Below are 72,089 nucleotides of genomic sequence, written 5' to 3' on the forward strand. Positions count from 1 at the left end.
GAAATCAAGGATGCCACCTAGGTTGCAAGTCTAGGGGACTGTGAGGATGGGGATGTCCTTGATAGTAATGGGGAAGTTCAGAAGAGGAGTGTATTTAGAGGAAAAATTAGTTCAGTTTTGGATGTCCTGAATTTAAGATGTTCGCTGGACATCTAGTTCAAGATGTCTGAAAAGCAGCTGGAGATGCAGAGAGGTAGAATAGGTAGATTTGAGAATCATCAGCATAGACATGATAATTCAATCCATGATGGGATCACCACTGAAGGATTTGGAGAAGAGGGCCCAGAACAGAGCCTTATGGGACACTTATTCATGGGTATGACCTAGATAAGGATCCAGCAAAGGGGACTGAGAAAGAGTGGTCTGATAGATAGGAGAACCAGGAAAGAGTGGAGCTCAGGAAATCTAGAGAGAAGATAGAATCAAGAAGAGAGTGATTGACAGTATCAGAGGCTGCACAGGTCAAGAATGAGGCCTGAGAAAGGGCCATTGGATTTGGGAATTAGTAGATCATTGGTAATTTTGAAGAAAAGAGTTTTGGTGAAATGATGAAGTAGGAAGTCAGATTGTTAAGGGGTTAAGAAGGGAATGAGAGGGAGGAAGTGGAGACGTTTATTATAGATGACCTACTCAAGGATTTTAGTTACAAAAGACAAAAGAAATGAGGTGACAGTGGGGATGGAAGGATCAAGTGAGGGTTTTTTGAGGATGGGGAAACATGGGCATGAATGTAGACAGTAGGAAAGGAGCCAGTAGACTTGGAGAGATTAAAGATAAGTGATAGAGTGGGGATAACAGAAGGGGCAATCTGTAGGAGGAGGCAGGATATAATGGGATTGCTTGTGTAGATACAGGGGTTTGCCTTGGTAAGGAGTAGGGCCACCTCTTCGTTTGACATGGGTAGAGAGAGTGGCAGAAGACATTTGAATGATATGAGGAAGAGGAGAGAAGAGGAGCTCATGGCGAAAGGCCTCATTTTTTTTTCTGTAAAATATGAGGCAAGGTTCTCAGCTGAGACAGTGGAGAAAGGAAGAGCCATGGGAGATTTGAGTAGGGGTAAAAATGTTTGGAAAAGCCACGGTGGACAGTGGGATAGCGAGTTGATGATGGAAATGTAGGATTGCCTAGTAGAAAAGAGGGTCCAGTTAAGGTTATGTAACAAAAGTGTAGTTTAACATAAACGAGTAGATCTAGTCAGAATGGTGGTGTGATTTTCTCCACCTTCATTCAGAAACATGAGCTTAGGAGTGAAGAGTGAAGGTGGTAGACGGTGGGCGTGATTCTAAGCCGAGTCTTGGTAGGAGCAATTTGTGATACAAGGGGGCTAGGATTTTAAGAGAAGAGGATGGCGTAGAGTTGAACTGGTTCATCAAGGGAATAAGATGGGGAAAAGAGACAGTGGCCAGTGGAGAGGTGATGAGATGGGAGAGAACTGAAGGGTGGAAGGACTGGAAGACGTAATGTGGATGCTCAGTAAAGTTTGAGATGGGGAAGCAGAGAGAGAGGTGGAAAGTCAATAGATTATAGTCAGATAAGGATATTCCACAGTTCTTGAACATGAAGATGGTGCTTTTGTGAAGGCAATATCAAAAGTATGACCTTTGTGTGTGGCTTATGTGGGGGTGGAGTAGGTTATGGGAAGCTGAGTAGACTGAAGAACTGAACTGTTAGAATATTTGAGGGTCAATATATGAGGAATATTTGAAGTTCCCTAGCATGAGGGCAAGAGTTGGGGAGGAAAGACTGTGAGCCAAGTACTGAACTTGTTGAAGAAGGAAGGAGAGTCTCAGTCTGTAGATAACAGTGACCAGGATTTTGATTGGGTGGAATAAGTGGATTGCATGGACCTGAATGGATAGGTTACTGTGTGATGGAGGTAGGTGGACAACCTGAAGTGGCCAATAGGGAACAAAGAGCAGTCCAACTCCTCTGCCTTGACCAGTGAACTGAGGGTAACGAGTGAAGGTTTGGCCAGTACTAGAAAGGGTGACCAGGGAACTCTATGCCATAGTGGGAGGCACGTCTTGCTGACTGCTAGAGGATGGAAAGAAAAGATTTAAGGTGAAGGTGTTGCCTATGGAAGGGATGGATAGCATTTGGTTGAGACTTTTGAGTGGAAAGATTGAGTGGGAGGGAAATAAGGAACTGGGTAGTGGGGGATGGGAAATGGAGTTTAGATGATGATGACCAACAGGGTTAGGTAGTGAGATGTGGTATTACCGGGCCCCCTTCATTCTTTTTTTTTTCTTGAGATTCTTGACCTTGTGCTCTTCCAGATGGATTTTACTGTTTTGTCTAGTTCTATAAACTGACACCTTGGTAGCTTGATTGGTTTGATATGTCTATAAATTAATTTAGATACTCCTTTCCATGTTTTATGATTGTATTCATGAGTCCTGAGTGTGTCTTGGTAGATTCACTCTCAGATTTTCTGTGCATTTTTTATTTTAAATGGGACTTGAGTGCAGCATTAAGCTTTCTTTAAATGACTTGTCCCCCTCTTTTTCCAGACGTATCTGTTACCTTCATATCCTTTATATATATATCACTTCCTACACCCAAGTGAACTGTAGGATTTAGAATTGGAAGAGACTTTAGAGGTCACTGAATCCAATACCCTTACATTACAGATGAAGCAACATATGCAGAGTTAAGTGACTTACCAAAGGTAAGTTATTGTCTGAGGCAGGATTTGCACGTAGGTCTTCTTGACTTCATGTCCACTCCTCCATACTGCCTCCTACACCTATGTGTCAATTATACTTTGGGTTACCTGATCCCACAAAACAGATAAAAGCATAATTTTCAACTTAGGATATAGGTGAGCTATGCTAAAGTTAGTTTTACACTGAGAAAGGGTTTGCTAAATATATGAACAATACAAAGATTACAGAGCATAAATTTCAATTACTTGAGAGAAATGTTTTTAGGGATTTTAGTATCTTATGTATATGCTAATAAATGTGAATTATAAATGAGTTATTATCCACTAGAGCAGGATGGATACAACCTTCTTTATCCTAGTTCAAGCCACTATAGGTATTTCAAAGTCCTAGAGCTACATTTCTTTAAGCTCTTACATTTGTCTAAGTCTGACTGTACTAAGAGTCTGCAAAGAAATACCAAAGGAGACAGCATGAGCCAGACACTACAGGCACGTTCTTTTGTGACTCATTGAAAAGAAAACTATAACACAGAACTGGAACCCAGAAAATTTTGCTATGGAAGTAGGTTTTGTCAGTTTAACTTTTTAGAAGATTGGGTTTAGTATTCCAAATCCAATAACCAATATTCCTATTTAATATACTTTGCTGGAAGTTCTAATTATTTTTCTTGTTTTTGTGACTGGGGAAAAAAAAAACCCAACAGTCTTGAATGCACTTATGTATTCGAATGTCATTGATAAAGATGCACCGTAAATCCCAGTGGGTACAACATAATCTTAAAAACAGAGAATGAACATAAACTTGGCCATTAACCATGCAGTCTTCAGCCTTTGTAATTTAAATGGACCTTTTGGGAGTACCAATACAGCAAACACTTCTGGTCTCATTTATATTAGGATTACAAATTTAAACACAATATAATCTTTTGTGTAGTTAGATATTCCCCTAAGATTCTCCACATTTAAAGATTAAATGTTTAACTAGAAGTCTGCTAACACAACTTATGCATTAGACAAAAGGATACTTTTTTAATTCAATGGAAACAGCAGCACAGTATATACAGCTTTTATTTGTAAAATGATATTCCAAGAAAAGGAACAGTTTTCATACTAGATCTAGCTAAATACCATGAACTAATACCAAACATAGAAAAGCAACTGTTGACATTAAGTGACAAAAATACATAGGGTTAGTTTCTAAAAACAGCAGCACTTTAGGTAAACAGGAAGTTAACAGTTATATTTCTGAGCCACATGTGTGTGGTTCTTCAGTGTGACATCACCAGCTCTGCAAGATCTTAGATTTCTGTATAATGTTACACCAGACACAGCAGTAGACACAAGAACCAGGTGGCTTTTGTATTTAATGGTGATTTCGACTGTGGCCTCAAAGAATCAACTGACGCCTTCCCTTACAGATGACTTTCCAGTTTCCAGAGAGAGAAGGATTTAAATAGTCTGGAGGGTACTAATTTCATAAGGTATGTAAATGATTAAATTTAAAATTCACGAAACAGGGTTTAGTCTTTGGCTGATTTGGGTAGGAACCCTGACTCTTGCCTGGCAACATGTTACAGTAAGTTCATTTAAAGACATAATATATAGTTACCCTTTGTTTTCAGACTTAGAACAAAGAATAGAAACATAATTCAAAATGGGACCTGTAGGGCATTTATAGTTTACTAATAGGATGTGTGTATACGTATTCATATGTGTTCTTTATACACATGCATTTTTTACATTTTTCTATACTATGTAAGAATTTCAAATTTTCATCTATTTCCCTTATTACATTAGATTTTTAAGGCTCTTTAAAATACACAAAATTTCCTCTTTATGTCAAAACCGAATGAAAATACAAATTGCTTAAACATGTTGCTTTTTAACATTTAAAGAAAAAAAATCATCTCTGCATTTCAAAGCCTTAAAAATCAAATACATGTAATTAAAAAGGGAAATGTAAATATTTGAAGTTATGTAATTATAAAAAAAAGGACAGTGCCAATAATATAATGTTGTAAATACTAAGTGATGTCCATTCTTCTATTTTCAGGAAGTGCATTTTTACTTGAAAGTTATTTAATAAGCACAAAAACAAAACTGTCCTCCTTTGAGATTCTTAGGGTAAAGTATACTGGATGATAGTAGGGTATATGGTAATGAGTTAACTTAAGTCTAGTTTTGTGGATGACCCCAGAAAAACAACCATTTTCCACTGATGTTAGAAAATATTAAAACTGGGCTGGTGACTCGATTAACCCTTGCTTGCTACCAATTAGCTTACTGCTGGTGAATCAAACCTAATGTGCTACTCTACTCTCCCTTTGAAGTGCCTAGGTTCCAAGCACATGCTGAATAATACTGAAGAGCTGAGTAATTATTCTAGTCACTACCCTATTAAGTTCTTTAGAGCCATATCTGTTTGCCTCTGCCACTGTCACATTAGGAACTAATTATATCTTCAGTTCTACTGTGAATGAGTCTGAATTAAACTAAACTAAACTAAACTATCTACCTGAATGGAAAAAGAGAATTTCAGAAAAGAAGTGGAGACAAAAAAAAAAAAAATCAATCCAATTCTAGCATAAGAAAGTGGGTAGAAATATAAAAAGGGGAAAAAAAGTAATTTCACTAAATCTCCAAAAAGAAAAAGTTAGGTGAAGTTCTTTTCAAAATAGCACGATACAGAAGCAATGCTAAGAAGGATAAAACATCTTAACTGCATTTATTGATATATGGTCTATACACTCATGTATATGAGCTCAATAAAATTCATGTTTCATATTACTTGCAAGTTCCAGATCAGTAAAATTGCCTTTTCTTCCTTCTATATACAGATTTTGATTTTCAACTTATATACTTAAGATCTGAACATCTGAAATTTGCTTTGCGCAAGTCTGTGACCTTACTACCTGTCAAGACTACATCACATAATATTTAAAACATAAAAGTAACAGAAGTCAGAAAACCAGGTTACAGCATACAGTACTCCATAAAAGGGCTTATAGACTATACAAAAAACATTATACTATCCTTAATCTGTGTAGAAACTGAAAATAACCTATTATACTAACCTATAGTGCAAGTGCTTAAGCAGAGGAGAACCTTATTTACAATTCCCCTTTATTTTTGCAGGCCAAACACCACACCATGTCACAGTTATACATTACGCTTAAAATTCTTCTATCAGTTTTTCTGTTTTGATAACAGCACAACTGGACAACATGAAAACACAAACTGCTTGAATATTTTGATTTTTAAAATATAAAGGGAAAACCATTTTCTATGAATTTTAAAGAGCATTAAAAACCCTAAAGTAATCAAAAGGCAAATGTGGTGAAAGTCTGAAATTCTTATATAATTATAGAAAAAAATTGAAGATAGCCAATATAAAGATGTACTAACTATATAACAAATTTCATAGATCTCAGATGAATATTTACTCCAAATTGTTTATGTCCATATAAATTATATATAAATGGCAAATTATATATATCATCTAATTGGTATGTGTGTGTATATATATGTGTATATATACACACACACATACACACACATGTATATGTATACATACCCACATATACATACATGCACCAATTAGATTTCTCCACACTAGGACCTATAAGCAATGAACTGGTAATTTGAAAACTGAAAATCATGGGAGATGAAAATCATGGATAACCTTGATATTGAACCAAAAGGCAAATGAATGTAACAACATATAAAGTTTCCTTAACAGTCTAACTTTATGAGCTCAGAACCAGACATACCAACTTTTCCTTTTTATTTGGCTACATAGATTTTAATTTGTGGTGAAAAAATTGTCAGTACACAAATTAAAGATCCATTGAATAACTTTAGAAAATTACCTAAATCAACAGAGATCAGTTAGAAAGCACAAAGACACTTGAATTTACCCTGCGATTTCAAAGAGCTACATAATATTTAATCACAAGACAGTCAATGTGAATTGGGTGTTTAAATCTTAGACACTTTGAGAGTTTGGGTTTACCATATACATTTTAGGCTAGTCATGCCTTTTGGAGCATGTAAAAATGACAGGGAAGTAAACAAAAATGAACAATACACTTTGGATCAAGCAATCTAACTCCAGTGTTATCTCAAAAGTAGTCTTAGATAATTGAAAGGTTTTTCAGTCAGGTTATCTTGAAGATTAGACCATTTTCTTCACTAGTTCAGAAAGACTGAGAACTCTTCCCCCTTTTTACTTTTACACTCTTCATAATCTGGGGAAAGTTTAATTTACAATTCATTGCAAGTTAAATTCATCTAACACAACTAAAATTTTAAAGATCCATTTTTTAAGAAAAGTTATTTTTAAAAAATCTAGTTTTGTTGGAACTATAAAAGCTAAATCTCATTACTCTTATCTAGTTACAGAAAAATACTAAACTGAGGTCAAGAAAGCAGGGACTGTCTATAGGGAACATTGCCACTACTTACGTTCTGAGATTTTTCATCTTCTATACATTCTGAGAAACTGAGTAGTCAATTGCTTCAGAACAATATTAGTTTCCTTCCTCGGGTCAACCACATCTGGGTCTGTATTGCATATTCTTAAGAACATCAATCATGTTAACTTAGACATAAAGAATCTGCGACATCTCTCAAAACACCCTTTCAGGAGTTTCTAACACTATACTTGACAAAGCATTCAGAGCTTAACTTGTAAACTGTTCATATAAAAATCCATAAAGGATTTCACCTACATATGATCCTCACTATGTAGAAACAAAGTTGGGTACTTTGATGTAATTCTGATTTGCTTTTTCCAATTAACATCACTATCTCTTTAGAAAATTTACAATCTGCAAACTCACAAAAACTTATATCTATTTACTTACTTACAATCTGGTTAAACAGGCTTGTAACAACATTTCCATTCTAGTAAACTATATGAAGAGTCAGACTTGGTGCCAATGATTAAGGGCAGATATCACCTAAATTCAGAATTCACACCTGGACATTCAGAGTATCGCCCCCAGAAGTGATTTTGTGTACTTGCAAAATTTGTGCTTTAGGTGGGGGTTTTGGAAGAAGCAAAATAATTTCAATCAGCAATTTTCATCTTAATTACACAATATATGCTATTTTATGCAACTTTGTTGCAGAGTAGTCTTTTGGGTGCTGCCTAGAAACATTTTAAACTGGAGTTTAGTTTTAAAGCATGGCTGAAATACAAAACAGCCTTGTTGAGGTGATTTTCTTTCCCCTCAATGGACGGAATATTTGCTTCTAGGCAGTTTGTGTCCACCAGGTCACTTTTAAAAGAAATCCTGCTATAAGATTTAAAAAAAATTAGCACACCACCAAGAAACTAGGAGAAAAAAATGAGGATGTTTAAGTATACAGCAGTCACATTCTCCAGCCAATCTATGCCAGGGGTGACCGTGTTAACAGGTAAGCAAGTCATATACATGTTGTAAGGCCCTCACCACTTCCCCTCTTATGTATCTTTTCCTTAATATAAATAGAAGACTTATTTTTCTCTGTAATAAAGCAGGTAATATTTCAGAGGGTCAGGCAAGGGCAGACTCAAGACCTTTTCTCTCAGAAAGTTTACAGGAGGATCTGGCTTCATTTCAGGCACATTCTTTTCCTCCTCTTCCCTCCTTTCTTCTTCCACATCCTCACAATTGTTGTTGTCATCAGACGGGTTGGAAATACGACTGGCGAAGACTTCTTTGTCCAAGAAGACAATAGTTTCCATTCGACGGCGTCGAACTCGCCTTCGCTTAAACCTGGGTGGGTTTTTCAGTCCGTTTCCACTTTTGCTCATTGTTTCTTGATGAATTATCTTTTTAATAGTTCCTCGGATTGCAATTCGAGCTAAATCTTGGAGGCTACGAACAGCCAATGGAGCTAAGATAAAGAAGAATTTGATCAAATATTGACAGGAATTCAGCAGAACAAGATTTAATGAGATAATGGCTCAAATATGCAAATTGATTTAAAAACATGGATATTTTAAAAGTATTTGTGAAATCTGAATTTTGGCAAAGCTTACCAAACATCAAGGTATTTTCTGAAAATTATATTAAGCAGTCATAATGTTTTGCATTCACATAGTACCTTGCTAAAACTAGGCCTCCACTTTTCAGAGAGACAAGGAGAGACACCTGAGTCATTAGACCGCATGAAAAGTGAGGAGAACTGGGAATAAAAATTAAGATTCACTCTCTCAGACACAATATTTGATTTCCTTCCTATATTTGATTACTTTCTCAGAAGGTTCCTGGTTAGTCAATCCAGGAGAATAATCAAGTATAGCCTTTCAGTTGATTTAATAGAGGTAGTATTCTCACTGTTTTTTGAAAGCTACAACTGCTATACATTTCACAAAATAAAGAGAGGCAAATTGAAAACTACAAAAAATAAAATGAAGTCCAAGGGCACAGCAGGCTATACAGACACTGGTCCCCCCCAAAAGTCCTCAATTTCAAGCTCATAATGTTCTTTAGCCAGTGTAGGGAAGGAGCATGAAAGATAAAGACATGATCAGGAAAGAGAGTGGGCCAGTTATGTAAATGAGGAAGGAATTAACAGAAAGATAATCCTGGTGACAGAATGGTATCTACAAAATAATAGAAGGTCTAGAAGCAGGCCTCTATGGAAGGTTTATGGCAGGACATGGACAGAAATTATAGAGGAGGACATGTTGTGGGTAAGTATTGAGCTGTGCCAACGGAGAGAGTACCTACTCTCATGAAATCATAGCTACATCAAAATACTAAAGGAAGGCCACATGCATTTTATTAAGATCTTTTTAACCTAAAAGAAACAGATTAATGGTGGAAGGTAAGCAAAACTAAATACATTAACCAGAAATAATCAGAATTCTTAACAGAATAAAAATACTGTGTGCATATGTATATGTATATATATGTATATGTGTGTGTGTGTGTGTATATATATATGTGTGTGTGTGTGTGTGTGTGTGTGTATACATATATATATATATGAGAAATAGTAAAGGGGCTACATTCAAGTTACCACAAGACAAGTCTAGAAAGAATGGCGAGGGTGATGTCCATTAAAGTCTCTACTTTGTATCATATAAGTAAAGAAAAGAGAGGTAGCTCCCAAAGAAGCCAGTCCAGACCAGTAAGAGGTAGTTTCAAGTCCTTCCTCTGACACACACTAGCTGTGTGTCCCTAAGCAAGTCACTTTAACTTCTTGATACATTAGTAAATTCTTTAAGATTCTAAGTTACAAAAAATTACTGATCTGTGTCTGTGGAGAGAATTTCCATAACAGGAGTCCTCTACAGCAATAAAATCATGGGTATCAACCAAAAAGAGAGAAAGGAATGGCAAATAGCCATTATAGGTCCATAAAGAAAAAGTCACTCCAGATTAACTTCATTTTCTTTTTTTAACAGGACTAATAGCCTTAACAGGTCAGGAGTATATAGATATAGTGTAACTGGATTTTAGCAAGTCATTTGACAAACTCTTTCATGGCATCCCTGTGAATAAGAAAGAAAGGGCAGGCAAGGAGGATATAAAATTAGTTGAATGAGCAGACTCAAATAATAGCTATTAATGGGTTGAAGTCAACCTGTAGAGAAGTCTCTAATGCACAGCTCTGACTGCTTATCTATTACCCTGTGGTGGCCAATAGTTTATCAACAATTTGGATACAGGCATAGATGGCATAGTAATAAAATGTATAGTTCACAAAAAATTAAGAGGAGAAACTACCATTTAAAGTCCTGATTCCTAAAGATGGGCCAAATCTAGCACGAGAATATTTAACAGGAATAATATCAATTTTATACATGGATTAAAAGAAAGTCAACATGCACAGAGTTGGGGAAGCCTGGCTAGACAAGTAACATGAACAAATTTTGTGAGGCTGAGTGGACTATTAGCTCAAGAACACTCACATGACATTAGTTAGGTTCAATTACGAGAGTATCTAGAAGCAGGGAGCTGATGGTCTCATTTTCTCCTCTTTAGAGGACATCAACAGTACTGTATTCAGTTCCACATTCCACATTTTAGGAAGGATATTAACAAGTTGGAGAATATCCCAAGGGAAGCTATTGCAGTGGCCCTGCTTCCAGCCCAGCCTCCAAAGCCATCATCCTGGGAAGCAATCCCTAAGGTGATAGGACCTGGCAACTACCTGTGCAGGAGCTCCACAGCCCCAGCCTCCTCAGTGGACATGATCAATAGAAATGATATAAGGAAGTGGGCATAGTTAGTCTGGAAAAAGTCTGTAGGAATATGAAAGATGTCTTCAACTAGCTGAAGGTCGGTCATGTGAAAGAATAGGATTAACCTTGTTCCACTTGACTTCAGAGGGCAGAACTAGGAGCAATGGGTGGGAGTTATAAGCTGATGTAAGGGAAAATATTCTTCCTAACAATTCCAGATGTCCAAAAGTGAAATTGGCTGCCTCTGGAAAGAAAAGGTACTCCTTCACTTGGTATGCCTGTTTAGGTACAGATGACCTCTTGAGGTCCCTTTGCAACTGTGACATTCCGTAACTCTGGGTCAGTGAAATATATGGTCAGTCATTTTCTGTAGAAAACTTCTCTCTCTGCCCTCCCCCCAAATGTCAGTTTGAAGATTACTATAATTCCATTCCCATGCTGAGTTGTAAGATTGGTTGGCCAAAAACCAAATGGGACACTGTGTTGTATCTCCTTTTAAACATAAATAAGCACAAATATATGTCATTTGGTAACAGAGATAGAGCAGTTAGTCAATGAGAGGCAAGAATGTTATGGAAAACCTGTACTTCTCCTTAGGAATAAAAGAGGTTGAAAGACAATTAACTGTCAAATAATCAATTTTACATAACAAAATGGCCCAGTTAAAGAAGTATATTTAGTGAACATTCAGTCTAATAGAGTCAGTTCTAACCTATTACTAGGGGTAGTAGGATGGAGAAAAGAGGCAAAGATTGTATTTAGTGTGGGCATAGACAGGTTGTTCTGTATGAACAGCCATAGTGGATTAGGGTTGGGAGGATGGAGGGTAAGAACTAGGATGACCACCCCATACATGGACTAGCAGAGTTTCTCTGTACCTGACTTTTCTGTCCTGGAACTAACCACATTGTATACTTCCCCAAGCAATCTTAGGAATGTACAGCTCCTGTGATTCTGTGGTTAAGCTTCTGTTTTCCCTCTTCATACTTTCCAATTTCACAGCTCACAGTGTACTCTCAAGAGGTTTATAATAAAAGGGAAACTGGTTGTCTAGATTGGAGAAGAAAGTGGAATCTGATGATATAGGCACATTCATATGAAACTGTGCCTAAAATCTGACTGCAATTAATTGTAAAATTTTAAAATTTTTTAGTTGAAGATAAAATGTGATATATGGTCAAAATTTTCAAATAATTTTTGTTCCAGTCCCTGATCAAACAGAAGAGAAGATTAAATAAAATATAGATCTTTACACTTACGCAATTGCACAAGTCTTGACTTTCCTGAATCTGAATGGCTGGGCTGGATCAGAGGAGCAAAAGAAACAGCCAAAATCTTTTTGGTCTCCCAAGCAGATGGACCCGTTCGAGTTATTTTAGTCAACTGTCCCAAATACAAAATGAGAAAAGTTTTAAATATTTGTGTGTTATGTAAGGAGTTTAAAACAGTTCTTCTTAAAATCTAAAAGATAAAAAAAATCGACATATCCTTTGACCTGTGAGAATGCAAGCATCTGTTTCGAGTTTGTCTTTGTATCCTCAGTGCTTTGTGTAAAGCGTGGCACATAATGGTGCTTAATAAATGCCTGTCAATTGATTGACAGACAAGAGAAAGTCTAAGCTAAATAATAATAAATAACAACTGAAAAAATATAAGTAGAATGAAAGGATCATAGGTTTGGAGGCAGAAGGGATGACAGAGGACATCAAATCCAACTCCCTCATTTGACAAAAGAGGCAATAGGCAAGGAAGGTTAAGGATTATCCTAAGCAAGTTAAGTATCTGAAGCAACATATGAACACAGTCCTTCCTAACTCCAAATTGGCTACAACGCATTGCCTCTCAAATAATAATAGTTCAGACTTATAGAGTGCCTTGAGGTTTACAAAAAGCTTTTCTCATAACCACTGCAAGTATTAATACTGCAATTTACAGATGTGGAAAGCAAAGTTCAGAGAGGCAACTAACTTGTCTATAGACACATAACTATGATTCATCAAAACCAGGATTCAAACTCAGATTTCTCTTGACCAGCACTAACAGGTGATGTAACTTGATCAATCCCATGTTCTGCTAATGTCTGCTGAAAATCACTCAACTAAAACCTCAGTACAATTATTTTTTAGCTACAACATGGAATTCAGCATAACCATGCAATTACTTAAGAAACAATGCTCTCCTTATAACAGTCCTGTGATAGGGATCATCCAGTGTGCAATGTTTCTGAATGTTCCCAGATTGCTAAACTAGGTCAGAGTACTATTTTCACTCGCTAAGGCTTTCGAAGCAGTGTTTATGTGCAAGTCTTAGCTAATCAAATTTAAGCTGGTAAATAAATCCCCTAAGGAAATGAGATTATAAATACTGCAAAGGTGAGGAAGACAAAGCTTTTCTCCCTGACACTTTCCTCTCATACTTTGCTTTCCTTTTGTTTAAAGAAAATATGAGGGCTAATTTCACTTCCCAGGGAACCATTACACTGAAAGTCAAGTGGATAAAAACATAAACAAATGAGTAGCTAAATTAACTTTTCTGGTAATATCTCACACTGCTAATGCATAGTGCACCACAATGTTTTTGTTTAGAACACAGAGTCCAAGTGCTTTCCAAAAAGTAACTTCATTTTGTTGTTTTTATTGGTGCCTTTTCTATTTACATCTCAGTCATGGCCAGAAATACCCCTCCCCTCAGTGAGCCTTTCCTTGTGACAAAGAAAAATAGCTAAACAAAACCAACTGATGTGGAAACTGCATATATAACATTGTACATCCATGGTCTCTCCACTGATCCAAAGAAAGGAAGGAAGTACATTTTCTTATCGCTATCTTCCAGGATCAAGATGGATCATTATAATTACACAGTATTCAGCTTCCAAATAGCAACATTTTCATGGCCCTCTTGAAAATGCTGCAGTTGACAACATGCACAATGCCCTTAGGAATTTTAAAGGGGAAATGGATCATTAATTCATATTTTAAAAGTCTAGAATCATGACACTGCTCCTAAGAAACATCATTGCAAAATTATAGCAAAAACTATACTAATGCAGTCTAGTAATTTAAAATAAAATAAATTTGCTTCTTCCAAAGTCTACAAATTATAAACTAAACACAATGTAAAGGCATATGTATTATCAATTACAATCATTTTATACTGTTCTGCTAAATGATTTTGGGGGATGTAAGTGTGAATTAGATGGGGTTTGTATGCCATGTCAAAACAAAATTTATTAATTTAAAAAACAACATCCACCTAAAAAAGTTACAGAAAATGTTAAATTTAAAACTAGGTTTCTTTATTCCTCTGTGACAAAGATAAACTCATCTCAACATTTACTCTGTTATTATTTCAGTAGTCAGCCATTTCTAAAAAAGAATCATTGTTTTTAGTAAGATCATGGTTTGCTATTTCTCCACCAAGTAAAATAAGATGACCTCCTAAATGGCAAAGCCAATGGACATTTCTCTGTCTTTTTATCACTGACTCTCCCCTTCTTTATGGATTTTCTGCTCTTTGGGCTTCAGACACTGAATTTATGAATACAATGAGGAGACCACTAGATTTGGAGACACAAACTGGGTTCAAATCTCAGCTCTGTTTCTGCCTGTAGGAACATCAGCAAGAGACTTAGCCCTTCTGGGTTTCAGCTTTCTCATGAATAAAAAGAAGCCCTCCTTCCAGCTCTAAATCTGTCTTCCTAATCTTGTAATTCTCCTGCTGCTCTATTTCTTCGGCTTCCTCATCCTCTCCCTAATACCTTAATACAGGTATTCCTTCAGGGTCCATCCTCAGCCCTCCTCTCATTTTGCTCTTTGCTTTTGCCCTTGGCAATCTCATTCACTCTCACGGTTTCAAATACCACCTCTCAGCAGGTGATTCCTCGATTTGTTTGTCTCCCTTTAACCTCTCTCTTGAGGTCCAGACCCATATCTCTAATTGCTTATTGTTCATTTTCTTAATTTTTTTCTGAACTAAAACACTAAAAGAGCATGTTCAAATATGTATCAGAACCTATAAAGAGTATTGTATATGAAACTGTGAATCTTCATTTCATGCCACTTGCTTTTTAAAAAAGTATATAATAAATTCCACACATTACTTAATTAACAAATGTTTGTTGAATGTCATGGAAAAGATCTGTCCCTAAAGAAACAAGAACATTTAAGAACACTGCATGCCTCTTAAAATCTGGTTTAACAAAAGGAAAAACAATAGCTTCCTGATAAAACATGAACAATAATGTGCTAATCTTATCATCACTGTGCTATATGCAAAATTATTCACCAAATTAAAATACAGAAAGTGAATACTAATAATACAGGAGGAGTCCCTCTGTTAATGTACCTCTATTATTCCTACCGTAGAAGTGATATTCCTACAGCTTTCATAATGTGACCACTTTTTTTTTTTTTTTTTACAGTGTCAGGATGTTTCTAACTATGTGTTAATTATTTCTCAGCAGTTCGTGATCCCAAACCACATAGTTAAACAGCAAGTATATTCCTGGGGTCCCTTTGCAGAGTTTTGTTTGAGGGCCTTGAATATAAATTTATGCCACTGCTTCTAATTTTATACCTTGAATATACCTTCCCCCTTTTCTTTGCTATCACTTTAATTTACTAGCCCTTTTTGCCTGTGAATAACCTGTTATAGAGTCTTTGGATGGGAGGAGAAAATAGCATATAAAGCTAAGGACTGATAAAGACATTTCATCTCTAACAATAGAAGTTACCCCAAGATCTGCTAGTGCAGTAAATGACTATCTGACAAAAATGAGGAAATTAGTGTAGTCTATGCTTATGCTAACCATTCTGGTCCCAACTTAGTATTTATGTTTAACTGATTCTGCAATAAGCCTACAGTGTTGACCATAGGATCAAAGATTCAGAACTGAAAGGGACCTCAAAAATCACATAGGACTTAGTTACCTCATCTCTAAAATGAGGATAGACAGAGCAGATGACCTATAAGGTCATTTCCCGTTAGCTCTAAATTTATGATTTATTTTCACAGATCATTGATAAGTTAAGGGCACTGTTGTTCTGTGACACATCCAATAAAGGTCACTCCAGCCAGAAGTAGTATAAAGTAGTAAAGGGCATAAAAGAGGGTGAGAAATGGAAGTAAAGAATGTTCAAATTCTCTATCTGTGAATCTTTTAATGTGATTTTTTATTTCAGTACAGCACAGATTATTGGTGTTTTCATGGCAATAATAGTCTTTGAAGTACTTTTAGAAGGCAGAAAGAAAGGGAGTAAAGCACTATACTCATGAAAGTAAACTAACCTTTTCTTCCAGTGGCATGACAAGAATTCCCCCAACTTTAAGCAAACTCTTCATGTAATCTTCATGTTCTTTCTGAACTCCGGCACCACAATAAACACGATCATATTGAGTACAATCTGGAGAAATCTCCAGACAGTTGCCCGTAACAAAGGAAGGTTCACAGAATTCAAACCTGAGGGTAAATAACATTTTATATACTTGGTTTATATTGCAACAAGTCTATACAATAGTAGCATCATTCTATTACCTTAACTGTCTTTAGCTTTAAACATACTCACTTCAACACTTCAGCACTGCAATAGTTTAAACAATCTTCACACCATCAGAAAGAGAGAGCATGGTATAGTGAAAAGAGCATTGGACTGGGAGGTAGAAGCCCTGGGATAGAGTCCCAGTTCTGCTACCTATGAGTCAGGTGACCTTGGCTAAATTATTCTCCACCTGAGTTTCAGTTTCCTCATTTATAAAATGGGGACAGTGACTTTATACTATCTACCTTTATAAGTCTGAGCATGTTAAGTTTACAGCATCATTTAAAGTAAGCCTACTTTATATAGGTAGGTTAATGCATAATTATCCCTATTTTGCAAATGGAGAAACTGATGACTAGGGAGCAAAGTGCCTTGCTTTAGTAAGCGGCAGAAGCAGGAGCAGAAACCTAGTCTTTTGACTCCTGCTCTACTACAAACATTCTCAAAGACGTTCTAATATTTGGACATAGCCAGGATGTAATGATAATATTACATAGACTCTACTCTAAGGATAAAATCACAGTTATACAACGTGAATTGAAAAGGCTAAATACCTACAGTCAAGAAATAAAGCCATTAAGCTGCTTATCAAAACATTAACTTATTAAAAATATATTTAAGTTTAAAATATATTGAGAATTCTAATAGTTCAAAGTAGTACATATAATCAAAAGTAGAAACATGGCTTTGTTTTTTAAATATCTAATTACTGTGGGCATTTTTCTTATTTCATAATTAGATGAAATTAGTTAAAAAAAATCTTAAATCTCCTATAAGCAAGCCTTAAGAGTGGAACATTAATGTTATCTCAACTATTATTAATGATATGAAATACTAAGGGTTAGTTATGTCCTAAAATAAAATATATACATATATATATATTCAATTTATTTGTGTGTGTGCTAGGAACATATACAAATTTGGAATAATTTCTTTTCCGTTTATCAATATTAGGGACAAATTTGTCAATTCATCTATGTCTAGGGCTCTAAACACTTGAACTGGAATCACTTCAAAGTACTGGATTTTAAAATGTGTGGGAATGAAACCCTGACTAACCTCCGGAACTCCAATCCTCCCAACCTCAACCTAGCAACAAGGTTGCTAGATTCTTGTTTAGGATCCATTAAGCAGGTGTGTAAAGTGAAAAGAACAATCTCTTCTTTTTTTTTATCATCAATCTGTTAAATTATAATTTACAAACTTGGATCCAGTAAAAAAATAAAAGCCTTACTTGTCAAAGCTATCACTTGTTCTGATGAAAAAATCCAGTTTCTGCTTGGCATACTCTATCACGTCTGAATGAAGTTCCACCCCATGGTTTACACCAAAAGGACCTAAAATATTCAGTAATAAGAAAATTATTTATAACCATGGCATGGAGTTTTTTTTTCCTTATTCATTCTTTATTCATTCATTTCTACTACAAAATATCCATCTAGTTTACATACTCAATTCAATTCAATAAGCATTTAAGTGCCTACTAGAAGGTAGGCACAGTGCAAAGTGCTGAGGACAGAAAGACATGGTAACAGATTCTGCCTTTGAGGAGCTTACAATCTATGGGGGGTAGAGGGAAAGCAATAGATGTACAATGCAAATACAAAGAGGAGATGGAGATAATAACTGAAGGAAATTAGAAAAGATTTCATATGGGAAGTGGCACTTGAGCTGAGCCTTGAATGGATTCCAAGAGGCATTGTTAAAAATTATCATTTAAAAATACCATAGTTCTACATGATATACCTAGATATGCTTTCAATTCGTTTTTATTTGCATTGAAAGAAGAATTAAGCATTAAACACATGAACTAAAGCTATAAGACAAGTTTTGCCTAAGACATTTTGATTCTTGTCAAAACGCTTTTAGCACTTTGATATCATCTTTACTTGGAACTCTACAATCTTCAAGATCCTGAGTGCTGAAATTCCTTTCTGATATCACCTCTTCTACTTTCTTACTCTCACTAAACCTGTTTGTCTTCATCATCATGCCATTGGTCTCCTGATCCCTTCCTGTTCTCCCAGCTCAACCATATTTACTCTACTATCTCCTCATCTTTTGGAGTTGACCCAGGGTTCTTGAGGGAGTATAGCATAGTAGACAGAGCTGGCCTCTGAGTTGGAAAGAACTGGGTTCAAATCTTACATCTGACACACAATACTTATGTGAAACTGAACAAGTCACGTAAGTGTCCCAGATTAACTCTCTAGAAGATTATAAATTGCAGAGAAGATGCAACCTATATTGGCAGAGGAAGTACAGAAAGTTGGACTCACCAATAGTTCCTAAGGTGATGAAGTCCATACATGTGTACACAATTAATTTCCACCGTCATCTTACTATATTATCTCCTCATCGTAAGAGTTGAACCTGGGTTCCAGGAGGCTAGAACGTGTAGAGGCCAAGTTCTAGTATTCCTACCATGTTGAGTTTGCCAAGGCATATTCTGAATAGTTGGAAAGGCTTTGGATAGTTTGGAAAAGTTTCAAGTGCAAGCACAGAGACAGCAATGAATAACATGTCTATAATCCAAAGATCAGTCTAGATAAATTCAGGCTAATCACCAAAAGGTTGGGCAATTAGTGATGAATATTTTTGGCCATAGCAATGTATGAGAGTATTTATTTACTAAGACAAAGAAGTGTTGAAATCTGTGTTAAGTGTAAGGAGTAACTTTCTGAAGTATCTTAAGGAGCATTTATGGCATGAACTTTCATAATGTCAAGTGGTATAAAAGTGAATTCAGATTTAAGTGGCTCATTTTTAGGTGTACATCTCCCTTAGCCTATTGGTTGTCCTCAACATTTTTTAAAAATAGTCTTTTTATTTTTTCCCCCAATTACATATTAAGACAATTTTGAGCATTCATTTTTACAAGATTTTGAGTTCAAAATTTTTGTCCCTCCCTCCCTCTTTCCCTTCCCCTCTTCCAAAAATGGTAGGCAATTTGATATAGCTCATATGTGTGCTATCATGTAAAACATATTTCCATATTAGTCACAGATGTGAAAGAAACAGATCAAAAGGGAAAAAAACATGAAAAAGAATAAAGTAAAAAAATAAACTTCAATCTGCATTTAGAGTCCATCAGTTCTTTATCTGGATGTGGATACCATTTTCCATCGTGAGTCCTTTGTACTTATTTTGGATGACTGTGTTGCTGAAAAGAGCTAAGTCATTCATAGTTGATAATCACCACATAATGTTGCTGAAACTGTGTACAATGTTTTCCTGGTTCTGTTCATTTCACTTCGCATTAGTTCATACAAATCTTTCCAGGTTTTTCTGAAATCTGCCCGTTTATCATTTAGTATCTTTTCACATAATACTATTCCATTACATTCACACACCACAGCTTTGTTCAGTCATTTCCCAATTGACCCTCAATTGCCAATTTTTGCCACCACGAAAAGGGCTACTACAAATATTTTTGCACATGTAGGTCCTTCTCTCTTTTTAAAGATCTCTTTGGGATACAGCCCTAGTAGTGGTATTGCTGGATCAAAGGGTATATGCACACTTTGGATGGCCTTTGGGCATAGTTCCAAATTGCTCTCTACAATGGTTGATCAGTTCACAACTTCACAAACAGTGCATTAGTATCCCAATTTTCCCACACCTTCTCCCAACATTTATCATTTTCCTTTTTGTCATATTAGCCAATCTGATAGGTGTGAGGTGGTACTTCAGTGGTTTTAAGTTTGTATTTCTCTAATCAAAAGTGATTTAGAGCACTTCTTCATATGCCTATAGACAGCTTTGATTTCTTGTCTGAAAACTGAATGTTCATATCCTTTGACCATTTATCAACCGGGGAATAGCTTGTATTTTTGTAAACTTGACTTGGTTCTCTATAAATTTAAGAAATGAGGCCTTTATCTGAGACACCTGCTGTAAAAATCATTTCCTAGCTTTCTGCCTTCTTTCCCATCTTGATTGCATTGGTTTTGTTTGTGTAAAAGTTTTTTAAATTAATATAATCAAAACTATCTATTTTATATTTCGTAATGTTCTCTATCTCATTTGGTCATGAACCTGCAGCTCACTTAACTTTTCCTTTAAGAATTTGGATGTTATACCACTTGGTGCATATACGTTTAATGCTGTTATCACTTCATTGTCTATAATACCATTCAGCAAAATGTAGCTTCCTTCTTTATCTTTTTTAATTAGGTGTATTTTTGCTTTTGTCTGAGATCAGGATTACTACTTCTGCTTTTTTTTACTTCTGCTGAAGCATAATAGATTCTGCTCCAGCCCCTTACCTTTACCCTGTGTGTGTTTCTCTGCTTCAAGTGTGTTTCTTGTAAACAACATATTGTAGGATTCTGGTTTTTTACCCACTCTACTATCCACTTCTGTTTTATGACAGTTCATCCTATTCACATTCACAGTTATGATTAATAATTGTGTATTTCCCCCATTTGTCCTCTCTCTCCTTTCACCTTTTTCCTCTTTACCAGTGTTTTGCTTCTATCTCCCACTTCCCCTGATCTGCCCTCCCTTATGTCAGTCCACTCTTCCCCTTTAATTTCCTCCCCTCCTACTTTTCTGTGGAGTAAGATAGATTTCTATATTCAACTAATTGTGTATATTATTCATACTGATGAGAGTAAGGTTCAAGCAAGCCCACTGCCCACACTCTCATCTTTCCCTCCACTGTAAGAGGTTTTTCATGCCTCTTCATGTGAAATAATTTACCTCACTTTACCTCTCTTCTTTCTGCATTCAGTGTACTCCTCTTTCTCATCCCTTAATTATTTTATGTCATTCCCTCAAATTCATCTTATACCCGTACCCTCTATGTGTATTCCTTCTACCTGTACTATTATTGGTACAATTTTTAAGAATTACAAGTGTCAGGGGGCAGCTAGGTGGCGCAGTGGATACAGCACCAGCCCTGAAGTCAGGAGGACCTGAGTTCAAATCCGTCCTCAGACCAAACACTTGACACTTACTAGCTGTGTGACCCTGGGCAAGTCACTTAAACCCAACTGCCTTGGGAAAAAAAAAAAAGAATTACAAGTGTCATATTCTCATGTAGGAATGGAAACAGTTCAGCTCCACTGAATCCCCTATGTTTTCTTTTACCTTTTTCGGCTTCTCTTGGGTCTTGATACTGGAGATAAAATTTTTTTGTTCAATTCTAGTCTTCTCCTTATGAAAGCTTGAAATCCTTTTATTTCATTGAATAAGCATTTTTTCCCCTTTAAGTATTATGCCTAATTTTGCTGGGTAAGTGATTTTTGGTTGTAGTTCTAGCTCCTCTGCCTTCTGGAATATCATATTTCACGACCTCTGATCCTTTAATGTTGAAGTTGCTAAGTCCTATGTAATCCTGATTGTGGCTCCCCACTATTTGAATTGTTTCTTTCTGGCCACTTGCAATATTTTTTTCCTTGACCTGATAGTTCTGTAATTTGGCTATAATGTTCCTTGGAGTTTTTATCTGGGGATCTCTTTCCTGAGGTGATCGGTGGATTCTTTCAATGCCTATGTTGCCCTCTGGTTCCAGGATATCAGGGCAGTTTTCCTTGATAATTTCTGGAAAGATGCTGTCCAGGTCCTTCTTTTGATTATGGCTTTCAGATTGTCTGATGATTCTGACATTGTCTTTCCTAGATCTATTTCCCAGGTCAGTTGTTTTTCCCATGAGGTATTTTACATTTTCTTCTATTTTTTCATTCTTTTCAATTTGTCTGACTGATTCTTGATGTCTCAAAGTCATTAGTTTCTACTTGCCCAATTCTAATTTTTAAGGAGTTGTGTTCCTCAGTTAGCTTTTGTACTTCCCTTCCTATTTGGCTAATTGTACTTTTTGAGGAGTTGTTTTCTTCTGTGGATTTTTGTATCTCTTTTTCCATTTGGCCAATTCTACTTTTTAAGCAGTTGTTTTCTTTCTCCAAGCTGCTGATTCTTTTTTCATAATTCTCTTGCATCATTCTCATTTCTTTTCCCCATTTTTCTTCTGTGTCTCTTGTATGATTTTTAAGCTCCTTTTTGAGCTCTTCCATGAATTTTTTCTTGGCTGGAGACCACTTCCTATTTTCCTTTGGGGTTTTGTCCATAGGTATTTTGACATTGTTGTCCTCTTCCAAGTTTGTGTCTTGTTCTTCCTTGTCACCATAATCATTTCTATAGTCAGATTCCTTTTTTGTTGTTTTTCGTTCATCATTTTTGGACTTTTTCCTTTTTCAAAAATTTGAGCTCTGCTCCCAGGGTGGAAGGGAAACTGCCTCAGGCTTCTTGTACCAGGGGCTTTGCTTGCCTGGGCTATGCTGTCCCATGTAGTGTTTCTCAGAGCTGGAGTCTACTTCTCCTCCTGGCTATGCTGAGGCACATGGGAGGTCCTGGTATAGCCATTTGCCTACTTTGCCACACCAGGGCTCAGGATCTCCCACTGGTTTGGTAAGGTGGGGCTTGCAGTTAGCTTCCTGGGACACTTCCTATCCTGGACTGTGTTCCCCCTTTACCCGAGTGACACAGACTTTCTTGCCAATCTTCCAAGTTTTTTGGGCTAAAAGATTGTTTCACTCCATCTTTTTGCTAGTTCTGCTGTTCTAGGATTTGTTTGGGGGGGAGGGCGTGTGTGCTATTTTGTAGTTGTTTAGAGGTGAATATGGGAAAGTTACAGCGATTTACTGCTTCCTTTGCTATCTTGGCTCCCGGATGTGTTCTCAATAGTTTTATATGAACCTAGTGGCAGTATCTGCTTTTCATCCAATTGTGCAATTGCATTAATTAAAAGGAGAATTTCATAAGTGAACAGTTACAAGATGACAAATATTATGGGATGTTGAACTCTCATAATGATAATAGCAGTCATGAAGAAATAAGGACGTAAGGCATTTAAGCACTAAAAATCTATATACTTTTAAAAATATATTATACCTATCCATATTATAAATATTTAATACACAGAGGAAAACCAAAATAATTTTTGGATAAACACATCCTCAAAATATCACCTGTATATTAAAAAGCCCATATCCCCATTTGAAAAAATTGCTACTGAAACAATAAATTCTAAAGTCATTACAACAGAACAGTGTAGTTCTCCTTACTATCCCCACCCCCCAAACAGAATGTAAGCTCTCTGAAGGCAGGAACAATATGTCTTGTGCATATTTGTATTCCGAGAACCTAGCATAATTTCTGGCATAAAGTAGGCATTAACATCTGGTGGTTGAGATAGGTACACAGCAATCCTGAAGGAGAATTTAGAACTTACAACATTTTTATTATTAGTCTTATTTTTGACCCATTAGAGTGGGGTTGTAAATTTTTTAATCTATGACCCTCCATTTTTCTTTGGAGGTAGGAGATCTCAGCAGCTGCTGGACAAGTTAGGAGGTTCTCTGGTCACTGGCTCACCTCCCAAGAAAGTGGGCCACATCTAGTACTACTAGATTTCAGATCTTTGAAGGCAAGGATCTGGTCTTAGTCAGCCTTGTAGTTTGTTTGTTTGTTTCTTTAGCAGCTAGCATGTAGTAATCACTTAAATGCTAGTTGAATGAATCTTCAATAAAATACAAAACAAACATTTAGTAAGCACCTACTATATCTAGGGCATTGTGCTAGCTGTTGGGGGAAATGTAAAGTTTAGAACAGGTAAAGTCGCTACCTTTAAGAAGCTCAAAATCTAGTAAGACACCAGCAGATGCAGTTATAATACTCAATACAAATTCAATAGAAAGTGATAAAACAGTGCTCTGTGAGGTTATGGGCAGAAGGTGTTAGTAATGAGGGGATTAGGGAAGGTTTCATGGAAAAGGTGGTATTTAAGTTGGATTTTCAAAGAAGGGTAGGAATTCAACAGGCATAGGGGAAAGGAGAGCATTGTTGGCCTAGGGAAAAAACTTAGGTAAAAGCACAGGAGAGCACAGTAAACATTCAGGGATAGAGAGTTGTCCATTCTGGAACAAAAAACAGAGAAAAGAGAAATATGAGATAAAGTTGGAAAGGAAGGATGGCACCAAGCTATGGTGGGCTTTGAATGACAGGTAGGGATATTTGAATTTTTAAAAGTAGGCAGCATAGAGCCACTAAAGATTTTTGAGCAGAAGTCTGACAAAATATGGGTGTAAGTAAGATGATTCTAGCAGAAGCACAAAGGGTGGACTGGAGGCAGGAAAAACCTATAAAGGCAGTTTGCCAATAGTCCAAATGGTTCATAATAAAGGTCTATACTCAGGTGGTGGCAGTAACTCATGCTTAGCATAGTGCCTGGCACATTGTAAGCTTAAGTACATGATGAGTAACTGATTTGATGAGATAGTTTTGAGAGATACTATAGAAATTAACTTGAAAGAACATGGTAACACAAAGGATGAATCAATGACTGAGTCTGGTCATCGGAAACTGGGTGAATGAATGGTAATAGGAAGAAAAGGGTCAAATGGAGAACTGTGTTCATGTGTATATGTGGAAAAAATAATGAGCTTGGCTTAGGATGTGTTGAGTTTGAAGTGCTACTGGGTCATCCATGCCCTGAAGAGAGTTGAAAATACGGGTCTGGAGCTCAATAAAGAGAGGCCAGGACTAGGAATAAAGATTTGACAGTCACCTATGTAAAAGTGGTAATCAAAGCTCTGAGAGTGAATTAACTTGGCAAGGGAAAGGATATATAGAGATATTAGAGTAAACTGTAAAATTTGGCCATCAACTATGGAAAATCAGGAACCCCTCCATCCCCCCCAGGAGTTTATGGCCAATAACATGCCCAGTAACTTATATTCCTTTTATTTTAAAAGGCTGCTTACTGTACTGTAAAATGAATGGTATAGGCAGAGAATAAAGAAACTAGTCAGATTTCCATATCTTTCTTACCTAAAATGAGTCCAACCATAGAACTGAGATAACCAGTGCCACTACCCAGATTCAAGAATGAAAGTCCCGGTTGCAGATCTAGGGCTTCCATCACTTCTGAATATATGCATGGGGCAGACAGGTGAATATTGCCATGTTTCCAGGCTAGGTCTTTGTAGGCATTGTCTTTAAATTCTTCAAGATAGTAGTCTGCACGGTCAATAGCTCGGAAGGCTTGCTCTACCAGCTCTGTCCGGATATACTGTGCTTCTTTCAAATTATCTATTAGCTCATCATTGTCTTCTCCAGCACTGACAGCACCTCCCATTTTCAAGGATAATGCTTAGGAAGAGCTACAATTACAAAGAGAGTAAAGGAAAATGAGATAAGACAAAGAAGAAAAAGCAAAAGTTCTGAACTTGCACTCAATTAGAATTCTCAATTAAGTCATGACAAAGTAAGACCTTTCAGCAAACTTGGAGAAAGGGGATAACTCTATCAAGCAATCTATTCAATGTATTTACCAGATATGGAAAAAGGTTAACATAGATGATTCTTCATCTGGATTTCAAAGACTTACTCTCTCAGTAAAGGATATAACATGATATTACACCATATCAACTTCTGACACATACTTTCTAGGACATGCAAAACCCATTTCAGAACCAACTCTGACTATTCATGGCTGCTACCATAATTATTTATAACTATTAACAAGGTGTAATATTCTGTGTTCCCCTTTTAGCTTTTTTTAAGAGGAAAAAAATACCTACCTTACATTCTTCTCAATTGTTTTTAAGGGGAAAACTACCATGAACCTTCCCTTCTGAGTCTAAGAACTAGCTATATACATAGTACAAATGAAAACTTTTCCTAACTTAAATTCCTCCTATAAAAACAAAGAATGTCCCTTTCAAAATCATCTTTATCCCATAAAGTAATAGCTTTATGTGATATAAGACAATAGAAATTTTTTGCAAAAGATTTGCTTTCCATTGTTTGGTTAAAAAAACAAACAACTAAGCAACCACGATTTCATAAAACCAAGCACATCCACAGAATTTGTTCTTATACTGTAACAACTTTGTTCATTTTTTTTGTTTTCTATTTACAATAATTCCCTCTATTTCTGAAAGTAAAATGTGAATAAAGATGCTATAAATGCTTTCAGAAAAAAGTTTCCCAAACCAAATAAGCAAAATCTGCAGTTCTGACAGTAGGGGATAGAATTCCCTGCCCCCCCCAATAAAAATAAAAGCTGACTACATATAATTATTCTGAATCACCTAAAGCACATTAAAGATGTTTGAAAAGCAAGACAATTATATTGCTAAACATGAATTTCTGCCCATTTTTACAACCAGGTTTTAATTATAGTTACTATTCTTCATAATCAAGACTTTTAACTGACTAGTATTTCTTCAAAAAAATCCATTTATCAGAAGCTGCTTTTCCCTCTTCTTTTATGGCAATGCCTACAGCCAATTAGTTCACTTGACTGGGATGTATTTGATTCTCCCTGAGGTGGTGAGCTTCATATGCAGAAAATTTTGTTCTGAAAACAGACTATGCACACTTAACCCTTCTATTTTCAATTTCAATGAGCGACATTTTTGTATCATACAGAATCAACATGAGATGACTCCTCTGCCTGATGCTGCTTTTTCCTAGTTATGGCTTTAACATCCTTTCATACTAGTAAAATTAACATGAACTGTCTTTTACTTAATATTACTTACAATTAATGCCATTAGTTATCTATAACTCCTAAAATCCTAAAATCAAGGTCCATGATGACCTTTCCAAACTAAATTAAAAGGCTTCTCCTCAAATCCTGCTTTCAACAAGTTATTCCAAGTTCAATTTTCAAGGCATTGTTTTACACCATTATTTCTATGACAAGTGGACAGTTTACAATGGAAAACCAATCCATTTAATGTTGTTCAACATTACAAGGCCATACAACATGACCACATTGTTACGTATGTTTTTTCATTTGACTTTTCTTCTGGAACTCCAAGGAAATCTATTTTTCCTAACTTATCAAACTATAATTACAACTTATAAATGCTGCTTTTTATAATTTCTCTAATTTTTGAAGAACTTCTGTATCCAACATTGATAATGGAATAGTATGTTTCATGCTGTTTCCATATTCAGAAATCATAGAATGTCAGAGTTGAAAGGGATCTCAGAGGTCATCTGGTCCAGTTCCACTGGCACAGGAATTCCCTCTACACTATCCCAAGCAAGTAGTTATCTAGCTTCTACTTAAGGACTTTCTAGTAACAGTGACTTCACCACCTTTTGAGGTAACCCATTCAATTTTTGGACAGCTGTAATTATGAGGAAATTTTTCAGAACATGGAGCCACTATTTGTCTCTATAACTTCCATCCTTTTCTTTGCTCCTAGTTTTGTTCTCTGGGTCAAGTAGTCAGTCAACAAGCATTTAAGTGCCTACCTACTATGTGTTAGGCACTGTGCAGAACAAGACTCATCTTTTATAGGCTAGCCCTTCAAAAACTTGTTTCCCTTAAGACTTTTCCACACTACTTCCTTCAATCAATATCTGTATGATTTGGTTTCTAATGCCCTCATCATCACTCTCCTCTGGACAAAGTGTTTGTCAATATCATTCCTAAAATGTGACCTGACCCCCCCCCTCCCCCCCCCTGCCCTCTCCCCAACTGAACATAATATTCCAGATGTGATATGACCAGAGCAAGACAAAGCAGTACTATTTATTACTTCCTTGGAGATGGACCCAATATTTCTATTAATGTTATGGAACCTAAGATCACAGTGGCTTTTTAATTGCCACATCACACCTTTAACTTACATTAAGCTTGCAGTTCACTCAATTCCCCCCAGATTCTTACAGTGTTGGACCATCATCTCCCACAAGGGAAGAGAACAAAAGAATTGGATATAAATTGACAAAAACTGTTTTTGTTATACTCTAGCAGTTAACAAAAAAGAATTAAACAAGGGCTAATTTCTATATATCTCTAATAGCCAATACTAAACTAGGAAAAGTTAGTACTACACCCTCTTATAAGCAGCCCTCTTATAAAACCAAAAATGAGGCTTATTCACTAAAACAATTCAATTTCTCTTCCTCTCAAATTTCATTCTCACAGATTATCTTAATATCAACGTTCCACATCAATTCTCCATAGCTCAAGTGTTTCTTTGGGGCTCAGCAGGATTTATTATTTTGAATTGTGTGGATAAACGGCAGTAATTTAGAATAAACCTAAGCATCAAAAGCAACCAATTTTTAAACAACAAGGCAAGAGATTTTGTCAGCTACTTAAAAGAACAAATTTAACTAAAAATGATCAATTTACTACAGTGTCTTCCTCTCATATTCAACTGGGCCTTTAAAAATTTTAATATGATAAGGGTAGGATGTATTTTTGGAGAGGAGTAAAGGGAGAAGAGTATGTAAGTGGAAGGTCTCCAAGGGTTATTTTTTAAAGGCAATCTGTAGCCCTTCTGGACATAAGGTTGTATTACAAATTCTGCTAAGGCCTAAATGTGGTTTAAGATGGTCCTTTTAACCCTGCCTGTATCACTTTTCAACTAATTAATTTAATCAAAGTCTTTAGATAGTTATAATCTGTGACCCACTCAACATTTTACTAGAGCTACCCTTACCAAAGTTGATTTTAACGTTAAATTTCCATATCTTTCCTGTAGTTTCAAACTTTTATCAGTTACTCTTTACAGGCCTAATGTGTCCTAATCACTATAAAACCTTCTGAAAATGCTTTTATCTTAAGGGTGGCTGCCTTGCAGTTGAAAAAAGTAAAACCCTTATGTACTGAAGGGATATGGCATTCTACTGAACGGGAAAAAAAAAAACACCAAACAACAATCCATATCGAGGAAAAACATCTTTAAGAGAAAGAACTTAAAAGCAGCATAAATTATTTCAAATTTACAAGTAATTTAACTGTCCCAACTAGGACGTCAGAGAAAGCCAAGAACTACCCTGTACACTTTATTCAATTATTTCAAATCTAGAAGTGATTTAACTGCCTCAACCAGGCCGTCACGGAAAGCAAAAAACTACTGTACACTTTATTCCCAAGGCTTAATGAAAGCAGCGCCTCGAGAGGCACGCCTTTGTGCACAGGATGGTGCACAAAGCAGGTAGTGAGTGCACTAGTGCTGGCGGGAGATGAGGAGCTCCTACAGAACGACTCCACATCTGGGCAGGAACTTGAACCGGAGCCCAGAAGGACCTGTGGGGGCGGCACCACCGAGCCCGCCAAGCAGCTGCCTTGGGGCTGTTTATCCCAGTAACCAAAACCTGTTCTCAGCTGCTCCCAGAGGAACAGGAGCGCCTGGCCACCCTGCAGAGGAACTGCCAGAAGGCAACGCCAGATGGCAGGGGAAAGCGCACAGCACTGGGAATTGTTAGTGCGGGGTTCGAATCCCGACTCTGCTCCCTCTTTGACCTTGGGTAAAAAGGGAGCGTTTTGAAATACAAAGAACCCGGGAAAGGTGAAATACCACCTCCACAATTTACCCCAGGGTGCGACCTTGGGAAGTCAGTCACCTCTCCGGTTGTGTTGTTTCTTGGAAGGGACCCGTTATTCCAAGCGTGGACGTACGGAACTCCCACCAATCAAAACGGCTCCGACAAGAGCCTCAACTTTTTCAGAGGGGCCCAGAGAAGTAGAGCGAGTTGTCTAGGGTGGCACAGCCAAATCTGTCCGAGGCGGGACTCGACCCCAGCTCTCCATCCACTACCCCACGCTGCTGAGGGCTGGCAAGATCCCTGCCCCGGCTGGGGGACATCCCCGCGGGGCCGCCCGCGTAGCCCGCCCTCGGGCCCGGGGGAAAAGCCCCCACGTCGCGGGGGGGGGAGGTTGCTAGGCACCGGCGCCCTCCAAGCCCGTCTCGGGGGCGGTCGCCCCCTCCCCGCCAGCCCCGGGGTCCCGCCCCGGGCGTCCGCAGCCCTCGGCTGCCTGGAAGGCGGCTCTACCTCGGGCCTCGGGCGGAGATAGGGCCTGCGCTGGGCTGCGGCCTGGAGGTCCTCGGGTCTCGGCGCTTGCTGCCCCGCCCGGGCCCGGCCCCGGCCCAGGCGCCCGAGGGCTCGCCGCCCAGGCTCCTACAGTCCGGCTCCGCCCCGATCCGCCCGACCCTGCCCTTGGCGAGGCCGCCCCCTGCCCCGATCCAGGCTCCGGCGCTTCCGTCAGCCCCTCACTCAGCCCCGGGATCGCCGCGTCTGCTCCGCCTCCCACCGACAGCTGTAAACATCCGCCCGGCTGACCCCGGGCGTCGCCAGTGCGCCTGCGCCGCGCAACCGCTCCGGCTCGCGTGGGGGAGGCAGCTCAAGGACTCGGAGCGGGGGCGGTGCGGGGAGGACGGCGGGGGCAGTTAAAGGGGAGGGCCGCGGCCCCTTAAAGGAGAAGCCGTGGGCCTTGCCTGAGAAGAGAGCATGCGTGGGGTTTTGGGCGAGGTGGGGGTGGGAGCGAGCGGAGGAAAGGGGCGGTGTTTTGTAGGTGTAGCCTTCCTCTATTGGAAGTGGGATTGTGACATGCCCCTTCCCACCCCGGCCAGGCCCTCCTGTAACGGAATGTGAGAGTGGGGAGGAGCTTCGAGGTGATCCTGCCCACACCTCCCCCCCGCCCCAGCTCTCCTTTTTAGGAAGTGTTTCCTTAAATGCGGCTGAAACCCGCCTTTCTGCAGCGTCTTTCTTTTGCTCCTGGTTATGCCTCCGGCCAAACAGAGCTAGTCTATTCCCTCTTCCCTAAATCAGCCCTTCAGAAGTTAGACAGCTGCTCTCACGTCCTCCCAGCCAAACATTCCCAGAGTCATGTTTTCCAGTTCTCTCCTCCACTTCTGGGAGCTCCAGCTCCTCAGTGCCCTTGACCCCTTCCTGAAATGTGGCAGCAGGGTGTGTAGTGGGAAAAGATCTGGACTGACCACCTGCCTCAAAGGGTTGTGAGGGTTGAGCGAGTGCTTGGTAAACCCTAACGCTCTAGACAAATGAGAGCTGTCATTGTTATCTGGAATTAGTCCTAGTTAGCCAGTCAACTAGCACTTATAAAGTGCCTACTATGTGCCAGCTCTAGGGATACAAAGAACGGTGAAAAACATTCCGTCTAATGTGAAAGACAACACACAACTCTCTACAAACAAGACATGTATGTATATATGCCTGTATACATACCTCTGGACCTATCATACAAATATATACATATATGCATGTATACATACATAGCTTGTTTGTACATGTTGCGATATATATATATCTATATATGTATATATACATGTGTATGTATAAAACGCTCTATCCAGTTGTATTGCTCTATATCTGGCCACTGGACCCAGATGACTCTGGAGGAGAAAGTGAGGCTGGTGACTTTGCATAGCCCTCCCTCACTTAGATCCAATTCACTTGCATGTCATGGTCCTCTCTGAGAACAAAGGACAAACAACAATAACTATATGTATCTACACATATATGTATATGTATATATATATACACACACATATTTACTGAATAAATTGAGAGGAATCTCAGAGGGAATGCATCAAGATTAAGGAGGACTGTGAAAGGCTTCTTGGGGAAGGTGGGACTTGTGTGTAGAGTTAGAGGAGTCCCTTCCATTCTTTGGACATCGCTACAGAAATGCCAGTTATTATTATTATTGATAGCAATAAAACATGAAGGTTAGAATAGATGATCTCAAAAGGCCACTCCAGCTCTAAGGCTGTTGTTGTTAACCGGAGTAGAGTATAGCAGAAGTAACAACACATTCTTCAGTGAAGCTTAAGATAATCTTTTGGCTTTTTTGGCTGTCATGTTGACTTCTAATGAGCTTGCAGCCCACTAAAACTCCTCTACCCTTTTTACATGAACTATGCCCAGTTATATTTCCTCATCCTTTACTTCTACAGTTTTTTCCTTAACCCAGCTGTTGGACTTTTAAATTTCTTCTGTTGAACATAATTTTATCAAATTTGTCCTATCTATTACTTTTGTCTGTGATAAGTCCATTCATTCAACAAATATTCATTAACCAGATTCTTGGAATCTAGACATCTCCCAATACAACATCTAGCTATGCTCAGTGCTAGAATGTGTTGCCTTCTTACATATCCTCTTTTGGAAACCTCTGTATTCTACTTTTGCCTTTGGGATGCCAATATTCTACAGTCTGACTCTGACTACCCCAGAGGGCTGCTACCCCAGGTTCAGGGTACTCTGTGGGTCTCAATCCTTTAAAACTATAGCTCACGGACCCTCACCAATTTGTCTACCTTTATTAGTGAGCCAAGGCATAATTAATTTAAAGCAAAGGTATTTAATGGTATGACATAGAAAGAAAAGTAGGGATCAAAACATTTCCCCCATTAACCTGGGACCTGCTCTCCCACAAATCTACATAGCATTGTTGGAAATAGTGGACATACTTAGGGAGAATACGTGAAGAAGCATGCACCTAGGAAACACATGTGGCCAAGACACATCTGGATATAGACCACATACATAGTTGGGGCATTCACTTTTCCCTGTCCTATACCTAGCCATGGGGTTTGGACCAAGTTCAGTCCAGGGTAGACTGTCTGGGCAGGCAGGGCTCCATTTTCTCACATTTCTTTAGTCATTGAGTCATTGCACTATAGTAAAAGTTATGGCTCACAAGTCACACATAAAAAAGGAGGAAGTAACAAAAGCACTCAATGTGCAATGGCAATAGGGAATGGGGTAGGTAATTTATTTCTATACTCAAGAAGGAATGCCAAGTATAAAAGAGGCACAGGGCACATTAAAAGAACTGACAGGATTCAATAACTTAGCTTCCAACTATGCTTACACCAACTGATGAAGGGGAGGGGCTAATTTTTAGGCTTCATAAAGTAGTTTTGTAAGACTGTCAATAAACTTTTTCCCTTTCACCTTACCTTACACTTCGCTATCCAAGCATTACTTTAGTAGAATGGCTATGCTTCCCCCGGTGTTCTACTCAATGACTGACTTCAGCTTTGCGGCAGACATAAAAGTGGACGTAAGCACTAAGCATTTCCTAAGTTTCCTACTAGGAGATACCAATTTCTGCCTTGGGTCACAGGCACATAGGAGTTTCATGTGTTCTTGTCTGTTCAGCCAGCAGAGAATTCCTGGACTGTGAGTCCCTAGATTTTGACTATTGTACCCAGATCTGCTCTTAGCCACCATTACTGCAGGAGGGACGCTATCAATGCTCACTAGAATGACCTTTCAAACTTACGTAGTCCTTGGTTTGCATACATCTCAGGGATTCATTTGCCTAATATTAAGAAAGAGCAAACACAAAAGAGACAGAAGCTGCCACATGGATGGGATCAAGGGTTTAACTAGATGGGCTCTGAGATCTCTTTCAGCTCTAGATCATATCCTATGATTGTTATGAGCATGAGGTAGAAAAGGACCCTGTACTTTCTGAGTCTCATTTTGCTACCTAGAGAGCGGCAGCTAAATAGAAGCTGTCTCTTCTTATCATAGATGTAGCATACTGCCTTCCTATTGTTGTCATAGGGTCATGGCCAAGAAACCACTCAAGATCTATCACATCGTCTTAAAATGCCAAGTCCTTTCGGTAGTGTGTTCTGACATGTCCAGAAGCAGCCCCAAACCTCCCATGTGGTCAACTGGTTCTATGCAGAGAAGAGCTACAAGTGTGCCATAAAATGATGCGCATTATTCACACCCACCCATACATAGGTAACCCAGGTAGGAAACACTTGTAGCTAAGGCTTATGTATGCAGGGGCAACTCATGCTTCTAATGCTACAGGGTTAATGTTTTCTAGTGATGTCATTGTACCATTCCCTCTGTCTCTGCTTTTAGATGGGCCAACTCCAAGTTGTTCTTTTAGTTTCCATTTCCATCTGATGTTGCTCTGCTGGACACATAGTCTCTGCCAGATACTACTCTGCTAAATTATATTTTGCTAGATTTGAAAGTCTCCATTGCTTCCAGCTTCTGGCTTAGCTGAAATTCTAATCTACTTCTTCAAGGAAGAATGGATGCTATCATGCTTTCTTAATTTAAAGTATATAGATTTTTCCCAAGTGTTTTAGAAAAAGCAGACAGATGTCAACTTAGGACTAGCAAAACAAAACAAAACAAAACAAAACAAAACAAAACAAAACAAAAAAACAACAACAAAAAAACCCTTTTCCTGTTTTGTTCCTTTAGAGTCTTGGCTACTAAGACCTTTCCCTTCCTTAGTCAAAGATTCTCAGACCTAAGTATCAAGTTCTTTTGAACAAAAATCAGGATCCTTCCAGCTAGCTAATACATTCTTAGGTGCATTTGAGTTTTGAGCCCCTAAGTCAAGATCCTCACCCTAACTTATGGTGAGCATTCCATACAGTTCCTAAATTTTCATTCCCTGAAGCCCAATAACAATTATTTGCCCAAGAATTACAAAACAGCTGTGGGGTTCAGGGTTCTCCAGTTTTCAAACTCCTAAGTCTTTTCCATTGTCTCATGTAGTCCAATGGATGGGAAAAAAGAACAGACAATGCCAAGCCCAGGGGGAAAGACTATGCCGCATTTCAGTTCCTTCATTTGTAGAGGTAGCCAAAGTCTAAAAGGGACTTTGTTATATTCTTTTACATATATTTAGGAGTTGATCAGAGGAGTTCCCCAATCAACTCAATGAAGTTACAGGAAGGTGACCCTTTGATTGAAATTTTGTTTATATTTCCATGGAGAATATGTGCTCCTTAGTGCCTCATGGAGGGTTGTGGGTCTCAGTGATTGGAGATAAATTAATTGACTCAGCTAACTGTGGGTCAGATCAACATCTTTGTACTGGACTTATAAAAAGGGAGGTCAATTGCATAGTTGCTTTTTCCCCTTTCCCAATGATAGACCAGGATGCAGCAGAGATAAGAGTGGACGTAAGCACTAAGTATTTCCTCAGTTTCCCACTAGGAGATACTATTTTCTGCCTTGGGTCACAGGCACATAGGAGTTTCATGTGTTCCTGTACCAGGGAAAGAGGAGTTTCAGGGTAGTGAGATTCTGGAATCTGGGCTTATGGAGAGGGAAAGGGATTTCTGAGTAGTACCAGCTTCTTGGAAAGAGAAGCCCATCACCCACATGGTTCCCAGACCTGAGAGGAGCAACAAGGCACTGCAATATGGAAGATCAAAGATGTAGACATTGTGCTGAGTTAACCAACAGTGTAGGTCTTACAGGAAGGGGGTTGCCTTTCCAGCAACCCTTTCAGGGAAGTCTGAACTTTCATGGTAGTGTTGTGCAGCTGGAGTTCTGGATGAATTCTTGGGAGTGACCAAGGAATTCAGCAGAATACTAGAGATTTGCATTCCTTCCAAGTTTATTTCCCTTCTAAGGGTAATCCAAACACAAATTGCTGCTATGAGTCTGGGAGACTATATTGGTCCTAGAGAAAAGATGGGACACACCAAAGTGGGGAGGAAATTACATCAATTGTTTATGGGTTATGGTGAGTCCTTTATGTGTTTGATTGTTTGTTTTTGCATTTTCTGGGATGGAATAAAAGCTTTTGTGAACCAGTCTATGTGTTGATACCTTGAGTACTTATTTGTCATCTGTGGAGACCTAGACATTATCTATATTCCATCTATATTCTGAGATTTCCCAGAGGAACTCCGAGTTGGGCCAAAATGAGCCAAAGAAAGAGTAATCCTTTGTAGTATCTCCTAAGATTGGATATGGTCCATGTGAGGAGGTGGGGATTATGGAGCTTGTATTATATACAGATAAGGAAAGCAATGCTTTGAAAGACTGTTACTTGTACTGTAGGACCAGTTAAGCTATGACTGCTACAATTAATTTCATAGTGTCTAGTTCGTGTTTTCTCTGACCATTGGCCCTTGGTGGTACAGTGGAAGGAATGCTGGGCCTACAATGAGAAAGACCGGAGTTCAAATTTGGCCTGAGACATTTACAGCTGTGTGACCCTGGTCAAGTCACTTAATTTCTGTCTGCCTCTGTATTGTCAACTTTAAAATGAAAGTAGTAATAACACCTACCTTGTATGAGATGATATTTGTAAAAAAAAAAAAACACAACCCAGTGCCTGGCACATAGCAGGCACTTTGTAAATGCTTGTTTTCCTCCCTTTACCTTTCTTGTGACACACACACACACACCCACCCACCCACACACACACACACAGATCAGTTTGCTTCTTAGAATTTTGTAGCTTCAAGTGCCATCATTCCTCTAGGAAATACAAATGAATTTACCCTGTTTACTAGAGAATGTATAAATGCATACACACATTTATATATACTATGTTAATAATGGTGACCTCCCCGTGTTAGGATCTTTGTGTATTGAAAATTTCTCTCTACTGCACTGGAGAATCTTAGTATCATAGTTACCACTTGTATGTCCAATTATGAGGAAATAACTAAAAACTAAAAGTATCTCCGTCAAAGGGCCTTTGATCTTTACTTGAGAAAATAACCCAAGGCTATTTTCCTGACAATAGCCAGGTAGTTTAGAGGCAAGTCCCCCTGGAAGATTCATGCCCGTTTTAATTGACTACTACGATGTATACCTCTGCATTTTAATTGGTTTTTACTTACTTTTGCTTTCACCTCTAAAACCAGCACTCCCCCAGCTTCCTAATTATAATTTCATAGATAAGTGTCTACTTGAGCCCATAGGGTTCCATAGTATCTGAGATCATAGATCTCAAGGCCCTCCATATCCCTCTTGTTAATCTGTCTTAGACAGATGGAGGTGGGGTGGGGAGGACACTCCATAGCCAATACTTTTTCTTCTCTTCAACCAGTTTTAATTCTCAAAGGTCCCAGAGCATATATCTAATTGCTAAGGTGATAATATTTTGCTTCCTATAAATAATGATGATATCCTGGAACCTCTGAAAAGGAAGGAGTTTAACCTAAACACATGTCAGAGATGAGATTTTTCCTATAGAAAAAAAAAAAGAAAGCTAAGAAGCCATCTTTGGAGTTGCCATATCACCATCCCAAAATGAACACAGATTTGCAGCATTGTAACACTTTCCTCCCACCTCTTGAAGTCTTGATTGGCTATGTAGAATCTCTTTAATACAGAGGTGTCAAACACCTGGCTGCATGAAAGGCACAACACTCCTAAACACTCTGGGAACGAGATTAAAATATAATTAGGATATTCAGCAAAATGAATAAAAATACAGTAAAAAAAATAATGTTACATTTAAAAAACCAAGTCAATACGTGGCCTACAGGGATCCTTATGGATAACTTAGTGGCTGCCCATTTCTATTTGAGTTCAACACCACTGCTTTAATAAATCTCATTTGGATACATAAATCTTGTTTATTATTTTTTCCTTTAACCTTCCCTATTACTGATGCTGAGTTACAACTTCATTGGTAATTTGGAGAGAGAAGCCTTTGCTACCAAAGGAAAAAATTTAAATGGATGGGAGAATCAATCAAATTTCCTTATTTTAAAATTCAGAAAACTCATATACAGAGCCCTCATTCAGATTGCCTCATTGAGGGACTATGAGTCCACTTGCTCATTGCCACACATCTGTGTAGTTGTGAGAATAAGGATTCAAACTCAGTTCTTCTGACTCCAAGTCCAACACTGCTTCCAAGGATTTTGAAAGTCACAAGTGTGGAAGGTATACCAGAAATGGGACAACCTGCTGAAGTGGTAAGTGCAGGACAAGATAGGGAAAGGCTAATAGTCAGTTTGACTGAAATTTGGGGTACACCAAGAGTTGTATGAAATTAGTCTGGAAATATAGGATGGATACAGGTTGTGGAGGGGCTTAAATGCTAGGCTGAGGAATTTGTATTTTATTCCATAGACAATAGGGAATCCTGAAAGGTAATTGAGCAAAAGAATGTAACATCATGAGACTGTTGCAATGTGTATAGAAAGCTTAGCTTGATAGTTGTATGAAAATTAGATTGGAAAGGGGAACCGGGAGATAGAGCTTTCTGTTGGGAGGTTATTAAGACAGTCTACCAGGGGTGGGGAACCTGTGGCCTCAGGGCCACATGTGGCCCTCTAGGTCCTCAAGTGTGGTCCATTGACAGAATCCAAACTTAACAGAACAAATCCCCATAATAAAAAGATTTGTTCTGCAAAACTTGGACTCAGTCAAAAGGCCACACCCATGGCCCGAGAAGGCCATGTGTGGCCTTGAGGCAGGAGGTTCCTCACTGCTGGTAGGTAGAGGTAATGAGGGCTTGGACTAAAGTGGTGACAGAGATATTGTGAAAGTAGAATCAACAGGACTTTACAATTAATTGGATGTGATTAGTAAAGGAGACGGTAGAGTCATAGACGGTGCAAAGATTAGGCATCTGGATGATTCAGAGAATGATGGTGCCAAAAACAGAAATAGAAAAGTTAAGAGAGGGCAGGTTTCAAGGGGAAGATATTGCATTCAGTTTTGTTCATGTTGAGTTAATTGAGATGTTAGTGGGAGGTTTGAGTGGAGATGCTCAGCAGACAATTAAAAGTATAAGATCAAAATCCTCAGGGAAAAGATGGGGGCTGGAAATATAAGGACACAGAATCAGATCTGGAAGGGACTTTAGAGAACATCTAATCCCCAGGTGTCAAATTCACTGCAGGCAGTTCACAAGTGGCCGGCAGAACTCCCCTGTAGGGCCCGACTAGATAAAAATATAATTGGGAAATTTTTACCAAAAGAAGCAAGAACACAATACAACATGGATAGTGTCGATTTGTGATTGTCTGAGTCAATATATGTAGCCCCCCAGGGACCTTTTTTAAAAATTTGAGTTTGACATCACTGATTCCAGACTAACCTTCCATTTATAGCTAAGGACACTGAGTCCCAGAAGAATTGAAACTTTCACAGTCATACAATTAATTAGTCTCAGGACTAGGATTTAAACCCCATATCCTCTCATTCCAAATCCAAGACACTTTCCATTATTTTTGTTGTTCAGTCGTTTTTCAGTTGTTTACCACTCTTTGTGACCCGATTTGGGGTTTTCTTGGCAAGGATACTGGAGTGGTTTGCTATGTCCTTCTCCAGCTCATTTTATAGATGAGGAAACTGAGGCACTGACTTGCACAAAATCACACAGCTAGTGTCTCCAGTCAGATTTGAACTCAGGTCCTCTTGACTCTAGGCCCAGAGCTACCCCACTTTCCATTATACTATGCTTCAATTTGGGATTAACTGAAACCAAGAGAGTGGATGAGAGCAACGAGGAGGAGAATCTATAGATGGAAGAGGGGAAGACTAAACTCAGAAAGAGAACCAATCTCTGGGAAAGAAAAGAGAACATGGAGGTGAGGCTGTTCCAAAAAGGGACCTGGATAGCAGTCTGAAAGTAGAGTGTTTGGAGATCAGGACCCTCTGCATGGATCTCCAAGTGGGGAGCCTTGGAAAGGAGAGCAGGCGTTGTACCATGGGAGGGGTGCTCTGCTACAACCTGACCAATGATGGGGAGATTGTGATTCTTGGATGATGGTGCAGATTAGAGGGTCACAACCATTTGGAGGTGTTCCTAACTCTCTGCTCTGTGTTGTTTGCATCGTAAAATTGCCGTTCTCTAAATTCATGGAATTTAAAGCTGGATGGGATTTTGGAAATGATGAAGTCCAATTCCTTTAGAGATGAAGAAACAAATGCCACACTTAGGAATTTTATCTTATCCTAGGAATAATATGGAGCCAGTAAACTGTAAACTCTGTGTTGGTAGCAGAAGTTTCTTTTAAACGAGGTTTACAAAAGGATGGAGAACAAGCCCAAGGTTGTTAGGAGAAGACAAGGAGTTCTGCATCTGGGTGGGAAGACAGATCGTAGAAAAGGGAGGTGAGAGGGTGACAAAAGCACAAATTGGGTTTACATCTTTGCTGTGGCCAGCCCCACTAAAATGCACAATACCTAACAGGCCCTTTGATGTCCCTTCCATCTGTAAATCTACTCTCCTGTCAAAGGATAATAGCACAAATCCAGAGACCATTTATTTCTGTGGGCTGGGCACACAGCTGTGGATCCTGCAGCTGCAGCAGGGTGTCAGAGGTCCTGGCTATGTTCCATGGAAAATTATTTTATGAAGAAACTGTAGTACACTATTTGTGTCATTCAAGTTTCTATATTTAATCTTTTTCCTGACATACTACAACAACTCCGTATGTACAGCCCAGATGCTGAATATTTTAAAATTTCATACAGCATATTTTAAAAAGACAACTCACTTTCTAAAAACAAAAACTGAACATCAGAAAGTTTAAAATGCAGCTAGAGGTGCAAAAAATGAGTTAATGGTCATGTTAAATTTAGAAATTGGTGAAACTGTAAATGACACTTTGGGAATATGAACCAAGGGATTGGTAAAAAAGGAAAGTTTTTTCTGTAACTGAAGCAAAATTTTCTTCAGTACTATGATTTTTATAGGTCATAGAATTATAGATTTAGAGATGGAAGGGACCTTAGAAGTTATGTAGCTGAATCCCCTCATTTTGCAGATTAAGAAACAGAGACCTAGAGAGGTTGTGACTTGTCCAGGGTCCCACAGATAGTAAATGGTAGAGCTGGGATTCAAATTTAGATTCTCTGGTTCAGCAGAGAATGCAGGTTCAGCATTTTAAAATTTACTTTACTTTATTTTATTTTACTTAGCATGTCACACTGTCTAGATCAACAAGGTGGTGCTTTGGATAGATCTCCAGACCTGAGTTCAAATGTGACCTCATATACTTGCTATTTGTGTGACCTTGGGCAAGTCACTCAACCTTGGTTTGCCTCACTTTCCTCACCTACAAAATGGGGATAATAATAACACCTACTTCTCAGGGTAGTTTAGAGAATAAAATGAGAAAATATTTTTCAAGGGCTTTGTAAAACCTTTAAGTGCTATACAAATGCTAGCCAATATTATCTGTAAAAAAGGTGGGGGTGCAATTTGGTGCTTAATCAAAATTTTGCAGGTATTTACTAAATTTATTAAATTCTGCATCCTAAAGCACTGTGCTAGGAGCTAGGGGAGATAAAAAATTTAGGCAAGACAGAATCTCTGCCTTCATGGAATTTACACTCTAATAAGAGGATCTCACAGATATACAAACACCTAGGACATAAAATATAGGACATACAAGCAGGTACATACAAATGTAGCATCTGCTCTGGGATACTCCTTCCAATTAGCCCTCTCACCTGAGGGTTGCATGCCCAGAGGGTGGCTGCCACTGCCACAGATTCAAAGATACTCCCTTCTGTCTCACTTAGAGAGTAATTCTTCATAAAAGGAAAACAGGGTGCTAGTACCTTGTCATCTGTGATGATATCCTGTGACTGCATCAACTGAACTGGAAGGGGGATGGGAACTGAATCTCCACTTCCTCACACGAAGAGAAGTGTAGAGTGTTGTGTAAGATCTAAAGGAGGAAAGATTAACATGGAGGGGTTCATGGAAGGTTTCATGGAGGAAGTAACACTGACTTGGGCTTTAAAAGATAAGTAAACATTGATTGGAGAATAAACAAATTGTGGTCATGAATGTAATTCTCACATGCTATGAGAATTGATGAGGATGAAGAATTCAAAGAAGCATAGGAAGACATAGGCACTTATGCAGAGTGAAATATGCAGAACCAGGAAAACAGAATATACCAAGTGGTTGTCAAATTGTCTCTTGCAAGGTTTGAACTCCCAACTCAGTTTATAACTTCTTTTTCACCAAGGAACAGCTGCTCCCAGGGGCCACTTACAGAGGAGGACTGTTGGGCACTCCCTCTCCTAAATCAAAGTCATAAAGTGGGGACAAAACCTCTGTTGGGTGGCAATCTCACTCCACACTCCTCTAGATGCAGCTGTCCTTTTCTGATGGATTGCTTGGTGAGCTGAAAGCCTGAAAAATCATTGTGAGGGATGGGCTGGGGAAGGGGAATTTCAGAGGTTTGTGATATCATACGGTCCTATCCCTTAAAGTCATGTTGCAAGCTTATGAGCAATGTTATGTCTTCAGGCATGGTTTTCAGTGGGTCCTCCTCTGACCTCTTCAGATAAAGTTACCATCCACATGAGCATGACACTACCCTTGCCAGGAGCTCTGTATTGTTATCAACCACCTATGAGCACCAAGAGGGTGGGACAAAGGGAAGAGAAAGAGAGACACTGGATGTCATGTTATCCCTTTTAAAAGTTCTTGCTGGGGCTTCATGAACTGAAGCCATAGTTCAACCTGTTCCTAGACAATGGCCAAGTTTTTTGGTCCCCCACTCCTCTTCCTATCACATATTAATAAAATGGAGGGGAAAACACTCATGCCTTACTCATAATCAGAGGTTTCAGAGGTAGGTAATGGGATATTATTATGCAGTAATAATGAGGACAGCTAGGTGGCTCAATGGCTAGAGTGCCAGGCTCATCTTCTTGGTTTCAAATCTGGCCTTAGACATTTACTAGCTGTGTCACTGAGCAAATTACTTAACCCTGTTTGCCTCAGTTTCTTCGTATGTAAAATGAGCAGGAGAAGAAAATGACAAACCACTCCAGTGTCTCTGCCAAGAAAACCCCAAATGGGATCACAAAGAGTCAGACATGATTAAAAACAAATGACTGAACAAGACAAGAATAAATAATGAATAGGCAAGATTCAGAGAAACATGGGAAGATTTATATGAACTGATGCATAGTGAAATAAACAAAAATAGAACATCACACAAATCATTATGATGATGTAAATAAAAAAACTAAAAAGAAATTGGAATCATGATAACTGAAAATCCAGTTACATGATATTGATGCTGTTGCCATAGGAAGGACAGGAAGTTCTCTATGCAGAAGCACCTGCTCCCTGTGTTGGCACAGGAGAAGGAAGGACAAATAAATGGGTAAGACCATACAATATTTCATAAATATCTCATGAATTGGCTTGTTTGTCTCCATCCAGAGTTTAAACTCTGGGACAACTTCCAAAGAAAGTCTGTGCCTCATTTCCCACTAAGATGCTGTTTCCTTCCCAACTCTTCATGATCCAAAAGGAAAATGCATTCAAATTATAGTTAAGAGTACATCTACTATATGAAATAGGAATTTAAAAGGCACAGTACAAAAGAACTTCCTAAGTGGCCAGCAGCCTGCTCCTCTTCCTTTTGGGCAAAGTCAGAACTCCTCACCTTAGTTTCTAACTTCCCTTTCCTCAAGGAAATGTCTATTCCTAGAGGCCACTGGTGGAGGAGGAGAGCTTTTACTCATTCCCCACTAATTTATGTTAAGTTATAACATGGTAAAATTTATTGCTTCCATGTACCATAAGAGGCTTACCCACTTGTAGACAGAACTATCACTTTCATCCAATCAACTGGTTAACTCTGGAGTCTGAATGTCACTAATCTGTTCTGAGATCACTGACATCTTACACACTGCCACAGGTTGGTCTCTTGTGTGTCCCAGATATAGTGGCATCTTCCTGGCACTGCCCACCATAAACTCCAGAGGGATGCAGGGGGTTTCCTAGTATTGTACTTTGGGAAATCTACCTCTATGACTTTGGGAACATCATTTGGCCTCTGAACTTAAGTTTTCTTGTCTGTAAAATTAGAAGATTGGACCAGATTCCCTGAGGTACTTCCAACTCCAAATCTATGATCCTATGATACTATGTAACAGGCAAAGAGACCTCCATTTGGAGGTATGCTAGAGCCATTGTGAACCTAAGGAGCTGATTGTTAAACTTTCGGTGTGAGCATTTATACTTCATCAATTGTCAAACACTACAAATCAGGACATGATTTATTGCTTTGCTAATTTTCTAGACTTAAGAAAGTGATTGGAGGAAATTATAATAATGCAGATTAAACTTTAAAAAAGATCTTCAGCACAGTTCTCCCCTCCTTGGAGAGCCAGTTGTTAAATATTTACCAGTATACCCCTGCCTCTGTCCCATATCACTACATAGAAGGCACTCTGCAACGTGGTCTTTCTGTTGCCTATCAAGATGCCCAACTGTGCCCCTTTGGTGTGATGCCTCAAAGTAGTTCAGCTTTTTGAGATTTTAACTGCCCTTCTCATAGTGACAATTTCACTATGGTCTTATTACATTCATAGTTTCATTTGATTCCTGCTAACCTCTTGCATTTTCATTCCTGAAAGTGTTCTGGGTAAATGGGTTTGTTGTTGTTGTATTTAGTCATTTCAGTGGTGTCTGACTCTTCATGACCCCATTTGGAGTTTTCTTGGCGAAGATATGAGTGGTTTTACCACTTCCTTCTCCAGCTCCTTCTACAGATGAGAAAACTGAGGCAAATGGGGTTAAGTGACTTGTCCAGGGTCACACAGCTAGTAAATGTCTGAGGCCAGATTTGAACATAGTTCTTCCTGACTCTAGGCCCAGCAGTCTAGCTGTTAGGCCCCCTAGTTGCCCCAGGGTAAGTGGATCTTACACCACAATGGTTAAAGGAATGATAATGAAACATAGCTCCATTTTTTCAGCAGAAAAGCAGAAGACTATAAAAGCAGAATGTTGCATATGTTGTATCGTGAGATTTGGTCAATATGTAGGTTACTTTTACTTTTTCTTTTTTTTTTGGTCACAGGGAAGGGGATAAGCATTTTCAAAGTGCCTACTATGTGCCAGGCAATGTGCTAAGCGCTTTCCAAATATTATCTCATTTGATCCTCACAACAGCTTTGTGAGGTATATGCTATTATGATCCCCATTTTACAGTTGAGAAAACTGAGGCAGAGATTAAATGACTTGCCCAGGGTTCCACAGCTAGTTAAGTGACTGAGTCCAGATTTGAACATAGATCTTCTTACTCCAGAGCTAGCACTCTACCCACTGTACCACTTAGTTGCCTCTGTAGAAGAGAAGAAGATTCAGTCCTGGGGTGGGAACCATGTGAAATGGAGGAATATAACCAGAAATAATTATGCTATAAAAATGAATGACATGATTAAAACTTATTTTAAAGATAATATCTTTGCCCTTGTAGAAATAACACAGTCCATTATAGAAAATGTTATGTCTAGATATTCAAGAATGAAGAGGAATAGTGGGTGAGTAGGACCAGTTCTTAGTGTCATTATGCAAGATGAAACTCTGATTCCAATATCATGAATGTACTCTGAGTCATTTGGAACAACATAACCCCTATGGACAATTACCTTTGCTTACAAAAGATTTGCTCTGTATGATGTGAATTAGCACATTCTGGAATTTAAATTCAGGAATATCATATAATTTCAGAGCCTATGGGAAGTTTAAGATCTTTTAGTTCAACTTCTTCATTCTCTAAATGAGGAAACTGAAGCCCAGAGATTCTCTCTGGGTTTTGCCCAAGATGGGATTTACCCAACATGACACAGATAGTTAATGGCAAAGTCTGGAGTAGAACTCAGGTTGCCTAGATCCCAGGCCAGTGATCTCTCCATAATTCATTCTACCTTTCTTTTCTAACTACTAGTATTTACAGTACAGGCTTTGGGCATTAGCATACATAATTAATAAAGTTACCCTGGGCAAAGCTTCTCTCTCCTACCAATGTAAAATACTGAAATTAATTAAATCAGGCAGTCTCAGAAATGAGGCCTTTTTTAATTAAATTTTTTTCAATGATCAAGCATTAATAAATTATTTAATCCCCCCCAAATAAAACCCTTTTTACAAATAAGCATAATAAAGCAAAACAAAGTCCCATATTGGCCATGACTAGAAGTGAGAGAAATAGGGCCTTTGAAAATACCAGTCCAGTATTTTGGAAGTGAGACAGTTACAGATCATAAGCCACAAAAAGAGTTAGTTCAATATTTCAAAAGATGCATGATTTTGTCACTGTTGGGACTTCTCTCATTGATTGCCACCCTTTCTTACCTGGGTAAATAATTTCATGAGTTGCTGTGATCCTCCTCAAAAGAATCACTCAGTGGCCAAGTCTCTGCTGCTGAGCTTCTCAGTTCGGCTTAGTTCAGCTGGTAGTTGGACAATGGGCACACAGACCAAGCTTTTATAGCTAGGAAGAACCTGGCCAACTGTATATTACCAGAATAGCCTTTGAGATTCTGCTACCTTCTTGACTCTGTTGGTAATGATAGGAGTAGGCTAGGAGAGGACAATTATTCTGCAGAAACTTACCACAAGGTGTCACCAAATATACAAAGATTAGAATTAGGGAGATGGAAAATCCCACATCCCTATAAAACCAACAGTTCTTAATTTTTTTTTTTTACAGTAGCTGGAGAGTATAATTGGCCACCATTCTTCCTAGCACATTTAGGACATAACTGTCTCATGTACCATATAGGAGCGCATCAGTTTAATATGGGCACTTAATAAAGGCTTGTTGATTAATTGATTGAAATGTATTAGCAGATACAAAAATTGGCAAAAAAGTTATAAAAATGATACCATGAAATAACTTGCCTTAAAAACCCCAACCAATATGAAATAATTAAAAAGAGGTTTTGGGATATTGGTTTTGCCTTGTTCTGAGATTTTTTTTTGGTTAAGGAATTACCGATGTAGAAACTACCTTGCTCATGTGGACTGGCAATTCATCTATAACTTTGTCTTAGTGAGTTTCCTGGGGAACTTAGAGGTTAAGTGACTTGACTAGGCTCACATACCCACATGCACCCGTATATATACATACACCCAGTCTATGAACTATGCTTCTAGGAAATAATGGGATTGAACAATGTTCCTTATGGTTTCTAGAGACTGGAAAAATGAACTCTGCCATACATCCACAGTGACTTATGTTTAATTACTTTGTCTTTCCTTTGCAATCTTTTTTATTTTCCTTCTGTCTGTAGCCCTTCCATCGTCATCGTTTAATGCCTATGGGTGACTTTACTAAGTTGAGTATCTTGTCATACTTTCTTTAAATTGGTTCTCCTCTCTACAAAGATGCTGCTGCTGATAATCACCCATCACACTTTTTTGTAAGGTTTTACAGCTGAGTTATATTCTAGCCTGGTATTGCCTTTGGCAGCTATCTCACTCTAACGCTCTTTATGGACTTTTTTAGTCTCTTTGTTGTAGCAATAAACCTATATTGGTTAAAATTCTGGCCAAAATTATTATAGTTGTTATTGATGCTGATTCTATTATCTATTTCCCATTTATGATGTTCAATTACTTGTTTAAATAAGTCAGGGTTCAATTGTTTTAATTGCACTTTCATCATCATTTCTTGTTATTATTGTTTCTTCTTGTTTTTTTTTTTTTTAACAATTTCTAAACTTAGCCTTAATGAGTTAATGGCCTGAATGTACACAAATAGCTGATTAAGGGAAAACTCTCATATCAATAACTAGGCTTTTTTCTGTTTGTTAAAGTACAACCTATTTCATTCTTTATGGCATTGTTTGGTGCTTACCATGTCTAATGCCTACCAATCTTGAAAAAAAGTTTTTGATATGGAGGCAAAACTTCCATATAATTTACAGATCTTTGGCTTCTGTCATTTCTTTTTCCTGAACCATACTTTCCCATATACTTCTCCCCACTTTCAACTTTTCCCACCTTGACTCCGAAGGAACAAGTATTGCAGTGTAAGTTGATTTAATTAGAAGGTTCTTATCAAATCCTGCTTCTGTCACTACCTGTATGACCTTAGGAAAGTCACTTTGTCTCTTTGGGCCACAGTTTCTTCATCTGTAAAATGAAGGGATTGGACTAGATGGCTTCTGAGCTCCTTATCGATGAGCCAATGAAGAATTTTTCTACCATTTCATTCTTAGAAGTGATGTAGGTGCATAAACTGCAATTGTTTTCATGGTGGTCTTTTGGCAAATACTTATTAGTATTTTAATACATGATGACTAAACTTGCCATGAAATAATTTTTCTTCGACTTCTGGCTATATGATGAACTCCCTACCAACTCGGCACCCCCCCAACATACTTTTTTTAACCCTCTGCAAGGAGTGTTTGTGAACTATCCTTCCATTTGGCTGAAACTTTCTTTTCTCTTCTGGTTTTGTTTATACCAAGAATGTCAAGGTTGACATGATTCAGTTTTCCCAGTAATATGTCTGTTTGTGTTTGGACAAAGATCTCACATTTAGAGTACCAGCAATTAAAATTAAATTTATTGGTGGTTTCAAAACAGGATGCCTTGTGGATGAGGAGGTTAGCCAAATGCTTATTTGTAGGTGACATAGTAAGCCCTAGAATATTGCAGAGTCCCCTGGAAGGGATTTTTAATCACTCAAAAGAGTTTGATCTATTCATCTACACAGGAAAGACCAATGGATAAAGAATATCTATTGACCATATTTCATCATGGGTTTGAATGGATGCCTTATCAAGTTTGTTCAGCGATATGTATACTTAGAACAAATAGTACAGATAGACAATGAGATGGACCCAGATGGACCCAGAATTAGAATGAGCTAGATAGTTTTAGAGGAAGTTGCAAAACTCTTTTACTAACGCTAAACTTCCCAGGAAAACAAAGGCTCAGATTTTCAATGCTAATTTTTGGCTAGAGTTGCCAGATGGCAAGAGAAAACACTACTTCTTTGGAAGAATTAAATATTAGTATCCCATAAAGGACAGCTGAGAGGTGTATAGGAGGTATAAGTAGGCTACAACACATGATCAAGGAGGAATTCCAAAGAAGAACAAGAGTAAAGGGGGTTATCAAAGAACTGTATAACAGGAAGGGAACATGGGCCCGTCACATGTCAAAGGCAGGGAATGCCAGATCTGACTGCCCAAGTGCCCCAGTGGTAACTTAAATTATGCTGGGAGAAATGTTGTTGGGTAGACCCCCTCTGGTGAACCTGGACAAGAGTCGCATAGGGGGGCAGCTAGGTGGCGCAGTGAATAGAGCACCAGCCCTGGATTCAGGAGGACCTGAGTTCAAATCTGACCTCAGACACATAACACTTACTAGCTGTGTAACCCTGGGCAAGTGACTTAACCCCATTGCCTAACCCCACAAAAAACAAACAAACAAAACAAAAAGAGTCACATAGGATTGGATTGCTTGGGTGATGAGTGACCTGTGTCAATGGAGGAAACACCCAAATTAATGAGACCATGGATCTTTTGAGTATTGATTGCATATTTATATGTTTATAGAATATACTTATATATGTACATGGTGTCTTGCCTGACAGAATGAAAGTTCCTTGGAAATAGAGATCATTTTATTCTTTGTATTTGTGTCCCCAGCCCTTAGCTGACACATAGTAGGTGCTTAATAAATGCTGTTTGATTGATAAATCTGACAAGGTTTCCTGGGGTCCAAGGCCATAGCCACCATGGAGTGGCTGCTGAAACAAAACAATTAACATCCAGTTTTTCTGCTTTCTAAGTGGTAGTGATGGAAATAGAAATCATACAATATCATCTCTGACAGAGTCTTTCTGACGATATTAATATGCTATATGAATGTGGGTTATTATTCATTATTATTATGATATAGACAGAAATTTTCTATCACCATTACAATGTTTTCCTATTTTACATTAATGTATAAACACAACAGAAGCCAGCAGGCTAAGTGATCAAATAAGCAGAGCTAGGCATGTCTTTCAGAATGTTTCATAGTCCTGTCAGGTCAATGGTATTTTTTTTGTTTTTGGTTTTGTTTTGCTTTTTTCGACAATGGCATTGAACTCTTGGCTAGGAAGAGTGGGACAAAGCCCAGAAGTGTCCTTGAGAATCCTCACGCTGAAACAACCATTCTGGGCCAGCAATTGCTCACGGAGCCTCTTTTGCAGAGAAAGTGACATTGCCCTTGAATAACTGGCTCCAGTACCTAACACCCCATTAAAGTAGATGGCTTCTATTGTGAGGGGGAAACTAGTTTTCCAAAAGCTGTCTTGACTTTTTCACAGCTCTGTATGCCTCGTGAACAACCTCTTTTGCTTTGACTTTAATTACATTTTTTGGGAGCTTTGTTCAGAGTGGAGTTACTCCTCATTAGTAGTCTTTTAGGAGGTTCTGATAAGAGCATCTACTTCCCGCCCCTCTGGCTCACCCTGTGAACAATTCTATCAACACTTCTCATTGTCAGGGTTTGACTTTGAATTAAATGATGTGAGATGTGAAGGAAAAGGTACTTGGCAACCATGTCACTAACACCTGATTTCTTTGAGGACAGAAATGACCTGAACTCGTCTCTTTCCTTTTCTCCTTCAAATGTGCTTAGTCTGCCCTCTCTTGAGACTGTTCTCTTGGCTTTCCCAGCCGTGCATTATCCTGATTTTTTCCCCTACCCTTCAGACAGCAGTGTGTTTGTCTCTTTCATTAGCTCTTTCCCCTCTATCTATTGCCCTAAATGTGGGCAATACTCAGATTTTTCTTCTTTTTTAAATAAACAAATCCTCTCCTTCAGAGAGGTCATAAAATACTGGAGCTAGGAGAAATGGTAAGGGTCATATAGTTGAATTTCCTGTCAGTTTAGCAGTGTCTTCTACAACATTTAATTTAATTCAACAAACATTTATTAAGTGTCTATTGTATGCAAGACCCAGTGAGAAGCCCCAGTGCTAGGTGCTGAGGGAAATAAATGAATGAGTTTCTATCCTCCGCGGCCTTGAGTAGTAGCATATGTATTCATCAATAATTACATCGTAAGAGAGGTACATACATAAAAATGTAGTCAATTCGCCTCTGCTTGAACATTTCCACTGAGGGGGCTCATCATTACTGTTTGAGGCAGTGCTCCATTTTCAGACAGCTCTAATTTCTAGGAAGTTCTTAGATTGAGCTGAAATTGACTTCCCTGTTACTTCTATGCATCACTTCTGGTTCTCTCCTCTGGAGTCACAATGTCTCTTTTAGAAGATAGATGTTCAGATGTTCGAAGACAGAAATTGTGTTTCCTTTTGTAACCAAATTGTGGGGCATTTTGCATGAGATTCTCCTAATTGGTGGAGAAAATGCTGATGTGAGACTGTGTGCCTGCCTGAGGGGGAAGAGTTGGTGTGAGATCTTGATAGAAGAGATACTTTTCTCCCAAAGACACATATGGTTCCAGACTCTCTTCATGACCAATTCTATTCATGGAGAGAGAGAGAGAGGGAGAGGGAGAAAGAGAGAGACAGACACAGAGAGAGAGACAGAGAAACAGAGAGACAAAGAGAAAGAGAGACAAAGAGACAGAGAGAGACTTTGGAAGCTACAGACGTAAGGGAAGATGAATCCTCTTCAATGTGGTTTGTCTTATCAACATTCTCTTTTTCATTTAGGAGAAGAGACAAGAGATTAGAGACTTCTTAGCTAGAAACCCTGGGTTGTACTTTCCATATTCTCCAGTTTAGCATCTTTTATTCCTTCAACTGCTGTTCTTAGGACACAATTTCTAGACCCATCCATCCTTCATCCTATTCTTGTTTTTGTTGTTGTTCAGTTGTTTCAGTCATGTCTGACTCTTCGTGATCCCATTTGGGGTTTTCTTGGCAAAAATACTAGAATGGTTTGCTGTTTCCTTCTCCAACTCATTTTACAGATGAGGAAACAGGCAAACAGGGTTAAGTGACTTGCCCAGGGTCACAAGCTAGTAAGTGTCTGAGGCCGGATTTGAACTCAAATCTTCCTGATTTCAGGTCCAGCACTCTATTCACTGAGCCACCTAGCTGCCTCTGCCAATTTATCAATGTCCTTCCTAAAATGTGGTGCCTCTCACTGAACACAGACCAAGAAAGATGATAGTGTGAGTATCATGTTACGTAAGAGTTGAAAGGAGCACTAGGCAGAATTGGAAGGCTTGGTTTTGCTGTCCAATTCTGCTACTTCCTGGCTGTGAAGCAAGTTATTTCATTTCCCTGAATCTATTTCTTCCTCAGTTAAATAAGGAATAAAAATATTTTCCCTTGCCAGACTACAGAGTCATCGTGAGGATGAAATGAGATAATACAACTACAAAGTCTGCTACTCATAGAAATACAAACTATTGAAATAAAGGTGGAGATAACCTCTGTCCTTTAATGGTCATTTTCCAAGGCAGCTTCAGTTTGTCTGCAGGATAGCATGAGTTTTCTCATTGGCAAAATTTCCAAGATGTGAGGTTCCCCAACTGGGATGCCTTGTGCCTAAACATGGAATTATGTCAGAAGGACTCAGAAGGGGAAGAATCTAGCAGTCATGTGGAAACAGGAGAGCAGCCAAATGAGATAGCAATTAGAGAACAGGTGGCACAAACTTGGAAGAGATTGATGTGTGTGTGTGTGTGTGTGTGTGTGTGTGTGTGTGTGTGCATGCCTGTTTGTGTGTGAGAGAGACAGAGACAGAGACAGAAAATGACACAGACAGAAAAGAGAAATAAGAGACAAAGAGAGAGACAGAAAAAGAGACAAAAAGAAAGAGACAGAGGAAGAAACAGAGACAGAAAGAAAGAGAGAGAGAAATGGAGAGAGAAACAGAAAGAGAGAGAAGAGACAAAAAGAGGCAGAGTAAGACAGAGACAGAGTTGACTTAAGTGAGGGCACCAGTGGACAGGATAAGGTGACAGTAGGATTGAACTGCAAGGAGTGTAGGAGGAAGTGACATGTATGGCCTAGGTGAGGTCATGATAATTCCAGAGTCCCGAGGAGGGGGAAGCAGCCCTAAATTGTCGGTGTTGCTTCAGCCTTGCTCCCTGAGACTAGAGTGGAAGAAATGGAAAATGCAGATGGCATTAAACTATAAGTTTCACCACAAATGCTCTGAAACTGCATTAATTGTGTCCATCCTCCACTATGGAGGGAAAGCAAAGGGATTAAAGGGGAACTTGACTATAATTACCCTGGAGGCATGGTAAATGGCTCGCTGATTTTTTTGTTCAGTGATCCTTGTACTCTAAGCATAATAAACTGTAGATTTTCCCTATCTAGGCATCTTTGATTATATGATTGGCAGCAGTACTAATCAATGGATCCTCAGAAAATTTTTATCACATAGGCCAGTGTCTCTGGAATGTAGAGTGAGTGGATGGGAGTAAACTATAAGAAAGTTGGAAAGAAATAAAAGGGTGCCAGATTATAAAGAGATTTAAATGCCAAGAGGAAGATTTATATTTGATCCTGGAGAATAGATATAAATAGGGAGCCACTGGAGCCTGTTGAATAGGTCAGCTGCTACGATTAGACGTATACTTTAGAAAAATCACCTTGCCAGTTTAGTGGGGCAGCTAGGTGGCACAGTGGATAGAACTCCAGGCCTACAGTCAGGAACACCCATCTTCCAAAGTTCAAATCTGGCCTCAGTCTCCTCATCTGTAAAATGAGGTGGAGAAGGAAATGGCAAACCACTCCAGTATCTTTGCCAAGAAAACCCCAAATGGGATCACCAAGAGTCAGACATGACTGAATGACTGAATGCTACCAGCAGCAGCAGCTGAGTGGATGGACTGTAGTTTGGTGAGACTTGAGATAGGCAGACTGTTTAGAAGACTACTGTAGTAGTGTAGGTGAGAAGCAATGAGGGCCTGAACTAAGGTTGTAGTTGTATGAGTAGAAAGAAGATGACATTTATGAGAGGTGTGAAGGCAAAAACAAAGACTGGATGTGTGGCATGAGCGAGTTTGAGGAGTAAAGGATAACCTTGAGGTGTCTTGGCTTAAAGAATGGGGGAAAGGCTGCTGTGGGAGACTTTAGGAGAGATGAGTATGTTTGGAATAACTGCTGTGGAGAGGGGGATAGTGAATCAGTTAGGGAGGAATAAGATGTTTTACCTTGCTGCTGTGAGGGACCAGTTGAGATTAGATAATATAAATTTGCAGGGGGTCTTATCAGCAGGGTTTTATGGTTTCCTCCAATTCCATTCATCAGCATGGCTGAATAGGCATTAAGGAGGTGGGTTGTGGGAGTAATCCAGATTTGGGGGTTGGCAAGATAAGATCATCAATAGGACATAAGGGCAAGGGAATTCAGGGTGAAGAATGATGAAGGGCTAAGTTGGTTCACCAAAGGGTGAAGAAGGAGAAGGAGGAGAATGGGGCCAATGTAGCCACTTTGAGGGTTGGACAGAGTAGAGGTCGTGATGAAGATGATCAAAAAGGCTAGGGGTTGTAAGGACTAGGGAAAGATGGAATGACAAAATTATGATCAGATAAACGAATTCCAGAGTTAATGCATATGGAAATGAAACATTTTTGGAAGTTGATAAGTATTTATTTAATTTTTTGTTTTGTTTTGTTTACTGAGGAAGGACAAAATCAAACTAAGCTTAATTGTCAGCTTATTAAGGAATATATACCAATTTAGATTAAAATCTAAAGAAATTAATGATCAAGTAAAATTCAATGCTTTTCTCTTTGATCTTTAATTGCTATCAGTCACTTGTTTCTTAATATAATGTTGATCCAGCATTCCTCATCCTCTATACCCACTCCCAGACTTATATAGAATATTTCTTTCTAATTTGCCCTAAAGGTTTACTTCAGAATAAGTCTCCAACTGGGGTTTATCCACAGTTTTCTGGATATTGGCTGGTTGACTCTCAAAAATCTTTTCTATCTTTTCACAGTTCTCAGTTATGAGTTCACTTGTGAGAATCCTTTGATTGGATAAGTATTTATTAAGCTCTTACTATGTACTTCGCACTGTGCTAAGTTTTGGGGATACAAAGAAAGGCAAAAAGTATATCATGCTCTCAGGGAGCTTAAAATCTAGTGGAGGAAACAGCATGTAAATTACTATGTACAAACTTAACATATACAAGATAAACAGTAGATAATCAACAGTGTAGGTACTAGACTTAATAGGAGTCAGAAGGTAGGATTTTAGCTAAGACTTAAAAGGAGCCAGGGAAGTTAGGAGGCTGAGATGAGAAGAGAGAGCATTCCAGGCATGTCACTGAAAATGTTTAGAGTCAGGTAATGGAGTGTTTAGTTGAAGGAACAGTAAGGAGGCTGGTGTTATTGTACTGCAGAGTATGTGGAGGGGAATAAGGTATAAAAACATTGAAAAGGTGGTTGGGGGGCCAGATTATGAAGGGCTTTGAATGTCAAACAGAGGGTTTATGTTGGATCCTGGAGGTGATAGGGAGTTACTATTTATTGAATGGAGGGGTAGGTGACATGGTCAGGCCTGTGCTTTAAAAAGAACACTTTGAGAGCTGAGTGGAGAATGGATTAGAATGTGAAATTACTTCTGGCAGGGAGACCAAGACACAGGCTATCGAAATAGTCCAGACATGAGGTGATGAAGGCTTGCATCAGGGTAGTGGTTGTGTCAGAGAAGAGAAAGAGGCATATATCAAAAATACTGTGATCTGGAAAGAGGTTAGGGCTAGATAAAGAAGTCAAACCATCATTTGCATAGAGGTGATAGTTGAAACTGAGGGAACTGATGAGACCATCAAGTAAAATAGTCTAGAGGGAGAAGAGAAGATGGCCCAGGACAGAACGCTGGGGAACTGGAAAAGTGGTAAGGGGAGTGGTGTCATAGGAAGGGAACCAGGTCCTAGTGAGGGTTAGAATATGGAAGGAGTGAGAAAGAGGTATAAGATGGAAGATAATTTGTTAACTATGGAGGAGTTATTCTAGGAGGCAAAGTAGAAAGAGTGGGGCAGATCTGGTGTGGGCCATTGCAGAATAGAGTAAAGGTATATAAGTGTGAAGGAGTGACTAGCCAAGGATAGGGAACAAGGTTTGTACATTGGCAGCTAGTTCATAATCAATGGGATGGGGAGAGTATGAAGAGATAATAATAACAACAATAATAATAATGGAGAGCTGTTAAGGACTTTGAGCAATGGAGGAATAAGATCAAAGCTGTCCATTAGTAATATTAATGTGAAGATCCATGTAGCACGGATTTGAGGGTTACAGAAACTAAATGTTGGTGGGGAAGGCAGAATGGCACAGTGGCTATTATAATGGCATAATAGTCCAAGCAAGAGATCAGAAGGGCCTGAAATAGGGTGAGAGCTGTGGGAATAAAGAGGAGCAATCAGTAGAGAGAACCATGAGATTTAGCAATAACAATGTACCTCAGAATTCATGTTCCCACTAAATTAGAGGCAGCATCTGTATTCTATGTCTTGCCAATGGCACCTGAATTAAACACAAGGACAAAATGTATTCAAGTACACTAGGCCACATAGGACACATATTGAGTCAGCCAAGGCTCAATAAATGCATATTAAGAGGATGTAAATTTGGAAACCACATTAACAAATGAAGCCTCTTCTGTGGTTCTGAGCAGTGCTAAATATGAGTGACAAATCATTTATTCCTGACTTTCAGGGGCAAGGTCACGGATTTAATAACCAGAGTTGCTTTTGTGCTTCTATTTTAGCATCTAGAGGTTGCAGTGATAGGCAGGCTCTCTGTCCTGGGAAGGTGGTGGCTCAATTCCCATCTGTTATCTCCTCACTCTAATGAATAGATTACCATGTTGTATCTCCAAAACATCCACAAATACCAGCGTCCACAGGGAGGTGGTCTCAGAAATAGAGCAAGGGCATAATCTTTGCATGGAGTACACTTTCAAGCAACTGCAAATGTATATAAAATCTCCATTAATGTAATTTGTCTTCTCGTAGCATTCTGGAAGTAGAAGCAGAATCAACAATTGTCCTTAGATCAAGGGAAATGTACATTTGCTCTTTGTGGCTAGCTTGCTGCATTTTTTTAATAGAAATTATTCATAAAGTCAGGATTGCTCTGACTTTCTCTTTTGCTCTGTTTCTCTCTTGGGAATCAAAGACTTGAAAGACAGAATTATTATCCCATGTCTTTCTAGAAAGTCTCCAAGGTTATTTGGGTTTGGAACTGAACTCAGAGCCTGGAGTAGGCATTGTCCTGGTAACTCAGAGTTCAGTCTAATTACTTCAGGGCTGTACACTTGGCCAAGTGACCCATTTTGGGGTTAAACAGACAGGAAAGCTTTTCTTTCTGAGTGGCAATACACAAGCAGGAAGCACCCAAAGCCATAACTGATGGAAGATGGGCATGGAGGATCAAAAAGAGGCTGATGATAAAGATAAGGAAGAGAATAAAGAGACAGATAGAGGTCAGGATGAGGATTAGGGTGGGGATGTAGATGTAGATGGAATTTGGGAATTAACATAGAAGATAAAAATGGGATAGAGATGGAATGGGGAATGGAGTGGTGGATTTGGATTCGGTGGGGTGGGAGATGGGAAATTGTGGATGGAAGTGAGACGAGGGAGGGGTAGGGATAAGATGGAGAATGTAGCTGGGGTGAGGGGTGGAGAATGGCTGACATGGGTGGGACTTAGAGTGAAGGAGATGGTAGGTATGGGGATGGGGTATGGGAAATAGTGATGGTGATGGGGGATAGGGACAGGGTGGAGAATGGAAAATGGCGGTTAGGGTAGAGAAACTCAGCAGAAGCTGTGCATCAGAGTTGGGTATCAGAAGCTCTATTCATGTCCAAGAAGGCAGGAGCAGCTTTATACTACTTTCATTGCTGGTCAGATAAGCCCAACTGTTGTAAGAGATTTGGTGAAGCATTTGAAAGAGTGGGAAAATTGGGGCAGCTAGATGGCGCAGTGAATAGAGAGCCGGCCCTGAAGTCAGGAGGACCTGGGTTCAAATCTGGCCTCAGACCAAACACTTGACACTTACTAGCTGTGTGACCCTGGGCAAGTCACTTAACCCCAATTGCCTAAAAAAAGAGTGGGAAAATAAATGGCAAATAGAGGTAAGACAAGTTTGTAGCATCTTGGCTGTAGTGGCTTGGGTTTTGTCCCTTTTATTTTTGCTGGTGGTGTCACGTGTGGCCTCAGTTGTGTATCAGGGAGGAGCTGCCTAGTGGGATTTCCTTTCAGGACTATGTTTATGTTTTCTTATGGGTGGGGAGGATGAGTTTTGAGTGATCCATAGTTGATAGTTTGGCAGTCAGTTCTCAGAGAATAGCCCGAAAGATTCTTTTTTGAATTTGAGTGGTAATAAGTCATAGATTTGAACTCAGCTACAAGAAATAGGGCTCAGTCCTTCCTTGCTGGGGAAGATTGCCAGTGGGGGGTCTCTGCGTTAGAGTGTAACGATGGGGTTAGGGAGGGGAGAGATGATGGGATTGTCATATAGAATGGGGGAGAGGTTCAGTGAATGGGAGATAGGATGAGAGGATGGGGTTAGGGGATGGGAGATGGTGAAGAGTTGAGGCTAGGGAATGGGAGATAAGGAAGGAGATGACACTGGGGAAAGGGAGATGGGCAGGGAATGAGTTTAGAAGGGGCAGATAGGAGGATGGGATCAGGTTTCTTATAGATCTCAGAGATTGTATGGGGTATGATTGCGATGGATGCTTGACTTTCCCAGCTTTTGGTTAGATTTTTTTTTATAAGAAGCAAGTATGTTTGTGCAATAACAAGATGTTCATATGAAAATTCATTCCACATGGCACATATTTGTGGTCCTAGGATCTTTTTGAAACATGGCAGGCCTTTTGAGGGTTGGGGTAGGAGCAAGGACGATACTTCTATAGTCTTTAGGCACATTTCTGTTTACCATTTTTACTACTTCAGCTGAGAAAGCTGTGACAAAATCAAAGCTATAGAAAACATTTTTGACAGTGTGTGAAAGAAACAGCCAGAAGCACATCTAATGGCATAAAATCTGCTCCTAGGAAGAGTGACTGAGCCAATGCTGGCACTGTACTCCAGGCAGAACAGTGGGGGATGTGGCATTTCCATTTTGGGGTTGCAACTTTTTGTTGAAATTCTAGTCTGCATTCCAGTTATTTTTGTATCCAGGGGCATGTGAGAAATTAAATGTTTTAAAATAGGATTGCAAAAGTCTTTCGAGACTCCTTAAACCACACATTCACCAAATATGCAGTGACCCACCCACATTTACTATGCCTTTGCAAATTTTCTTTTCTCCCTATCTTTGTCATCCTTCCTGTTTCCATAGTTAATGTTCTCCCTAAATCTACCATTCCTATTCATATCAGATACCTTCATATCTGTGTAGCCTTCTAATCTCCCATATCTCCTTGCCTGTATTTATTTTCCCATGTTTCCATCTCATAGTAATAACAAATTCACATTTATAAAACATTTTGTGGTTACAAAGAATTTCACATACATTATCCCATTTGATCCTTACAACTCTGTGAAGTAGGTAGTGCTATTGATTTATCCATTTTATAAATGAGGGAGTTGAAGTTCAAAAAGGCATGGTGACTTGTTCTGGGTCAGTCAGTTAGTAATTGATGGAGACAGAACTGCAATACAAATCTTTTGTTGCAGAATACAGTATTCTTTAGATTTCAACATATTCCACATCCCTCCCCAACCTATATCCTGCTTTCTACTGCATTCCTATGTCTCTGTGTTTGTACAGAGAATGGCATTGATTTCAGTGACATTTTTGTCTATGTCTTCTGTCCCTAGAACCCAGGACAATTATACTAACATGGTGAGTTATGATATTTTTGAAGGATTATAATTCTCAAAAATTGAAAAGGACCTCAGAAACCCATTAGTCTAACCTAAAGGATCCATGGGATCACAGATCAAGAGTTGAAAGGAACCCCAGGGATCATTTAGACTAACCCCTTCATTTTACAAATGTGGAAAAAGGACCAATGAGGTAAAGTTTCTCGCACTAGGTCACACAGGAAAGAAGCACCAGAGGCATAATTTGAACTCTGGTCCTTTGACTTCAGAATCAGTGTTCTTATTACCACAACACAGTTAGTAGAGATTTATCTACATAATTTTGACAAGTGGTTATCCAACTTTTGCTTGAAGACTTCAAGTAGCATCTTGAAGCAGCTCATTCCCCTGTCCATTTTTAATTGTAATGTTTTTCCTTTCATCAAGCTAGATCTGCTTTTCTACAACTTCTATCTACTTGCAGAACAAGTCAAATCGTTTTCATGTGACAGCCCTTCAAATACTGGAGGATAGCTATCATGTTCCCTCAAATCTCCCCTCAGTCAGGGTAAATGCCCCTAGTTCCTTTAACTGGTCTTCATTCTGTCTGGCCTATCCTGAATGAGTTCCATTTTGTCAATGTCCATCCTAATATGTGGCACTCAGAGCCGGACATACCTGAGCCACGATACGTTCTCCCTTCCTCCAGTTCTCTTGACAGTAATGGGATGAGGTAGGGAAAATTAGATAAATATCCAGTCTGGAGAAGAACAATTTTCTATAACCACTGAGGACCTAGATACAAGGCCTTCATTGCCTGGTCACCTGGGTATAAGCCCAGAACTAGAACCTCAGTACTTTGTGCATCTAAACGGAGTGAGAATATCAAGTCAGCATCCTGGCTGGGGCCTGGGGCCTCTGAGTCGCAAACTCTCTCCTTTTAAGTCTCAGAGTCAGAGGTTACTTAAGCCGAAGTTACTCTTCCCCTGCTACCATTCTTTGCTTCCTCATCCCAATCCACCTCTCCCAAATATCCATCTCAGTTTGCCCTTCCCTTCCATTTTGCCCTCTGGATCCCCTATTCTATTGTTAACAAACTACCCTTTATAGTAGACCTATCCCTCTTACATTCTTCCCATCTTCCTGCCTCCATAGAAACCTGGCTTCAATCAGAAGGCACTTTATTCCTAGCCATCTTCTCCAGCTCTAGATGCATGTTCTCTCACAGCCCCAGACATACTGGGCCAGGAGGAAGAGAGAGAATACTTCTTGCTCCTCATTGCTCCTTTCCAACTCCTCCCATCAGCACAGCGCCTGGAACATAGTAAGTGTTTAATAAACACTTGTTGACTTCATTTAACCTAACCTCTTTTGAATTTCTACCCACCTATATTACCCAGTTGAGATCCTGGTTGCTATTATCTTCCAATTACCAGGTCATGCCTCTCCCTTTCTTAAGACAGTTTTCCTTTCTACCACAACCATTGACTTCATATTTGGGGACTTCAAAATCAGTGTTGATGACCCCTTAAACACCTTGGCCTCCTAGTTTATAAGCACCATCAATTCTTACAATGTGTACCTCTACCTCAGTCATGATGAATTCCCCATCACTGATAAGTCTTGAAACTCCATGATAATTCTGAAATTGCCTTCTCAGACCATAACCTCTTATCCTTTCATGTCTCCCTCTACATCACACCTTCTGAGTCTATTTCTAGTTCTTATCCTGACATCTAGCCCTCCACTCTTTTCTGTTTCCCCCATCCATCACATCTACTCTCGCTTTCCTTCTTTCAATATACTGATTTTGCAACCTATCAATTCAGCTTTATGCCAATTTCTACCTTCAAATCCCTTGCCTCTTTGCCCTGTCCCTCTTCATCTTTTCCCAAACACCAACCCTGGATTATCATCAATGACTGCCTTCTCTGCTTTTACTCATGTGATCCCTGATCCTCACTGTAGGAAGTCACACAACTGTGCTGCCTTGGGCCACTACAAATTTATTCTCTCTTACCTCTAATAGGCTCTTATTGTTAGATGACAATCCTATTCCTCTTCCCTAATTGATTCTGTATTAAATGCTCAATGGTTTCTGTTCCAAATCTTCTCTTCTCCCCTCAAGTCACATCTACCCTCTTCCCCCTTCTCTGTCCACAGAAGACTTTATATGAATGAAAAAAAAAACATTGAAGTATTTACTTTTTGCAAAACACTGTGCTAAGCACTAGGGATACAAATAAAAAAGTGAAGATAGCTCTCAAGGAGTCCCCATCCTCAAAAAACCCTCAAGTGATCAGTCTATGATGTAACTGTCATCTTATATATCCCCTCTCTTTCATAGCTAAACTCTGGGAGAAGACCATCCACAACTGGTAGATGGTCCACTTTTTTTCTCTTGTTTTCTTGGAAACTCTGCAGTCTGACTTTTGACCTCATTATTCAATTGAAACCGGTCTTTCCAAAGTTAGGAGTGATCTCTTAATTGCCAAACTGAATGACTCTTTCTCAGTCTATGTCCTTCTTGACCTCTCTGCAGCCTTTGACAATGTTGATCACTATCTTCACCTTGACACTTTGTTCTCTCTACATTTTCCTGACTGCTCTCTCCCAGTTCTCCTCTATTTGTCTGACTGCCTCCTCAGTCTCCTTTGCTACATCTTTATTCAGGTTATGCCTGTTAACTGTGAGTGTTTCCCCATGACTCTGTCCTGGGTCCTTCTCTCTCTATACTATTTTACTTGGTGATCTCATCAGGATTTAATAGCAATCTCTGTGCTGATGATTCTTAAATCTACCTTTCCAGCCCTAACCTCTCTGTTGACCTCCAGTCTCACATCTCCAATTTCCTATTGGACATCTCATGCCGGATGCCTAAAGACATCTTAAACTCAAGATGTCCAAAATGGAATCTTTCCCTACAAACCTTCCCTTCTTCCTAACTTCCTGTTGCTGTGGAGGGTAACACCATCCTCCTGGTCACATACCTAGGCTCACAATCTATGTGTCAGCCCTAACTCCTCACTTTCTCTCACTCCCCTCCCTCCGTATATAATCTGTTGCCAAGTCCTCTCTTTTCTACCTTCACAGCAAATCTAATATACACTCCCTTCTCTCCTCTGATACTGCCAGTACCCTGGCTCAGGCATGCATCACATCATTCCTGTATTGTTTCAGTAATCTGTGGGTTTATCTCCCTACATCTACTCTCTCCCTCCTCCATTCAACTGTCAAACTGATCTTCCTTAAATGTAAATCTGACCATGTCATACCCTCTAGAATTAAATATAAAATTCTCTGTTTGACTTCATGACTTCTGACCCCTTCTTACCTTTCAGTCTTCTTACACCTTCCTTCCTCATATACTCTTTGATTCATTGACACTGGCTTCCTTGCTATTCCTCAACATCTACCAACTCTGGACATTTTCATTGGCTACCCCTCCTCATGCCTCTCTCTCTCCTCTCTGTTTCCCAGTTTTTCTAGCTTTTTTCAAGTCTCATCTAAAATCTCACCTTTGTTAGGTGGTACAGAGGAAAGAGTACTGGATCTGAAGTGAAAGAAATCTGAGTTCAAATTCAGCCTCAGATACATATTAGCTATATGACCCTGGCCAAATCACTTAACCTCTATCTCTGTCTCTGTCCCTCTATCTCACAGAGGTTGAAATAATACTTGCAAAATACTTTGCAAACTTTAGGGTGCTATAAAAATGCTATGATGATGGTTGATGATGATGATGATGTAAGAAGCCTTTTTCCAATCTTCCTCAGTCTTAGAGCCATCCTCTGAGATCATATGCTGTTTATAGATTGTCTACATATAGTTTGCATTATCTCTCCTTCTCCCCCCCCACCCCAGACTGTGAGCTCCTAGAAAGTGGGGATTGTCTTTTCTTTTTTTGTATTCTTAGTGCTTAGCACAGTGCTTGGAGCATAGAAGGCACTTAAATCCTTGTTGGCTTGAGTTGACTTGCATTTGTTATTTCTAAAATGGGGATAGAAGAATCTAGGAAAGGTCCATGGGAGAGAAAGTCTAGTCTAGTTTCCCTTTAGGAAAGAGAAAAAAAAACCAAACAAACCATAAAACAAAACCCTGCACTGGTTCTCCAATAAAGAACATGTATTTGTTGCTTTGCTTTCCCCTAGATGTGGTCTGATCATTGCTGTTGACCCACTTTGGACACACCCGGTCTATCTGGAACCAGAGTTAGGGTAGGAACCACTTGGCCCATCAGACTGGAGCTCACTCCATTCACTAGGCATTATTTGGAATTAAATGCTTCCTTTGCTTCATCCTCTTTAAAAACCTGCCAACTGTTTTAGTCTCCTGGAGCTAAGGATGTGCTGGTAAATATTTATTAATTGGCTGGGGAAGGGGGAAATGTATGCAGGATGCTTTAAAATTTAATCTGCCTTATTAATATTTTCATCACTTTTATAAGACTAAACAATCAGCCAGACAATAAAAATCAAGCTCTGATTTGAAAATTTCTTATTTTTGAGGTGTAAATGCTCACAGTGAAAATATAACAATAGGGGGGCAGCAAGGTGGTGCAGTGGATATAGCACCGGCCCTGAAGTCAAGAGGATCTGAGTTCAAATCTGGTCTCAGACCAAACACTTGACACTTACTAGCTGTGTGACCCTGGGCAAGTCACTTAACCCCAATTGCCTAAAAAGCAAAAAAATATATGTATATAACAATAGGCTCTCATGAAGCCATAAGACTTGGATCCCATGCAGCCCCACTTTGTAGCATTATGTCTTTGGGCTAGAAAGGACTGAAGTCCTTGTTTCCAGGTAGGCCTCTAGATCTGAACTGAATCTGTTATTTCTAAATCCCACAGCCACTGTTAGGAAGTTGTACCAATGTTTATTACTATTGTTTCCATGAAATTTTCCTCCATTCTAACTTAAATCTCACACTCTTAGATCATTTTCCTCTTGACCTAATCTCACTGGAATTACTGCACAGAGCCCCCCTGTATGTTGGAGAACACTGTTAGTTCCTGAAACTTCTCTTCTTCAGACTAAACAAATCTTTGGGCTTTACAGATCCTGTGTTTTCCAACCCTCTACTCAGATTTACAGCAATCTGGGGAGGTTAAATGAGTATTTCCATGTGCAAAAATACAGCACAGGAATTTCTAACTTTATCCATGGAGATCTCTGATTGAGGTTTCAAGCTCTTACCTGGGGCAAAGCCTTAGAGTTAATCATAGGGACTAAGGCTTTAAAGAATCAAAAAGGGCCTGCCGGAAAAGTCCATTTGGGTCTAACTGTCCCAGTGCGGTGTCTGATCTGGAAATGAGGCTACTACTCTTGAGTGGATAGACACTTGGTTCCCCTTCCTCTCTCCTTACCCCATCCCCAATTCTTTGACATTAAATCAGACAGACTTGGGAGGAAAATGAAGTGTCAAGGAGAAGTAGGGTGGAAAAAAGGCAAAGGTAAAATAAATTTTTCCAAAACCTAAATGTAGGTTTCTTTCCTGCTTTGGTCTTAGCTGTGTCAAGATATGAGATTTAGAGATATGGAAGTAACCCCAAGAGTCATCTAGTCGAATGCCCACATTTTAGAAATGGAAAGTAATGAGTCTCAGAGAGGATGACCATGCAGATTGTAAATGGCAGCCTTCTCTGAACACACACAATACCTCCAACTCCTCTCCCTCATACAAAGCCAGAAAAAGAGTCAATAAAGTTGAATTCCATTGTAAAGGCATCTTATCATAGCTTTGGCAACCAAGTTGGGTAAGTATCAGGTTGTATTGTTAAAGTATCTTTAAAAAAGACCAGGGCTACTAAATTCACAAACAGAACTGGGCTTTTATTATGAAACAACCCTGCAAATATATCATGAAGTCCTGTGGATTTAATACATTTCCTGAGGAAGGAGGATCATAGTGTGAGTTGTTCACAGAATAACAGGTAGCCTGCCGTTGCTTTCAACGGGACTGTTTATTATTGAAATATCAACAGTATTCCTTCACAGAAACAATTACTCAGTCATCACAGAACTGACACACAAACATGACAAAATAAATACACCCAGAGCACACTTCATTTGAATTAAATATTAAATAAATAATAAATACAGCATCTTCATTTCCTGTTATCAGTGCCTGAAACAAGAAGAACCCAAAAAAAAGGGGGAAAAAAAAGGAAAACTAAAAAGTGTCTCTCTCAGGTCCCACCCCTCCCATGAAAAAAACCCCAAATTATCAAAACTTCTCAGTTACAAAATATCTTTAAAAAAATCCCATTATTAAAAGAATAAATAACAAAATATATATAAAATAACTTGGTCACATCAAAATTACAATTAGGAGCCATATCTAGATTTGTTTTGCAAGTGTGGACTCTACTATGCTCAACACATTGTATTTTTCTTTGTTTCCATCTATTTCCTTCTCATGGTACCCTGGTATGGTCTCTAGTTTAAAATAGTATAAAATTAATAAATAAAAAATGTTAAATAAATAGCAAATGTTAACATAAGGTGTTGTGAATATAAATTACATACATCTTGCCAAAATTAAATAATTTACAGAATAATCAAACTAACTACTTTTTTTTTCTTCCAGGAAGTGCAATTTTCTACTTTTAAATACTAACTCTGAATTGCAGTCACCATCAATTTGGACTCTATTTACATGTTAAGAACATTGTGTTTTTAACACATTAAAATTTTCTTTTCCTTTTTTCTTTTTCTTTTTTTTTGCACCTTGAATGGATTCTCAAAAGAAGTGTAATCTTTGTGATACTGTATTTGGAACTTAATTATTGACATATCTAATGTCGTCCTACTCCCCCATCCCCTTACCCTTCATCCATCACCACCACCCTGTCACCTATGGCCCAGAAATCAGTTCTACCTGAAAGCAATTTCCCCCAGGGAATTCAAGAAACAGCTTGGCTGTTCAGTGGATCACAGTGGCTGTTCAGAGAAGCCTGAAAAGGTAAAGAATGTCATACACTGTGGTTCTGTGGGGTTCTAGTTTTGCATCCCTCTTAAACTTCTGAAATGACAGCAAGTGCCTCTAAATTGTAGTAGATTCTGGGTGCCTGCACTATCTGTAGCCTAGGGAAGTGTGAAGGGTGGAGAGTAGGGTGGGCTTTGGGCCAATACATCAAGCATTTCTTTACAGCCTTGGAAGAACCATTCCTCTGATCCTTCTTTGCTCCTAAGGATGTGAAACTAGAGGTCATCCCTACAAGAACATTGTGGTGGTTTCAGTTCTTTAAGTGAGCAGTGGGCTACAGTCATGGAGTGGCGGACTAAAGGGATTCTTTGGAAGATCTATACCCAAATTTTTCTCTCTTGGAACAGTGCTTTTAGTCCCAATAGCCTTGCCAAAAAATTATATATATAATATATATAAAATTAAATTAAAAAAAATAACACAATCTGCTACCAATCAGAGACACAGTCTCGGCTGGACCCCTTTGGGTCTTTGCACACTGTATCTTTAACCATGTCTAAAAATATTTTCCTGGTGCTGAGATGCCATCTCTCCCACCAGCAGAATGGCCTTGACAAGTAGCAGAACCAGAACTCTAGGGAAGCAGAGCTCCCAGAGTATAAGACAGTGGACCCTGACACACTGAGCATTGGTGTGAAATATCTGGCGCTGGTCTATTCCTAAACAGCTATTTTCTCGTGGTTACGACAGACAAAGGAATACTGTAGTTGCAAACTCCAAAAGCTTCCCTGAGAACCTTTTCCATTGCGCTTTCCACTGGAGATTCGGAACTGCTCTGCGGATTTCTTTTAGAAAATAAAAATAAAGGACTTTTTTTTAAATACTTCAAAGTTTCTACTCATTGGCTATCTGAGTACCTTCAGGGTCTGAGGCCTTGAGGAGGTTCATGCCAAAAGGTTACTTGCAGCTCTGGTGCCGCATTACATCAGCACAGGATTGTGGATGAATGGGGGAGGGGGCTGTATCTTCACAGTCACAGACAATGGGTGTTTAAGTTGGTCAGTCTCTTAGGTAACACTGAACTGCAGACCTTCCTCACCTTGGATGCCCTCTGCCCTCCTCTCTCCTCAAGTCCCCCAAGCTCTTCAGCCAATCATAGGGTGCCATCTTGGATGCCCATCTAGTGTGTTGCTATGAGTAAGAAAACCCCCTACCATCTGCAAGAGGGACTAGGAGGTAAATAATAAAATGGAGTTTGATTCAGTTCTTCTTATAAATGGCCTCTCGGTTATGTTTTGGTCCTTTTCATTCATTAAACAAGTTTCACAACTTGTAAACCTGAATACTTGGGAGTGAAGGTTTTCATCTTCTAATAGCCTTTAGTTAGTCATTGATCGTTTGATGTGGGTCTATGCTGTTCCTGAAGTTCTAGACCTGGATCCCCTTGACGGCTTGCTTGATGCTCTCAAGCAGGTCCTTGTTTTCCGGGTTCTGGTAGCACTCTTGGTTGGTGTACATGTCAGTAAGGGTGTTGACATAAGCATCAAAATTCTGTTCACTGATTGGCTCCTAATTTCAACACAAAACAAAGCCAAGTTACCTGTAACATCGATATTTATTGCCTCTTCTCCACCCACCCAAACTAGGTTACAGTGGTTTTCTGGGCATCGCTAACTTAGAGATGGAGAAAACATAAAGGATGGAGAGGAGAGGAAACTCAAAACCTCAGTCACAAACCACAGCGAAAGTCTTTAGTGTCTACTGAGAGAGAGTAAAAACAAAACAAAAGAAAACAAAAAAAAACCCAGTTCCTTTTTTCTCCTCTCCCCTTTCTTTTCTCTTCCCCCTCCCCATGTACTGAAAATTATTTCCTAGGAATGGAAAAAGGGAGCCAGCAGCCCCTTATGTTTCCCGACTTGGACTAATTCATAGGATCTCATCTTTTCTTTTTGTAGCAACACTATGGCAACATGGTCTCTGCTGTTGGATCTCATTAAATTAAGCCAAACGTGCTGTCTTTAAAACCATTATTTTATTTTATTTTTGGCTGCAAGCTTTTCAGAGTAGAATAGGAGCTACTTCCTTTCTAACAGCAACTGTGAGACCTGGATGATGCAGAATTCTAATCCCTCCCCAGCTTCCCTTGGTTCATCTAAGATTAAAGGCCCCGGGTGCCCTGTTTGCTGATTGTAGTCACTGGCCCCAAAACAGAACAATGGATGTAAGGAAAGAATCAGCAGAAATGACACAAAAGGGACACTCTCTATAAGCTCCAGAAACACATGTACCAATGACCCCAAAGGCAGAGATGCATTGTCTTGGTCAAAATATACATTGCCTCACAATGTAGGCTAAATTTCTAAACTCAAATTTCTTTGAAAGGGGAAAAATACATAGGTATACACTAAAAAATAATACCAAGTATAAGCTACATTTGGATTTTATAGAAATGAAATTTTTATCGGGGAAGGGAGCCTAGATTTGTACCAATAAAGTATGTCAGTAGAATGCAGAGGTAAGCTTTAGTTACTTTAACTCCTGAATTGTGCAATTCCAATGCATGTAGTGATTGTGAATGCTCCTTACCATATGTGGAAGGCGGATGTTGGCTAGACTTTGGATGAGTGCCTGGCTTAGGCCAGAAAGCTCCAGGAACAAGGCTTCATTCTGTTCCTCTATGATCTTGTTTTCTTCCTCAATGTTCTTGAGATTTTTCTCCATGGTGGATATCTATGTCAGCAAGGGAAAACAAAAGGAGGGAAAATCAATCATCTCCCCTTTTCATCTCTCTTCATATTCTTCATCTATATGCTTCTATTGGATGTGAAATACAGTCCTGCACCCTCTGGTTTCACAAAGAAAGGAAAGGGTTTGGTTCAGGCTCACCCAGGTCTCCCTTAAGGGCAAGGGAGTGAGTTCAAGGTGTCCCCCTTAGGATGATCATTAATAGTCTGACCCTTTGGTTATTCTGTGATCTCAAATGCTAAGGGGAGGAAAAAATGCTAGCTAGAACAAATACCTCAAACTTGTTTTCCTAAGCATCAGTTCAGGGCACCAGGTAACTGGGGAGGGGATGCAATGAAAGGAAGGGATAGGACAATAATGATCTGCCAGCAGAAAAGTACTCCATGTTTTGACTGGATCTTTTGAACAATATTTCTACAGAATTTAGAAAGTTTAGAATTAGGATTTTAGGCTTTTAACCTACTAAAACAGGCCTCCTCATGCCATAAGAGTGAAACTGGGTTGTTGAAAGCTCTGATTTCAGACCACAAGTTCTGGTATTGTGGGGTTACAATCTGTGTCAGTGGAAGGAGGAGCCTCTGATACTAGAAATAGTAGACTTTTATCATTTTTGCAATCTCTAAAGAAAAGGTAGGTTCATTTGGAAACTCAGAAAAGCTTAAGTGTTCCTCAAGGTCCTGAAGGGGTTAAAAGCAAAGAACAGTATCCAAATTATTAGCATAATAAACCTGCTTAACTTTAGACTCAGAGAACCTCAGCATTGGATGATACTTCAGAAGACATCTAGTCCAGTCCATGTCTGAACATGAGCCCCTCTGTAACATTGCATAAAAGTGGCCATCTAAAATCTAACCAAAGACTTCTAATGACTGGGAACTTAGAAATATGAGCTATTATCAATACAGTGCTTTAAATTTTCCCAAGTGCTTTATGTATCTTCTCTCCCGTGACCTTCCTAACAGTCCTGGAACATAGGTGCCATTATTGCTCCCATTTTACAGATGAAGAAACTGAAGTCGGAAGGTTAAGTGAATTTCCAGGGTTGCACAGCTAATGACTATTTGAGGCCCTTCCTAATTCCAAGTTGAGTACTCTATCTCCCATGCTTTTTACCTGTCTTGATTCCTCCACAGTTCTACCACTCCACTTTTGGATAACTCTAATTGTTAGAAAGCATTTTCCTTATAGTGAGTCAAAAACTATTTCGCTGCAAATTCTATCAATTATTCCTATTTCTGCTCTCTGGGGCAAAGCAAAATGAATTTTAGTAGCCTCTTCTACATGACAGCTATTCAAATCTTTGCAGATGACCACTATTGTTTACTCCACCCTCCCTCAAACCTCTTATTTCAGTTAAATATTCCCAGTTCTTTCAACAAATCCTTTCATGGAATTTTTTTAAAGATTCCCCTTGAAATCCTCATCTCCGTCCATTGCTCACATTCTATCTTGACAATGTGCTTCCTAAAATGAGGCCTCTGGAGTGGAATTCAGTACTTCATATGGGATACAACCAGGCCAGAACACAGTGAGAATATCACCTCTATCTTTATGGACTCCATGCTTTGACTTATTGCAACCTAAGATGGCATTAATATTTTTTGGCTACCATGTTAACATTGTTAACTCATGTGGAGCCTGGAATACTCAACACCCTACCCCATGCCCCTAAGTCTTTTTCATACGAATTTTTATTCTAGTCATATCTATCATACCCTATATTAAAACTGGTGTTCTGTATCCTAACTGTGGCATAGGGATTAGAAACCAGTAATCTAACTTAAGGAATAGAGTTAACACAAATCTAATTCAACATGGAAATGAGATGAATAGTGTGCAATGGAAAGAACATTAGATTTGGAGTCAAAGGAACTGATTTCAAATGTGGCCTCTGCCACTTAGTAGATGTGTTATTTTGGACAAATCACTGAAACAATCAGGCCCTCATTTTGCTTATATGGAAAATGAAGAGGTTGGACTAGATGACCTCTAAGGTCCCTTCTAATTCTAAATCTAGGATCATAAGTCTCTTAGGGAAGATCATCAAAGACTAAGCAATCTCCAAGATGGAATCAATTGGATAAGGAAAACTCAAAAGGATTGGTGGCATTCCTTTCCATCTAGTGCAGTCATTTTGCAAATGAGGAAACTAAGGTCTAGAGAGGTAAAATAAATTGTGCAGGGTCATGCATCTGTGGCTGCAGTGGTGTCATTTCCCACTGCCAAGAGCGTAAGTGGTTGAAAGTCAGGGGAAGCACCTGCAGTGGAGTGTTTGATTATCACCAGGAGAGAGTGCCTAAGCATTGACTGGAATGGGCTGATATCACGGGAGGAATCAGCATTGGGGAGAGGCCACTGAAAAGATCAAGCTGAGTTGATGGATCAGGCATGCCAACATGCCAACAGAGGGGGAATACAAATGGGTAATTAGCAGTCTTGCAAAGGCTGATTATGTCCCAATGAGGTTTGAATATTGGTCTGTCAGCTGAATATACTTGTAGTAATAAGAGCTACTGATTCTATTCTGGTCGTTCACATTGGACGGGTGCTGTATTTCTCCCAGGCTTATTATCATGACTTTTTCCAAGTAGGACTCAATCACCTGTTCTCTACTGAATTCACATTGGTACATTGAGTACTTCTTATGCCTTCTCCCTTTTAGAAAAATCCCTAGAATAAATCCAAAAGCAGAAATGTCTCTAAGTGTCCAGGATGGGGGAATGAACCAATGAATGTGAGAGCGAGGAGTCCAATTAAGCTCCCACTCCAATTCAGCAGCACTTTCTGGGCTGCTAGCCTCAAACTTGGTTTGTTTCATGGGTACACAGAGCTACCTTTCCCATGATGCCCAACTAGAGTTCAAACTATCTGTTCTTTTTAAATTTTTTTTATTAATTTATTTTGATTTATCAACAATCATTTCCATAAGCTTTTGAGTTTAAAATTTTTCTCCCCCTCCCTCCCCAAG

At 39.1% G+C, this 72,089-nt stretch overlaps 2 protein-coding genes across 3 annotated transcripts in view; both read right to left on the reverse strand.

Moving 5' to 3' along the window:
• Positions 1-3,674: 3,674 nt before the first annotated feature.
• On the reverse strand, positions 3,675-30,277 carry PCMTD2 (protein-L-isoaspartate (D-aspartate) O-methyltransferase domain containing 2). Of its 2 annotated transcripts, none has more exons than XM_027849582.1 (6): positions 30,194-30,277; positions 25,217-25,548; positions 17,619-17,721; positions 16,134-16,305; positions 12,107-12,230; positions 3,675-8,548 (listed from the first exon to the last, which is right to left on the reverse strand). In XM_027849582.1, the coding sequence occupies exons 2-6, from the start codon at positions 25,521-25,523 to the stop codon at positions 8,166-8,168; spliced, it is 1,089 nt and encodes a 362-aa protein (XP_027705383.1). In that variant the 5' UTR covers positions 25,524-25,548; positions 30,194-30,277; the 3' UTR covers positions 3,675-8,165. The 2 variants fall into 2 exon arrangements, with proteins under 2 accessions (XP_027705383.1, XP_027705392.1); XM_027849591.1 differs by lacking the exon at positions 30,194-30,277 and adding an exon at positions 29,765-29,986.
• A 37,527-nt stretch (positions 30,278-67,804) lies between these two features.
• The window catches only part of MYT1 (myelin transcription factor 1), a 190,148-nt gene continuing 185,863 nt past the window's right edge, over positions 67,805-72,089 (reverse strand). Inside the window, exons 21-22 of the mRNA XM_027850027.1 lie at positions 68,963-69,106; positions 67,805-67,945 (exon numbers count right to left, since the gene is read on the reverse strand). Of these exons, the coding sequence (XP_027705828.1) occupies positions 67,805-67,945; positions 68,963-69,106 (285 nt within the window). The remainder of the gene's footprint in view (positions 67,946-68,962; positions 69,107-72,089) is intronic.

The sequence above is a fragment of the Vombatus ursinus genome, unplaced genomic scaffold, assembly GCF_900497805.2.
Source record: "Vombatus ursinus unplaced genomic scaffold, bare-nosed wombat genome assembly UNPS02000580.1, whole genome shotgun sequence".
Classification (NCBI taxonomy): domain Eukaryota; kingdom Metazoa; phylum Chordata; class Mammalia; order Diprotodontia; family Vombatidae; genus Vombatus; species Vombatus ursinus.

What these genes read in the sequence shown, in the direction of transcription:
- PCMTD2 (XM_027849582.1), bottom strand. Translation starts at nt 25,523, where the DNA reads ATGGGAGGTGCTGTCAGTGCTGGAGAAGACAATGATGAGCTAATAGAT. An exon ending in TCATGCCACTGGAAGAAAAG is followed by an intron (nt 12,231 to 16,133) that starts GTTAGTTTACTT and finishes TATTTGGGACAG; the next exon opens with TTGACTAAAATAACTCGAAC. An exon ending in GTCAAGACTTGTGCAATTGC is followed by an intron (nt 8,549 to 12,106) that starts GTAAGTGTAAAG and finishes TCTTTATCTTAG; the next exon opens with CTCCATTGGCTGTTCGTAGC.